Source organism: Astatotilapia calliptera, chromosome 16 (assembly GCF_964374335.1).
Source record: "Astatotilapia calliptera chromosome 16, fAstCal68.1, whole genome shotgun sequence".
Taxonomy (NCBI): domain Eukaryota; kingdom Metazoa; phylum Chordata; class Actinopteri; order Cichliformes; family Cichlidae; genus Astatotilapia; species Astatotilapia calliptera.
The window spans coordinates 18753610-18809887 of record NC_137437.1 but is presented as its reverse complement, the minus strand read 5'-3'; the positions used below and the strand labels follow the sequence as shown (position 1 = coordinate 18809887).

The 56278-nt window shown below is 39.2% G+C and overlaps 2 protein-coding genes and 2 long non-coding RNA genes across 10 annotated transcripts; 2 read left to right on the top strand and 2 right to left on the bottom strand.

Annotated features, from left to right (window-relative positions):
- Nucleotides 1-6501: 6501 nt before the first annotated feature.
- On the top strand, nucleotides 6502-9377 carry LOC113007321 (uncharacterized). Its single transcript, XR_003269901.2, has 2 exons — nucleotides 6502-6734; nucleotides 8595-9377. It is a non-coding gene; the product is annotated as an uncharacterized LOC113007321 (long non-coding RNA).
- Nucleotides 9378-9457: 80 nt separating this feature from the next.
- Nucleotides 9458-25796, bottom strand: cog3 (component of oligomeric golgi complex 3). Its single transcript, XM_026143748.2, has 23 exons — nucleotides 25572-25796; nucleotides 25182-25328; nucleotides 25018-25079; nucleotides 23023-23188; nucleotides 21911-21985; nucleotides 21498-21590; nucleotides 20372-20497; nucleotides 20190-20270; nucleotides 20060-20103; nucleotides 19812-19938; nucleotides 19088-19179; nucleotides 18677-18816; nucleotides 16493-16653; nucleotides 14536-14644; nucleotides 14325-14443; nucleotides 14122-14211; nucleotides 13387-13507; nucleotides 12999-13087; nucleotides 12739-12873; nucleotides 12224-12299; nucleotides 11987-12114; nucleotides 11404-11502; nucleotides 9458-11237 (listed from the first exon to the last, which is right to left on the bottom strand). Exons 1-23 carry the CDS (start codon nucleotides 25737-25739, stop codon nucleotides 11208-11210), a joined length of 2478 nt encoding a protein of 825 aa, XP_025999533.1. The 5' UTR covers nucleotides 25740-25796; the 3' UTR covers nucleotides 9458-11207.
- A 2580-nt stretch (nucleotides 25797-28376) lies between these two features.
- Nucleotides 28377-54606, bottom strand: mid1 (midline 1). 7 transcript variants are annotated; one of them, XM_026143750.2, is made up of 11 exons: nucleotides 54501-54606; nucleotides 39799-40520; nucleotides 38533-38592; nucleotides 34630-34725; nucleotides 34077-34184; nucleotides 31675-31823; nucleotides 31451-31578; nucleotides 30685-30828; nucleotides 29974-30135; nucleotides 29676-29883; nucleotides 28377-29399 (listed from the first exon to the last, which is right to left on the bottom strand). In XM_026143750.2, exons 2-11 carry the CDS (start codon nucleotides 40462-40464, stop codon nucleotides 29051-29053), a joined length of 2070 nt encoding a protein of 689 aa, XP_025999535.1. In that variant the 5' UTR covers nucleotides 40465-40520; nucleotides 54501-54606; the 3' UTR covers nucleotides 28377-29050. The 7 variants fall into 7 exon arrangements, with proteins under 7 accessions (XP_025999535.1, XP_025999539.1, XP_025999536.1 ...); XM_026143754.2 differs by lacking the exon at nucleotides 54501-54606 and adding an exon at nucleotides 50734-50874; XM_026143751.2 differs by lacking the exon at nucleotides 54501-54606 and adding an exon at nucleotides 47781-47954.
- LOC145421105 (uncharacterized) lies at nucleotides 36569-36970 on the top strand. Its single transcript, XR_013902393.1, has 2 exons — nucleotides 36569-36657; nucleotides 36742-36970. It is a non-coding gene; the product is annotated as an uncharacterized LOC145421105 (long non-coding RNA).
- Nucleotides 54607-56278: the final 1672 nt, after the last annotated feature.

Genomic DNA, 56278 nt, shown 5'->3' with positions numbered 1-56278 from the left:
CATCTTTCCAGTTCCACATATTCAACTCAGGGTTCAGGGTTATCTATGGCCAGCTAGCTCTACCTAGCGATAGGTTCTAGCTGTCTTGGTCCAGCCACCCCCTTCAGCTCCAAACATGTGGGAGAGGTAGCGGCAGATACAACATAAGTTTTTTTATTATTATGTATTTGTTTCGCATATTTGTCACGCTTACATGTTTCAGATCATAAAACATCAATATTAGACAACCAGATAACCAGAGTAAATTTAAAAAGCTCTTTTCCAAGTTATCCAAGCCTACAGTACTGTAGGTTTTTCTCGCAGAAGAAGTGATTGCCTGTTACATGCCTCAGCGCACCAGCACATCTATCATCACTGATAGATAGATTGATATCATCATTGATTTTCTGTCATCCTTATTAAGGTGCTCTCTCCTCTTTGAGTCATCCCAAGTAATGATTGGCAGCAGAAAGCTGACTGCACTCTTATATGTAGTCAGAGAAGCTGGTGCATGAAGGTGGGCAAGGTTCACTTTCTCTTTCTCTTTCTCCCTTAAGTCCATCAACGGTGTTATCCCTCAGTTGCTTTTTCATTGTTGTTTATTAATTATTAGTTAATTTGGGAGTTTCTGGCAGTGCTGTTTTTGGCAGTCCTATTTTGGTTCTATTAGTCGAGTTTACTAATATTTATTTAGTGGAGAAGCTTGAATTGTGTAGCTGGCAAATTGTCTTCTTCCGCATATTTTTTTTGTTTTGGTATGGATTGCTATCGCCACTATTTGTGTTCAGCTGTTGTAAGTAAAAATCATATGTAAAGTCCTTTTGGGATACTGAAGCAGTCATTTAAAAACATTTAATTTAAAAAAAAAGACATCAGTGTTTACCCAACTACCAGAACCAACCAATTTGATCATGAAATTATAGGCCATAGGAATGTAGGACATAGGGAGAGGTAAAACTGTTTAAGAAGCTTTGAAAGCATTATCTATAGAATTAATTGTAGTTCTTGCAATTTCCTTCCCATTAGAATCTATCTGAGAAAGAAATTGGCACTTAATAGCTCCAAACTCGCAATATGATAAGATGTAACAGATTGTTGCCAGGTCCACACAGATTTAGCTGGACTACATTAAACCCTACTCATTTGGCCCTGCACTTAGCAACACTAGACCTGAAAGGTTCCTTAATAATTCTAATTGGTACAGTTTTCTGGCAACACCAGAGTACTATTTCCCCCTATCTGCAGATTTTTTTGTATTTTTTTTTAAGTAGGCTGAAACATTTGAAGCTCCATAGAAAACCCAAGACTTGTACAAAGGTATAATTATGTATGCAACCTCGAGACTTCTCAAGATAAATTACAGCAATATTAAGCATGTGGTCTTTTATGCTTCCCATGGAGATGATACGAATACATAGATAGTATCCTTTGTTTCTTAAGGTTGTATTAAGATCAAACAAACTCTTCAAATGGATGTCAAAAAAGATCATTGATGAGCCTCATCCCTGGGGTAATATTTAAAAACAAAAATTACTACTAGCATGTTTACATTGTGTCTACAAGAACAGACAGATGATGATGATCCAAAGGTATGCTCATGCATTTGTAATGACATTGCTGTTGTTGTGTTCCATCTTAAAGCATATGTGTTTGATCATCTGTGGCAAAATCGAGAAGAAAAAAAAAGGACATCACTGCAGAATTCAAAAAGCTCTGTACGCTTCGGAAAAGGAGGGCAGACCAAAGTGTTGAGCCGATTGTGTTTATTTGGCTTCGTGTCACAGCTAAAGGAGGCAGGCTAATTAAGAAGTTCCACAAAAGTGGGAAATGTTTTCTGACCTTATGCGTGAATGGAACGGATAATGTTTTGCATCCTTTTAAGCAGTGCTGAAAGTGGACGATCAAGGACAAGGTCAAAGTACAAATGAGAGACTACATTTGTTCCCTTTGATAAAAGGTTTGCACAGTGTTAATGATCCTTAATAGACAAAGCTGTCCTTCTGGGAAAGCAGCCATTATAATATCTTCCGCAGAAGCTGCTGACTTCACTTACATAATCCTGGTAGAAAGGACGTAGCGCCCAGCATCAAAGGCATTTTTGCAAAATAAAAGCTGTTCCACATGCTATCATCCCAGTGGAATGATATGGTAATTGTTACTCTATAAGGGTTATGAAATGGATTTAAACAGAGGGCTTTCTAAAAATGAGGCCTTGAGGTAATGGTTTGACATTTTAAGAAACATATTTGCTTTGTGGTGGAGAATTAGAAGAAGATGTGCAGATGGATACCACTCTCCTGTCTTTATAGCAAATATGCAGCTTCTTAGCTCATCTCAGTAAAATACTAGTTGCAACTTGCCTCCTGTCTCCAAATGTAGTAAAACTTCCTCCCACATAAATAGTCTGGTATATGACCTCAGTAAAAGATTACCTAAGCTTTCATCTAATTTATTTTATTAGAGGAGAAGTGCGATCTCCAAAATGTAAAACTATTCCTTTTAACCAAATATAAAATTAATGTTGAAAACCAATTCAAACCTGCAGTTTTTTTGATAGGTTTCTTTAAAGACCTTTGGACCAGCTGCCTCACTAATCTCTGTGGTATGTTTAAAGGTTGAATCTGACCCCTGGTAGAGGTCTCTGCTTTGGTGAGACCGGAGATCTGAGGAGGTGCAGGAATTGGCTGTATTTTTATCCACAAGTATGCAACCTTCCCTTCAAGCTTCTCACCTTCACTCTTGGGCTGCACATCAGTTTGTGTGTGTGCATATCCCCCTAAAAATGCACGTAACCTATTTCACCTTCGCACATCATGGAAATATTAAGCTTCATCTGAGGTCAAAGCTTAAAGTTGTTAATGGTAAATTTATGCACTACAAACTGTGCTTGCGATGATTTGATATGCCGCTCTTATACGTGAAAAATATACAGCGGGAGCCTCCATTATAAACCACGCAGTATATCAGAGCAGCCATTCATGATAATCATTAGTTGTAAAGAAAAGAAAAATAAATTTGAAAAGGGATAATGTGTCATTTTGATTTTAATGAAGCATTTTTTGTCTTTTGTTTCTAAAGAATCATAAAAAGCCAGAGCACAGCGTTCCAAATGACAAGCACAGAGACTTACTTTCTGCTTGGCCTGATGCAGACCTGCAAGTTCCACCACTCTGCAAATCTGCACCACATTAAGCCACATTACATTTTCCTTCCCCAGATGCAGTGGTTTAACAAACAAATGGAGAAGGAGAAGTGACCCGGAAAGATAAAGGCCGATGTAAATTAAGAGAGAAATACAGAATTGGCAAAAAGCTCGCCTCTTTTATGGCAGCGATGGCGTTTTACAGCATTGCATTATTTCAGATTTGTTTGAATAATATGGTGCAAAGTCATTCACGGTTGCATTCAGATTGTAAAAGATTTGATCAGCAGCTACACACACACACACACACACACACACACACACACACACACACACACACACACACACACACACACACATTAAATGGTAAACACAGTCCATTCTGTCTTTCCTCGTTCTTCCTAGCTCTATGAATTATTCGCCATTTATACGAAATCTTTTAAACATAACAGATAACAACCGGTCATCTTGCAATAAATTGTTGACTGCTAATACGTTACCATTCAGCCGGACACATCGCAATACTATTTTTTTCACATTCTGTATGCTATTTCTAATTTATATGAAATGGTTAAACTGCATGCACTCTTGCTCTGTCTGCCCAGCTGTAGTGAGTCAGTCTGAATTAATTCTTAATAGGTCATACTTGCCAGTCTTGTGCAATTTCTTTAAAGTTAATAAACAAAAAAATACTAAAGATTTTATTTTCATCATAATTGCTATCCACTTAGGTTCCTCTCTGACATTTTTTTCATCTCATTTGTTATCTAGTTGTCTTTCTAGAAAGGTATAAGGGATGGCTGTTTTTGGTGCAGAGCATATAAAAATCAAACTTGTAGAAATCCTTTCATAAATTAATCATGTCCGTAGCATCCCAATACATACATTGTGAGGCAACTATAAACTTTTCAGTCTCCATACTACCATACATGTTGTGTCAAAACATTCCTGTAAATGTACACTGAAAATAGATGAGTCTCAAATTCGTTGCATTTTTTTCACTCTGTTAAAATGAAACTTATTTTTTCAGTAATTGAAGATTGATTTTGACCATTTCTTCTTTCGGCTGTTCCCTTTTGGTGTCGCCACAGTGGATCTTCTGCCTGTATTTCCTGCTATCACTAGCATTTTCTTCTGCCACCCCAGAAATCGCCATTTCGTCTCTCACAACATCCATAAACCTTCTCTGTGCTCGTCCCCTTTTACTCCTGGCTGGCAGCTCCATATTCAACAGCCTTTGCCCAATATATCCACTATCCCTCCTCTGCATATGTCCAACCCATCTCAACATTACCGCTCTTACTTTGTCACCAATCCACTCAACCTGAGCTGTCAGAAGGACAAGTTGTAGGGAAATTGTCAGAAGAACAGCTCAGGTCTACCCACGTCTAATCCTGTCCCTCCAGGTCACTCCCAGTGAAAAGCTCAGCATCATCAATTCTGCCACGTCCATCTCAACCTCCTGTTCCCGCTAATAAAAATGGCCCATAAGAAGACTGTCAATTAACACATTCCCCAGAGATTTAAATGGCATGTACTAACCATGACCATAACGCCGTGTTAACTTGTCCAAGTTGTACGGATCATGACACACAACACAGCGCTGAGGCAAAAATGTTGGTAGCAATGTCTTTTTCTTTTGGCTCTTCCCTCCTCTGCTTTGTTGGCATGAGCGTGATTAAGTACAGTAGTGTAAAGTATATTTAACAAGGTTTTCAGTGTCATTGGAAATGCACAACAAACTGGATCCATACTATCACATGTTATATTTAAATATACAGTATATATAAATAACTGGAAAAGTGTTCAGCATGTAGTGAAACTGGCATATCCTGTGCAAATCACTGAAATTGTAAATGAAAAATGTATCACTGTAGAAAAATCTTACACACTGACATGCCAGGCAGTGTATTCTAACTAAAATGTTAGCTTTTAATTACACATAAGACACTACTAATTATCTTAATTTAAGAATAATGCAGTTGTTGTGCTTTAGTTGTATATGCACATGGTTTTTGAAGACGGTAGGCCCACTCAGACTGACTCGGTTGCTTAGTTTCTTTGTGTTCTTTCCTACTAAGTAGATATTAAGATCAGACTTCTGAGAGGATCATACCATCTGTTGCATGCTTCGTTGTTTTGCTTGTCACTGACGATAGTCTTTTATGTCTCTGGCTGCGTGTTTGCCTTGTTGTCATGCAGCAGGATGAATTTGGAACCAATCAAATATACCAAGCTAATGGTACCTGTTTGATGGATAAGACTCTAAACATCTAAAGTCCGTAAAGCTTTTGATTTTGCTTTTATCCACACCATATACTGTGCACAGTCCTGTACACTAATGGCTGTGGCGAGAACAGGAGAGATCAAACAGAAGATGAGGTAGGATTTATAGAACTTGAGGTAAAGTTTTTTCCCTGTTGTGGTGTCTTATAGACACAATTGCTTACACTAGCGGTGAAAATTGTTGTTTTTATCCGTCCATTCTGTGTCTGCTTCTTCCTTTTTTTGTGGTTTCTCTGCGCATCTCCAAAAGTATCACAGTAATGATGCAAAAACCTGACTCGCTAGGCAAATCAAGTGAGATGGAGACAACAAAAGAAAGAAGAAAAAAAAAATCAACATTTGTACAAAAAGGAAGGTTATAATCAGGATATATACTACGGAGAATGTTTACAACAATAATCTCTCGAGGAATTGTCTAATTTGCCTAGTGTAGCTAGATTCTAGTGTTTTATGCTATTAAACCAACATTTAAAAACACCCTTTTTTTCTGGAGAGTCGAGAAATAAATGGTGAATTGATACAATTAGCATACACGGAGGCTTTTTTGTGTTTTTCAGAGATCTTTTTCCTATTGCCAAAGAAATACTGAATGTGGGTTTTCAGAGCCTTGTCTATCCTTGTCACAGTGTAAGTTTTATCTTGTGAAAGATGATATGACATGGTATCCAGAGACCGAGTTTCACGGTTTTGATTTATTCATGAAGCACAAGTTAAAGACCTCAAAGAATTTAATAAATTATGAAGTGTCTTTGTTTTTTTTTTTTCTCCTCAGAGTGTTCCTAAAAACACGAAATCTGAGGTGGAGATATCCCCAGATAATGAAGTGTTGGATTTGCTCAGCACGGAAACTCCCCCAGCTCCTCCAGCCTGCCAACGAGAAACGAATGAGCTGCTAACTAGTCTGGACAAGGTATGCAAGAAAGTACTACTTTTAAACTGCTGGTTTTCATCCCCTGCTATAAATGTGAATTCATTTATGGACCATGCAATTAGTGTGCATTTCTTTCTTTTTCTTTTTTGCATCAAAGCTTGCCTGTAGGGGCTTTTGCTTGTTTTAAAATGTGTCCGTCTCTGACCCTGTCTTTGAATACCTCATTAGCTGCTGGGATATTTAGATGCTGTGTTTCTGACAGTGTCTTTTAGAGACAAAGACAGAGAGAAGAGAATGAAAAGCATCTATTCAAATAATGTCTTCAGACCCCCAACGTCAAGTGGATCAGAGGCATTGCCGCAGACCGTGCTGAACATTTGATGTGAGTGCTGCCAGCCGCTGAAGAAACCCCCGGTGACCAGCGATCTGATAGTCAACAGCAATGACCCAAAAGAGGTAAGAATGTGTGTGTGTGTGAGTGTGTGTGCAGCTCATGATAAATAAAAACTGACTGAAGTGAAAATAAGTGATTTTGCTCACAGAAGTCACTGTGTGCAGCAGTGAGTTACGATTACTGGGGATATCAAACAAACAGAGGTAATTTAAAACATCAAATATCCAATTCTGATATATGAGCACTACTTTGTTTAGAACCTAGTGAATTTGTGACTTAACAATGAGCCTCAGTTGAGCTTCACACAGTAAACTGGGTTGGATAAGTCTTTCAGCTTTAATCCATCGGGTTTAACCTAAGTAAATGCATTAGCCATTTAGAAAAGACAACCATTTTTATACATCGTGCACTATTTCAGAGCCTCAAAGATGATCGGACAACTGACTAACAGTTTTATAGCCAGGTGAAGCCTGTTCCCCCATTATTCAGTGATACATTAAGCAGATCTGGAGTTTACTCCAAGTTTTGAATTTGGATTTGGCAGCTTTCGATTGGAGCACTCTTATGTAAGCTACAATGCCAATAGCCTGTGATTCAGGTTCAGAAGTAAGCTATCAAGGCTGAATAAGTCAAATTTTAGTGCTTTTGCGGTGTGAGCATGTCCTCTCAGTCATTCTCTGTGACCCAACCATCCAAATTCACTAAAAGACATGAGGTATCCCAAGAAGTTCTGTTTGAGTCTGCTTTAACCAAACAATGATTGTTAGATTAGAATTAAATCACCTCCATTTGTTTATCTTTTGGAATAATTTGGATTTGTCTGCCTGGATAAATAAAATCTTAAATCAAGCACCATTTGAAATTACTCTTAAAAGACAAGAGCTCAAAAAACATCAATCCAGATTCGTGGCCTTTAAAATAAAAACATTTCCGCTTAGATTTTTACCAAAACGCTCTTCTCTGCCTCTCTAACAAACAAATGATAATAAAAATGAGTGAATGAATAAATAATGACTGCTTCTGTGAAGAAGGCAGCTTGTGAGATATCAGAGGATTTCCTGAAGCCTGCGGTAGTTATTGCTGAAGAAAATGTGGCTGATGGGGACCCAGCGGTGTAGATAGATCAAAGGTCAGTACTGCTAACAATTCTGGTGGCTTCCAACATTACATTGTTGTATTACCTTTCTATGCATGAGGTGATTACCTCGACACTGCAAAGGAAGCACACACAGGTCCAACTCCTCCAAGAACGCACATCAATATGAACCATTGCCAGAAGGTTGTGTTGTGACTTCCAGCGATCCCAAAACCATGGAGGAGATTCCACAAGACAGTTACTCTAGCTCCTTAACCCATCAGCAGTCTTTGGTGCAAGGAGGAACAAAGTGAGCACTGCCAGAGGCACAAAATGTCTCTGACCAAACAATGAGAAACAGACTTCATGAAGGTGGCCTGAGGGCCTGACCTCCTCTTGTGGCTCCTGTGCTCACTGCCCAGCACTGTGGAGCCCAATTAGCATTTCCTATAGAATACCAGAATTGGCAGGTTCACCACTGGCACCCTGTGCTATTCACAGATGAGAGCAGGTTCACCCTGAATATGTGACTGACGTGAAAGGCTCCAAGGAAGCCGTGGAGAACATTATGCTGTCTGTAATATCGATCAGCATGACCAGTGTGATGGCTGGAGGGATGCATAGACCTCTATGTCCTGATTGCATGTATAAAAATTCTCCATATGCTTAGAACCTGGTGCAGAAGGTCCTGGGTTTCTCCAAGTGCATAACAAAGCCCAGTCTTATGTGAAGAGAGTATGGAGAAAGTTCCAGTTGGATAAAGGATTAGATACTGTTGACTGGCATCCATGCTTGCAAAATCTAAAGAACACAAAGCACCTCTGTGACATTATGTTTTACCATCCAGCAGCTGGAATGACTCTCCAGGAGCTCAGTGGTCCCCTGGTCCAGACCTGGGAGGAGATCCCCCAAGACACCATCTGTTTTCTCTTTAGGAGCACGTCCCGACGCTGTCAGGCATGCACACAATACACATACAATGAATGTGGGGCCATACAAACTACTGAGTTCCATTTTGTAACATGGAGTAGACTACTACATCGTTTTTTCACTTTGAATTTTTTGGGTGTGTTTGATTTCTGCTCTCTGTAGAAATCAAACACACCCATTTTCATTTTCATTCCCATCAGATGATGTGGCATCCTTTTGTTCCTAACACATTACCCAGTCAATATTGTTTTTTCTCCCCATTAAGATCTGATGTGTTTTCTGTGTGTTCCTTTAATTTTGTTCTTCTTTGATGAATAAATTTGGCTCATCAGGGGTTGCACCACTTACGAAACATTTTAAAAAAAAATTTTCAGATAGAAAATTCATGTGAGTCTTTAGTGTATATCTAATTGAAGATCAGAGATTCACCAAACAATCGCACATCCTTTTGATTACCAGCCTTAACTATATAAATACATATAAAATCAGCTATTCTGACAGCTGAATGGTCTTCTATGTGTGATCCTCTAAAGACAAAAATTAGCAGCTTCACACTGAAGCAACTTAGGACAGGTTACTGGTTACCAAGGAGATGGCTATAATTGGTTCTATAATATTTTTCCTATTTTTCTTCATAGTGGAAATGTAATTGGTATAAAATGAGCATTTTACTATATAATTAAATTCTGTTTTGTTCTCAGCATGTTTCTGTTGAAGAATTTCAAGTTTCACTGTTCAATTATTGACAAACTTGGCAGCAGAAGGAAATGACAAACGATCTGGAAGAGACAGTAAGACCCCTGAGGGGTTTATTGTTCAGCCGCTGCTTCTCTTTATAAGGGTAAATCTGACTTCATGTGGAGGCACGTACTGTAGTAACTCAAAACATTTTAAGGAAAACAAAACAAAAGCAAAACACCGGAGCTGTCTTGACAATAAGCATCATGTAGTGTTTCACAGTGACAGCACTTCTGCCCAACACAACAGCATTCAATCCAAAACACTGATAAAGTCAGTGTAAAGTTTGGACAAAACTGAAAGTAAGTTAGTGTGGCTTGTGTTATTATTATAGTTTTTTAGGAATTGCAGGAATACAAGATACGAAGAGCAAACCTAATTTTAGACCAAAGCATTGATTCTCCTTTCTACTGCCTTGCTGTCGCAGCTGAATCAAGGCAAAGGTCTAATGCTGCCAGAGCCTGACATGCTTCAGAGGTATCTGCAGCAGAAGAGTGCAGAGATCAATGTCCTGCTCCAGAACATCCAGTCCCTCATCACCTATCAAAAGCCTGTCAGTCCACAGAAGGTCAAGCCCCAGCAAAGCTTCATCTCTCAGATGGAAAGACGGCAGCTGCCAGTGAAACAGCAACGGTCTGCCAAGAAGACCCCCTAAAGCCGATGATGTCCTTGAATGGCAGTTTCTCATTTGTTTGAAGTGACTAAAGCTGCAGTGTGCTCCGAATTTGAATTCAGTGACAAAGAGCTTTATAAAACGAGCCGAAGATCATCAACTTTTTTTTTTTTTTTTTTTTTAAATCAGAATGTCCTTAAATATAATAACTGTACACATCATTTTACATCGGACAGAGCTACGCAAAAGTTACATGTATAATGTCCTGTTACTTTTGTTACCTTGCAGGAAACATACCCACAAGTCATGTGCAGGGCACAGCTCCCAACAGTCTATTATTGTGATAGAGTAGAAGTATATTTGTTTTAATAAACTTAGTTATAAAAGGAAAAAGTATAAAACATAACATTCCATTGTCTTTACACACTTGCAATAGAAATAAGAAAACAATTTGTAAGGAGGTGAAAAAACAGCTGCTTGGATTTTGCGTTGATTAGAGGGGAAAACTTTGTTGGATCTGAGACACACGTACTACAGGTCATCATATTTCTGTTAACTGTGTTACAAAGACTCTTACAGTTTAAAATAGATGAATAAAACATTTTGCAGCATTTTCTCTTACCCTTCCAAACCACTCAAGGGAGCTCTGAATGTGAGCCCCTTTTACTGGCTGTTAGCTACCTGCGCTGATGAGCGACTGCTTAGTGGCTCCATTCGTGCACCTGAAGCGCCGCTGCCTGCACCCCACCATCACAGAGTGTGCAAATTCAATTTGGTGTACAGAGAGATGCAACTGTAATCACAAATCCGCCCTTTTCAAAGTGGATTTGTTCTACAACAAAGCAACCTTAAAACCCCCAACACCACATTTAATTTTAGTCAAACAAAATGATCAACTCAGTAACCCACAGGATAATCTCCACTTCCCAGTTTGTGTGTAGACTTCACCTGAACCCCCTTCATACTTGTAGCTACTTGAGTTTCTATAGGAAATTCTTTGGCCCTGTGCTGATTTTTCTTTTTTTTGCTGTTGGTTCAGTTCTCCTGGTCCAGCATGCAGCTCAGGTGCAGTCATCTGGTCATCTCGCCCACTCAACCTCAAAGCTCCTGGTCATGGCCGGCGCTGGAGCAGCCCATCACTATCCAGAGGCAGTTAAATCAGAATCCTTACACCCCACATTACTTATTCACAGACAGCAGCAGGTTAATCTGAAAGAGAGCCGTGAAAAATGATGAGTGCTCACCGTGCCTTAGCTGATATACCTTATTTAATGTTTCTTCACTCAAGTTGCTTTCAGCAGTTTTGGATGCTGCAGCAGTGTTATTAAAACTAAGTCAGATGCCTTTAGGCAGTGCTAATCCCACAGTGCTGTACCTGCTCCATAGATGGACATGCAATGATTTGAAGGTCTTCTCCACTGTATTCCTCCTGAAGCAAAGCGTGCAGTCTTTGGAATACCTGCTGGATGTTATTCTGTGGAAAAAGCCATCCTATTACTGAGTGCTGGAAGGAAATTAAAACCGCATTTCCATCTGGCCTATGTCCCCTCGCTATCTTGTTTCCATGTCAACCGCTGAATTTTGTTTCTCTCTCATTCAGCCTCACCTGGCACCTTGACGAATAGTACACAGGCAGCACAAAGATTTCTCTATTAGAGTTCAATCTCACTAACAATTTACAGCTAAAGGCACAATCTAAAAGCCAAAATTTAAACAAGAGTCATTCCAAAAGTAGATTTCAAACGTGACCTTTTTCTATAGCTCTCGAAAAATGATACATGCAAATACAGTGTTATTTATATTATTAAAAACTGCTGATTGGACCTTGGGGAGCATAATATCCCTGCTTTGTAAAGACAGTCTTAAAGGATTCTTGGATTCCTCGAGCTTTAACAATGGCTTAAAAAGAAAGTGACTCATGTAGTAACATGCTATATCCTTGGTTTGCTGCCACCCACCCGGACAGGCTTGAAAAGGATGAACTCTGTGTCTCTATTGGCCAAGTACAAGGACATGCTCTGTAAAGTGCTTGGCAGCTTGCTCTTCATCACGCGGTAGGTAACCATCACTATATCGTTGATCTTTGCTGAAAAGAGAGAAAGAAAAAAAACACTGACATGCCCTCTAGCATTTACTATACAGGTTTTGATGAATTACAGTATGATGCTTATGGCATTTCCTGAGACAAATCTTACCTGGCTGTGCCCAAGGTTGCTGAGACATACTGTACGTGGGACCACCTTGGATGGCCATAGTTTTAAGAGCTGCAACCTGAAAGCAGACGCAGCCAAGGTAAAACATAAAAATTTGAAAAGGCTTAAATTGTGTCATTTATGGTAAGAAAATAAGCACAAGAGGGTCTGCTGCCATTTAAACTAATTCAATCACAGCGGTATTTACATAAATAATAGCACAAAACAGAGTCTGGTAGGTAGAAAGAAGGCATAGGCAGTGTGTTACCTGGTAGAATTATTGCAGTTAAAGAACACAAAGCACAAGAACACATATATACACACGCTGAATTAGATTTTCTCGATGAAGAACAAAAACCAAACTGTCATTTTATCTTCGCTTGTCAGTTAAGTACCGAGACCTTCAGTGATCACTGAATAAGCAAATAATGTTTGTAAAAGGTAAAAGCTGAAAAAAATGAAGGTCAGGATGAGCCTTTGCTGCCTGAGGCTAACTCTGCCTTCGCTCTAACAGTTACCTTGGTGAGAAACTCCTCAAGGTTCCCCACAAAGATCTGAGTCTGCTGCTGAATAAACTGCTCACAGCTGAACTTCAGGTGTCGGTCCACATCCTTCTTAGAGTCAATGTAGTGCTCCTTTATCTCTGGTGTTCCCTGGGGGCCACAGAGAAAAAGGCTTTAGGACTATCAAGTGGCATTTCCCTCAGGCAGGGTGCTATCAAAGTACATAAAGTGTATGGTATATTTAGTCAAAAAAGGTGAAGAAAAAAAAACACTACCTCCAACAGGAATTCAAGTATGGCGTTGTGACTGTTAAGTCGGAAGAATTTGGGAACAGCCTTAGGGTTCAGGATTTTGAAGGCAGCATCTTAACCAAAAAAAAAGAAGAAAAAACAGAAGAGATGCTAAATCTGTGCTGGTGCAGAATTAGATTGCCCTCTAGTGGCCACATGTAATACTTTACTGACTATGAGAAGGGTGATGGGGGAGCAAATCTGCCCTGTGTGCCACTGGTTAATGTACATTATAGTGTTGGATTACAATTTCCACATTAATTGTTGCCACCGGTGCATGTGATAGGCACAAGTTGCTTAATGAGCATGAAAATGTAATGAGTGGCTTTATGGAGCTGAACGTCAATGTTCCCTCCACCTTTAATTATCTTACCTCGCGTTTTTTTCAGGTCCAGTGAGATTTCCTTGATGGCAAAATCGGTGTGAAATGGGGCAATCTGTTCACGCATTATCAGCAGGTGCTTGATCAGGAAAAGTTGCCCATCTATTTGTGTCTACAGAACGTAAAAGGCACACGGTAAAATCCACACTGCAGGCAGCCAAGAACAAAAGGACATCTGATGACTATCCAAACTACAGAGAACATAAAAAGCATGGGCTCAGTGACGATAAGGGAATATGCCTAATTAATAACTGCTGATTAACCATAGCCAGAAAGAGACATATTACTGTGAGGGGGGGAAAAAGGCATCTGAAATCATTTATTGCTCAACTAGCAACTAAAACATTGGAAAAAGACATCAACAAGGGGTGGGAATGTGTCCTCTGAGACTGATGCTGCTGCTTTAATTTAAAGCGTTAGGTTGAAATGGGCCAGTTAGCACAGATATTGACAGCAAATTTGAAGGTGAGAGAAGCCCATAAATAAGGGATGGTCTGCTGAACACTCTGTGGAGCATAATAAAGTACCGATTAAAATAAACTTTAAATGACATCCCAGCTGCTTTAGTTAAGGATCTTGTAGCCTGAAGGAATTTTTCATTAGCGGGGACCACATCTTATTTACTACGTAAAAAGAAAGGCACTTTCCAGACTATTTTTTTTAATAAAAATGCAATTTTAAAAGCTCAGAAGAAATACAAAGGCATACTCTACGCTGCATGCCAACCTTGTTTTTAAGGATGATATCAGAAGCTTTAAGCAGGGACTGGATGCAGGCAGATAAGGCTTCTTGAGATAAACCCTGGAAGACTGCTTTCTGGAAAAAGACCAAGAGTTGGAAATGCACGAATAAGAAATTTAAAAGCGTTAAAATAAACGCTGTACACGTTTCCATACAAAAAACAACAACTAATAACACAAAGAACTCACATCAATACATCTGTAGAGCTTGGACAGACAAACCAGTGTTCGTCTGACGGTAGGGTACCACATGCCATGCAGATCTGCAGGAGAGACGGATGTCTGGAGGCGAGATGCTTCTACTTTGCCTATATTCAAAAGAGGAGAAGCCATTGGGCAATAAATGACAGCAACACCAAACACTGTCAGGAAGCTAGTGTCACAATCTGGAAACACAGACCAGCACTGCTGTTTCTTCTTCCACTAGAATCGTCAAGCTGTACATCAGAAAAAACGGACTCCTGTGACATCTGCTTCATCTGCTCTTCCTTCAAGCTCTGAGCAATTTTCTATTGAAGACAGGGAAAGTAAAACGCGAGAGTTGGTAGGCAGGAACATTTTAAGATTCTGGAAAGTCATGTTCTTCCACTTTTGCTTCAACGGGAGGCCCACGGGTTTCGAAAAGGCTAAATGAATACAAAATTTTACTTGCAAAACAAGTTTGTATACAAACAGGAAGTCAGATAAACATCTAAGAAATACTAAGAACATCAGGGTGATCTGATGTTAATGGGGAAAAAAAGTGTAGGTGCAAAACATTTAAAAGTCATTAAATAAAAGTTAGGACTCAAAGGCATATCTAATGGCATTTGAGTATTCACAAGACCAAAGAAATTCCACAGTAATAAATTTGCATAATTCAGCTTAAAACATTCAAACTTATTATGAAGCTGCAGACAGAAAGCGTTAGATGTCTCTTCTACAGAAGAAATCTATGGGTCTTTGAAAGTTTAACATAAAATAAAACTTAAAAAGTCAAAGAAGCGAGACAAAAAGACTCATAAATATCAGAGGAAATATCAGAGAATGTGTGAGTTTGAGAAAGTGTATGTATGCAAGACATTAGAAGATTTTAAGACATTAGTAACAATTCAAAGGCATATTTAACAACACGTTCAGACATTCATGAAACTTAAGTTTTCTAAGGCTTAAATTCACACTTAAAATATATTTTCATGGACCTGCAGACAGTGCTAATGGTGCGTATGAAAAAACACTCTACTGACATATAATTTAAACTAGTGTATCAACAATAAAAAAAGAAATAAATAAAATACATACACAGTATATGAAAATACTATTTTTGCAGCACTAATTACATCGAGGTTGCATAGCAGCTAACTGCATAGAAGCTGAAAGTATTACAGCAGTATTTATTTATTTAAAAAAAGCATATGTAGAGGGACAAGTATATACTATGACACCACAGCACATAACAGAATTTATAAGTTAGAATGACAGTTCTGGTTCTTTGAAAGGACGTTGTATGAGGAACTCATTCACAGCGTATTCCCTACAAAAAAAAGGAAGCAAAAGCACTTTACTGCTGTGAAAGACATCAGCAGCAAAATGTGCTTCAGCCAGCTAACCCAAAAATTGTATCAGTTAAAGTGCATGCCGTATTCAGGAATACTTTCACCTCTACACCTCTTTTTGTTAGACAGGCCTTTCCAATCAGCAGCTAAAACAGCTGCCTCAGCTGTGATGTTTTAAAGGGTAACTCCTATGTTCTGCAAGGTGAAATGACTGTTTCTGACTGGTGGTTTTGAGGAGGGCACAGATGGTTAATGACTAATAATGACTTCAGTTCCACCAAAACCTTTTTAAAAATAGACCTTTAATGGAAAATTAAGTGGCAAAAATATCATAAATTATAGGGAGAGATACATTTAGCTTTATGCCAAAGGTTAGCACTGTGTTTAAAAAAAAAAAGTCCCCACTCAGCAAGATGTTACCCAGACATCAAAGCACCAACTAGGTGAGCTCCAGAAGATTTAGACAAAGTTATACAAACACAAAGGAACCAATTTAACCTCAAGTTATTGTTATTTCTCAAGTATCTTTACTCTTAAGACAAAAAAAGTATAAAGTCCCAAACCAACAACAGTATATAACATGTTTGGTCACTACAAAAGTAATAAGACATGTCAAAAGTCTTATTTACTCCTACTCGTAATATTTTGAGCAATTGCATCTTTTAACACTCAATCACATACTAGGTGAACTGTTTAGGTCTTAGGGCACATATTTGGATTGGACCACTGCCTTTGAATAAGAACCAAACCAAATTATCCCTTAAAGCTTGCCTGCAAAACTACATAACAGAGATCTTAAAAAGGAACATATAAAAACCTTACCTCCATCATCTCCAGTTTTTCAGGGTAAGCCAGATCCCCTGGAGCTGGTTTGTAGCCTATGATATCGGTCTGGATATAAATGTGAGTCCTATAGACCAGCCTCTCCTGAACGTCCTCCAGCATCTGCTTCACAACGGCATCAAAGGCCCCCAGCTGAGCAGCTGCATGAAAGCACGCAGGTCAGTTTACAGTTCAACCACTACTTTGCTGTGAAAAGATTCAACAAATACAAGTCCCTTTAGGGTCTGAACTATAACCTGAATATTATGTAAAAAGATTTAAAATGTGTTTGTCTCGCACAAAGGGAAAATCAGTTGTTCTTTGCCCCATAAGCTTCAAATAAATCCTATCTTCTCTTGCAGCTCCTCCATGGGATGATAAACTTATTGGAGCGATAGCTGATTATTGCTCTGAAATGTATTTGCTATGATTCATTAATCCATTCGAGAAAGTGTGCTGTGCCTCCGTTCGCCTACACATCCATGTGCAGTGCCTCGATAGCGCAACAAATACAATCGAGCTCTGTGAGGAACAATACATCTCATTTAATAAATGCACCTAATTTGTAATTTTAAAATAATTTACCGTTTTTAACAATGTGGATTTTCATTAAAGGGGATCTTTAATACTTTTAATTATTGTCTGTAAGATAGATACACAGTATGCAGCTGGAATGATGCAGGCGCTCATATTAAAACGTCAAATAGTTTTTAATATTTCAAATATTAAAAAGTTTAAAATACTAATATAGTAAGTTCAGGATGTAGAGTTGTGGTCAGATGTTTCCATACTCTCACCATGGGCATTACTCTCATGGTAATTTATTTGGGGCTTTTATTGATTTCTTTGAAGTGTGGTGGAGGTGGGGTGGAGTGATTTTACAGCAAACACCTTTATTTGGATTTTCTGTCATTCACACAGGTTCAAAACTAAACATAAGTGTCTTTTAATAGGTAGTACTGAAGGTTCTACAATGTCTTTTAACTTATCAAGGCCAAGTGATATTAATTTCTTATTTGGGATCATGACTGACTACAACTGTCAGTTTCTTTTTAACACTATAAAAAGAATTTATTTGACACTTCTCACTGGGCTGACAGATATAACAAAAAACCCCCGAAACAAAATGGAAAGGTCCAGTGAAACCCAGTGACGATCTAAGAAAGTGAATTATAGATTTATACAAGTTGGAAAGTTTCAAACTTCAACTTCACACCTCAAATCAAAAGCTAGATGACTGAAGCTTGGACAAAGTTGGGTGTTCCCACAGGACAATGATCCCAAACACACATCAAAACTGGGATCAGAATGGATAGAGCAGCCTAGACTTGAGCTTCTGGATTGGCCTTCCAAAAGCCCTGAATTCAACCCTATTGAAAACTTGCTGACTATGTTTAAAAGCTGGGTCGGTGTCAGGAAACTAAACAATATCAATCAACTCTACAAATCCAGCCAGAATTATCCCAGAATTTTGCAGACCTGGGAGTTTATCAAACTCACCACAAAATGAAGAAAATCAGGTCTGTTGCTACTCTACCTAGGAGTGGGTGTCTGGCAAAAATCAAGCCAAAAGTACAATGTGAAAAAGGACCCAAGGACCCTCACTCACAGCTCGCTTTGTCTCTGATCACATGTCCATAAGAAGAAAAGCAGTAAATGAAAATGACGGTAATGAAAGAACACTACAAAAAAAAAAATACCACTGCTCTCAAGAGTTTTTAAAAAAAGAAACATGTCTCAAGTTTGCCTCGGTGCTGCACAACATTTCTGCTGTGTTAGGACAGAAAAAAGGCACTCCACACCAATATCAAAACCTCATCCCAACTGTGGAGTGTGATTGAGCAGGAGCCAAGAGGCTTTGCAATTATTTGAAAGAAATTTTAAATTTTATGGGAGAATTTCAGCCAAGCAATACAAGAACTCTAGCTTAAGAAATATTGGGTGATGCAACAAAAACATCGATCCACAAGATACAAGTCTATCAATCAACAACACAGAACAGTGGCTGAAAAAGAGTCCTGACAATAACTCAGCTGACATGTTGTGATATGAGATGTGGCACTGAAGAAGACTGTCAGAAATATTGATGAGCTGGCAGAATTTATTTTTTAACTTCTCTTCATGACTGTGCAAGTCAAATAATCGCCTACAGAAAGAAGAAAAAGGAACCAAGTTCCAACATACCATTATTTTGAACATGATCTTCCAACATCTCATTCTTGAGGATGCTACAGAGCTCAGACAGGGTTTCCAGGTGGATGATGTGAATTATCAGAGGCCGGAGGACATCATACAGGGACAAACACAGCTTCTCCAGCAGCTCACTGTCAGATATTAAAAACTGTTTCAATGCATTGTAAGAAACATATGCGATACTTTCTGTCTAAGCTTCCATTGGCAGAATCAAAGACTTAAGTAATGGCATTTCGATATTTAAATATGCAAAAAAAGCCCTTAAACTACAATACAAACTGTCATAACACTGCACATAATAAGCAAAACTGGAAATGCCTATTGTTCTGTTTAAAAGCCACACCTTAAACAAACACACATTTCCTGCATGAGCTACTAAACACTAATGTGAATACCGCTCACTCTAGTTTAGGTGTAGGTTTGGAGAAGAACTCATTGTACAGCTGGTGTTCATCCTGACACACGTGAACCATAAAGGCACAGCCACTGCGAACCTGTACAAATACACATAATGATCACATGCTGTATTGCCTGCAAATACTTTGGCTTCACCTCAAACAAGCAAACACACATAAATGATACAGCCACCTATTACAGCAGTCATTAACAAGATGCATAACCTGAGCAGATGGTGCGGCTGTTATGACGTTCTGTTGCATGAAATGCTTTAATTATAGCATCCCCATCAAGCCAATTAGAGAAGTGCTTCAAATGCCATGATAGTGTCAAAATACTGAACCTTTGCAGGCTTCAAAACTGGATCGGGTTTGTCGGAAGTATGAAATTGGAGATGACTAAAAGAAAAAAGTTTTACTTTTATTGTGCCAATTTTTGGGTCTATTAAAATTTCAGACACAAAGCGTAATAATCAGCACTGTTATGGATGACTAGGGATACACTGACAACACCTAGTCTCCAAAGCAATCCACTTCTGAATAAAACAGGAGAAATCTTTGGACCCCTGCTGTTCACAACTTCAAGTTAAGGTCATTTATAATGTGCACAGCTTTGTGCTTCAACACAGTGCAGAAAATATCCCAGAGGGCCCCAAGCTGTCCATTCTTAGCAAACTCAAATGTCACCTTACTATATCTAAAGAGCCATTCCAGCCTTTAAGTAGACTTACCAAAGCACAGTGGTCTTTGCTGTTCTGGCTGGTCAAGTCAGTAATGGTGGATGTAATGCAGGGACTTAAGAGCTGCTCTCTTTGATCAAGATAACACTGATGAACTTCATCAAGAAGCTGATGGTATCTGTTTGCATAAATATAAATATAGAAGACTTCATTTAGCACATTAACTATAACAAAATATACATTTATAAAAGGTTAATGCTACCGCTGCCACTACTGGCTTTTTCTAAAGAAATACTCACTCTGGAATCTTCTCTGCTCGCTGCTCTATCTGTTCAATCAATGACTGAAGAGGGGAAAAAAGAAATTTTGATTTTTACTGTAGAAAATTATGATCTGCATAAATAGCAGGCAACAGAACGTTAAACTCACCCGAACTTTTGGTGAAGCTGCTCTGAACTTTACATAGTAAAGGGTAAAGGCGTTGTCTGCATTAGTTAAACCCATTGGATCCTGTGGGAGTCAAAAAGAAATCAAAATTAAACTCCACTAAACGCATACAGTGTGTGTACCAGTGGTCAATAGCACTAAAGAAAAACAGAATGCTTACTTACCCTTTTTGTTAACTGGCTTGTGAGGTTTTGCATAGTGTTTACAATGTGAATCTTCATGAAATGCATAGCTTTAGAGAGACATTGTTTAAATTTGGCCAAATAAACAGGATAGTCCTTGAAACTTGGCTGGAATGAAAAGAGATAAGCAAGTGTTAAACATCATTCATTCTGGAGTTATCACAGGTTATCATTTTGGTCTGCGTTTCCCTGATCCCCACCCCCTTGTCTACATCCCTGATTACTCACCGGTGCCCGATTACTCACTGTAAATGTACACTGAGCATATGAGGTGTGATTAAAGTGTTCTGAGAGCACCTCCATGATAATCAAAAGATTTGACGCGCTCAAGGTCACCTTGCTGGTCGTGTCCATGGTGCTATTTCTAGACTGTAAATCCTGTTCTGACCACATGCACTGTGCACTCTGCAATTTCACTTTGGACCTCAAACTCACACAGAGAGGAAGCACAAATTCCTGTTTCAACATGATTTCATCTGGAGGCTCATCAAGACATCTGGATCTCTGGGTATGAGCAAGCATTTTTTTAAGTTGATGACTCCTGAGTGTCCAAGCCTGAAGGCAGCTTATTGCTCAACATAAATTTTATCAATGCCGAGTTCTACTGTAACATCCTGAGGTGTCTGACGGAGAACATTTTGAGGAAACAATCTAAAGTATTGTGCACGGCGGGATGGCTCACAGTGCACTTTTTTGGAGGTATACCAAAACAATTTTCCCTCACCATCAGAACCACTCATGAGATTTGTCTCCCAGCAACAATGTCTGCAGTTTTGACACGCTGGTAGAGATCCAGATCACAAGTGCAAGGGACAATAACAAGACTTCCACTAAAAGTTGTAAAAAATACCATCTGCACTAAAAATGCTTTAGAGGTGTAAAAGAATATGACCTTTAACACAATATAGGGCATGTTTTTGATTTTAATGGATCTTTTTACAGAACTTTTCCATCACACGTTGTAAATGTGCATTCACTACATAAAAGGAAATTCGCTTCCAACAAAAATGTCACATCCTTCTGATTACTGATTACTCTATCCCTGATATTCCTACAAAAAGGTAAAACGAGATCTTCAAAGGCAAAACTGACAGCACAATGTACTTACATGTGATGAAACATATTCAATGCAGTCATCCAACTTAGACAGCATTGGTATAAAACCTTCACTATTTACAGACAAGGTTGGCGAGTTCAGTTTCTGCAAAGGCAAAGACATTCGATTTTAATTAATTAATACTTTTTTATAATTTAAAAAAAATGTTTTTGGTAAACACTGCTATGTGTGTTATTCATAATTTCAGATCAGTAAAAATTAAATCTATATCTAGAAAAAAAACAAGAAACTACAGATTTTACTTCGTCTTATTTTTCAAGATGTAAAAATTGAGAATAATTTCTTATTTAAAATTACAGCAACTGAGTGCGAAAATAAAATCTATATCTAATAACCAGTTAAACATATTTCAGTGCATAGTTTTAGTCATTTAACAAACGAACAAACAAACAGACACAGCCTACCGTGTTTATGTTTTCTAACTCATTAAAATATGACAGTTTCTGCTGTATGCTTTCTGCCAGGTCAACAAGTTCTGCCTGCAAACAGAGAGAAAACAAAACACCATTGTTAAAACAAGCAAAAAATAGATAATAAAAATCATGCTATAAGAAGCTTAATAATTTCAGTTCAGCTTCTAACAACAGTCCAGTCTCTACAAGCCTGAGCACAAATCTCCAACACTTGTGGGGGAAAAAAAAGAACAAAAAGCAAAAAGCTCGAGTTTATAACACATTTATAAGACATTTAACAGCAGACTCAACAATGTACTAATTTATTCCTCAGAGAACGGCGAAACAATTATTACCATCCCTGGTTTGGTATAGTCCATAATTTCATTTTCTTCTTTGTAGACCTTGACAATGATACATCCACCACCTTAAGAGTGTTGTTGACTTGGTTAGATATTTTGAAGTAGTTTTTCTTAATCATGGAAATAATTCTGTCATCACGCACTTAGTTCTCTGTGGTCTTTCAGGCTCTTTGGCATAGCTGAGCTGGCCAGTGCATTCATTATCTTTAAGAATGCACCAGTTTGCTGATTTGACCACTTCCAAAGATGATGTTATTTTTCTGGAAGGTTCATTTGTTTTGTTTTTTATCCTAACGATGATCTCCCTCCCTTGAATCATCATCATCTCTCTGACATCCTCATATTCCTTTGAAAAGCTTTTAATTACAAATTTAAAACAGCTTTTTTTATCTTCTTCATTTGTCATGAAATAACGAGGGAACAGGCTTCATCTTGCCATGAAATTACTTCTCAGGCAGTTGTGAGTGTTCAATTAATGTTGAAAACTGGGGACTTCATATAAATTTGACTTGAATTCATAAACAGTTAATACAATTTTATTGTAAAACAACTTGAATTAAAGCAGGAAATCAGTATTTCAAGCACATATTGATTAACTTAAAATAAGAATAATCTTTACAAAATGACACCAAAAATGGCTTTATTTAATAATTATATATGCTTTATATTGCATCAAAGTACATACAATTTCTGATTACCAGGGATCTTCTGATTTTAATAAAGGAAAGTGCTCACAGTCTGATGTGCCCGTGCGCATCTCACCTGTTCTTTAAGAAGCTGTTCACAGGCCTCATGTAGGGCGCCAGTCTTATTGGACACAAACAGGTACTGTTTCTGAAGGGAATCCAAGTGCTCAAGAGCTGTGTTGACATCTTTTAGTATAACATCACAGTGTTCCTGGTAGCAGTTTAGATCATCTCTGGTTTTCCTAAGTGGAAAGCAGACATTATCTTTTGCTTCCTTTCATTCAACTTTGACAGCATAGTGCACTGAAGCTAAATATTGGCTTCATGCTTTAGAAGATTTGACAACAGCAACAGTAAGGTGACACTTGATGGTTGCACTTTTTTGGCTGAGTGAAACTAACACAGCGGCGCATGCCTGATGATATGTGAAAGCAGCGCACACTGTGAGCTGTCATTTCTTACTTCATTCATTTTACTCTTGAAACAACTTTGCTGCAATTAAGAGATCTGAAAACTGAGTGAGTAGTGTATGATGGTGCATTTTATAAAGCACAGAGGTGGGAGAGAATGGTGATGCAGTGTTTAGCACCGTCACACATCTGTCTGCGTGGGTTCTCTCTGGATATTCCAGCTTCCTCCGGCATGGCGTTAGGCCAGTGATTCTAAACTGACAGTAGATGTGAATGTGAGCTTAAATGGCTATCTGTCTCTGTGTGTTACACCTGATTAATGACCTATCCACGGTGTACCCTGCCTTTAACAGTAGGATGGATCGACTCCAGCCCCCCACGACCCTCAACTGGATAAGCAGACGAAGGATGGATGCATCACAGAGCATCATGTTTGATTCTGATTTATTCTTTCAAAAACATGTAATTTGACCTTGTCCTCCTCTAAACAAACACCCAGTCAACGCACACACAATCTGGAAAACCTCTGGCTATTGTCTGCTGGCCTTCGCAGAGTTAGTGGATATCCGGGTCAAACCTTCCTGTTCAGTCTGCCAGTCATTGTTTAAAAATGCCAATGAGTTCTTTTATAAAAAGTGATTTTAAAAAACAAAACTGTTGGAGTATCTCCGATGGTTAGAAATCTCATTTCAATCGTTTCTTCTTTTGCTGCCCTCACCAACTATTAAGCTGCATGCAAATGTCTTCTCAAACATGACTGGTGAACATAAATCTGACTGTCTGACCGAACAGAAAGCTTGAACCTTGCAAATAGAATTATGCATGTTTAATAACGCCTTTAAATCAAAGCTGATGTGTTTCTCTGATTCAGAATGCAAACATCTGATACACTGTTCAACAAGCACTTTCACCAACACCTTTACAAATTTCACTTGCTGGTTCATGTATATGTTCTTTTTTTTAAGTTATTATTTTCCAAGTAGTCAACAACGAGAATGACTGGATAGAAAACTGAACGGATACTCGGTGACAAGTTCAAAAAGAAAAATGACACCAAATGAATCTGCAGCTTTGGAAGCACTGGTGCACATTGTCCAGAATTTTTGCAGAGCAGAGAATAACGCTGAGCTTATGGCCAACATGCTGGGTAGGGGGCCAGAATTTCACTGAAGATGAACGTTTTACATTTTCATCTCTAATTTTTTCCACCAAATTTAGGTTATGTCAGCGATGAGCAAGCAAAAAGATTTCATCTTGATATAAAAGTGATGGAAAACCGATATTAGGGAAAATTCAATCCAAGCATGATGGGTGACTAAAATTGTGATTTTAGACATGCAATGATGATTATTTAGATGAAGAGCTGGTTTGAAAACAAAAAATGCCTGGTGTTCTGGAGCAGAGCAATACCAAATATTAAAATTTATGAAAAACACATGGCAGTGAAGCATATGCGAACCTCAGTGAGGTTATTTGTACTGTACACTTGAGACTAATACATAACTTGATTCATGACCTATTAAGGCCTATCTTTTTGGAAAGCTGATCAGGAATAAATTAGACAACTGGTAAAGGATCCAGCCTATAACTTGTATATAATCTTATCAATATCCAGCCCTACACACAGCATGACACTACAGAGGAGTATACGATTTACATACCTGTATTTTGCATTCTCGTCCTGGCCCATGTTTGCCTGCAGCTTGGCAAACCAGGCAAAAAACTACAAAAAAAAAAAAGGAATTATATTACACCCATGCATCTTATTAAGGTATGGTAAATCTGACTGGGTGCATAACTGCTTAAAGCTGACTGGGTCAGACACCTGTTGTGCAGTTTCTATTCTATTGTTTTCCATGTTGAGCATCTGAAATCCTTTGAGCAGGATGTTTTCTGTTGAATCGGGAACAGTCGCAGTGAAAGGGGACTGCAAGGATCTAGATGACAAGCTACACAAGTCTTCAATGGGTAGCTGCAAAACAAAACAAGGCTCATTATTTCTAAGCTCCTTGATTTCAAGCTAACTACCTGGACATGTTGACGAGGTGGTGAAGCACAAATACATACATGCCAGATAAATTAACTTGTAACGTAATGAAAGGGGGAATTAAGGTCATACAGTGGCAGCCTCGACTTTTATTTGACATCACTTGCGTTTAGAAAGTAAGTTAGCAGCACTGCTAGCTAGCTAGCAGAGTCCAGAGCTCCAGCTCACCTCAGAGGGCACAGAGAGCTTTTCGGCCGCGGCTCGGATCTCCAGGACGGAGTCCATCTGTTTCTCCGTGAGGGGAGCCGTGGCATCGGCACGGCGGTCCCATAGCGACAGTTTCTCCCGGGTTTCCTTATCTGTTAAGTCCAAGAGGGACTGATCTGTGGACGCCATCGTTAGATTAGACAGCACCAACGTCAGCAGCAACGCGCTGGTACTTCCTGTTCCGGGAGTGTGGGCGGGGCTTGATAAAGAGGTCGGTGATCCCACTGCGATGGTGAGTTTCGCTCCGTGTCTTAAAACACTTTTGCAAATATATTTTAAAAGCATGAAAAGGATAATATACAGAACTTCTCTGTCTTCATTTTTTTAAATTACAAAATGACATTTTTTCAGTATTAAAAAAACGAGTTATTAAGCAAAATGGTACAATGGAAGATATTATCATATGAGTTTCCGCCCACAGTCCAAAGACATTCTCCTGAACTGGTTTAGATGTGGATTTGACAGTGAATTTGAGGTTTTCTGTCCGTAATGGATTCTGATAACCTACCCAGCCAGGATGCACCCCTGCTGCCAGGTGGGGATTAGCTGCTCCAGACATCCAGCTCCACATCCTTGAATTGTATAAGGGAAAGTAAATGGATGGATGGATGGAGGGATGGATGGAGGGAGGGATAGAAGTTATAACTACTCATGTTCAAGGACGTGGCTACAGTTTTGGGCCTCCTGTGTCACCTCTCCAAAGCTGTGTTGTCATAACATTGCAACACCATCATCTGTTTTTGAGGAAAAACAGTATTGTGCTCCTCAGTGAGTTATCGTAATACAGCTATATAACGATATGCAACTGAATAATAAGGGTGTGCTAATAAAAAACTGACTCATATATGTACTTCACAGTGACTTGGTCCACTGCCTAACATTACTTTTTTACCTTGCACAGGTTAACATAAAACAAAGGAATAATGGGAGATCTGTCTTTAATTCTACCACTCAGCAGAACAATAGACATTAATGGTTGCAACCAGACTGCAATTTGTGAGCTCCATTACCTTGGGACTCAGTGTTTAATGTTTTGTTTCAGTTCCATGGTCAAGGGTCACCCACATCCAATGCACATTTATTAAGGCAACAACTAAAGTTTTTCTAATGTGCTGAATTTTCAGTTTGTCTTTTAGTGATGTGGTTTGATATTTATTTCTCATAGAATTTTCTGTTTTCTCATGCCCCCTGCCAGCTGATTGTTGGTCCCCCAGTGCCACCTCATTTCAAAAAATCTTGGGAACACTCCTGTTTGTGTGTTTTATTGCATTTTGTTTCTCTGGGAAAAGTGTGTGTATGCATGTACTGGTCATAACAGAACCACTTGAAAGTAACTGTTCGTGCATAGCTGGTTTTGATCGTTAAATAAATAAATAAATAAATGTTAGATGCCTAACCAGAAATTTCAGCTATCATCCAGGTTATGGTGAAGGCCCATTGTAGGTTTTACTAAACAAACACCACAAAACAAACAGATCAACGTGGCAGATGGAATTTCTGGGCGGGACAAAAAATGGCACCCAGCAACACGTTAATCTATCACAGAAAAAAATAAATAAATCCAGCAGGTGGAGCCCTGGGAAACATTTTTAATAGACAAAAATTCAGGCTCCGGGATATTTTCACTCCGTTAACTCTTCTATGTCTGCGTCCATTTATTCATGCAGAAGTAAAAGTAAAAACAATAATGTGTCTACTTGTGTTTTTCATGCTACAGCGTTTCTTTACTAAAGTTGATGTATATAAGCTTAGCAGGTTTTACTATTTTTTTTTAATCAGTAGAAAAAAACTGTCCTTAAGTTAAATGTTACTATTTAACAGGAAGGAACTTTAATACCACTGTTTATTTTACAGCTAACAAATCTACTGACAAATTTCAATAATTAATTTTAATTTAACGATTTATTTTTTAATTGAGGAGGTGAAGTGACAACTGGCAATGTGTAGCATTTAGTATACTTCTGGTTGACTAGATCCTCTTCACAAATAGCTTCAAGTATTTCTTCCCACGCAAAAAATGAACACATCACAAAATCAAGCTCTGGTGACATTACATGGAGGAGGTAGTGCTCACTTATTATGGCTTTGTCTGCAGGGTGTCTCATGGGGAGGTCACAGAGAGTTCAGATCTTCTTTTTTTTTTTTTTTCTTTTTTTGCTCTTGTACTTTGTTGAAAGGAAACGCTGCAGAATTCAAGCCACGCTACTCCAATACAAAACGAAATGTCAGAGCAAATCTTGTCAAAAATTGTGTTGTGGCTCAATGCAGGTTAAAGTCAGTCCTGCAAAGCAACGTTGACACTTTTCTTTATGATGGCTGTGTTATCTTTTCATAAAAAAAAGCATTCCAATGTTAAAATAAAACTCAAAAATAAATGATGGTGCATTGTGTTAAGTTACAATGTACTGTTACTGATGATTAAATGAGGTAGAAAAGCAGATATATTATAGGAGGCACACATTTTACAAAATTGTAAAGAATGGTGCGTTTATATACATATATACATATATGTGTGTGTGTGTGTGTGTGTGTGTGGGGGGGGGTTATCAGTCAGTCAGAAAGAGAGAGAAAAGTCAATGCACAGATTTTTAAAAAATTAATTGTTCTTTTCTTCAAAATTTCTATAGAACTTGCAGTGAATCCTTTGTTGTCAGTTGTTTTTCAGTATGCTATTATCCTGTCCAAATCTGCTTTGGTGACAGCCCTACTGAAACACATTTGTGGATTGCATTATTCATGACACAAGGAGGATAGTCACGCAAATAATCATGCGAAGTCACTTTTATTAGATCTTGTCAGAGAAACTTAAAATGGCATAATTATGATGAAGATCCATTTTAAAACGGCTATAATGAGGAGATGAATATTCCCGAGATGCTAAACTTTACTAGAACATTTTCAGAAATAAATACATAAAAACCCTGAATTGACTGATTTCTTATTAGAATTAAAAAAAAAGTGAAACCGTTCTTAACTATTATTCTTAGATCCTGCATTTACATGTTTTTTTTTTCTTAGAAACATTGACAAGTAATCATTTATATTATAATGACAACTTTATCAAAGTGCTACGACTTAAAAAAGTTCAAAAACACAAAATTTCCAATGGCCTCTAAATCAACCTTCCACAAACATATGAGCCCCCTTAATAGATGTCATTAAAAATTCGCCATTTTCCTTAAAAGTATATTAATAAAAAAGTGTGCAATATGAATGTAAAAAAATGTGGAGCCAGCTAGTGAATTTGGAATTGTCACCAACCAAAAGAGTAATGTACATAAATGTGCAAAGCAAAGAAAACATTTATTAAATAGCTCAGATTAGTTTTGGAAATCTACACCAATGTCACTGTATCCTTTTTTCTTTTTTTCAAAGGTGCACACTATCAAGTCCCTTTCTGGATACAAAAAAGAAAATCCAGGAAAGACGGGGCAGGTTTATCAGTTATTGTAGTCTGTTCCCTCTAAGTGATCGGGGATAGGCAGTCCACTCAGGATTGTTAGGCATCTGTTCCAAACATTGAACACAGGGCAGACTGGCTGAGCAAAGTCAATGTCAAACGTATACAAGTGCTGAGAACCAACAGCGTCATAAAAAGACAGAGATCCAGAATCATAGTCCAACAACACCCCGAGACGCCGCAAGTGGGGCGAGGGCTCGATGGGAATCTCTTTACTGTTGTGACGCACCACCCATGAGTTGTTGCAGCGAGACATTACCCAGGAGGCTGAGTTTTTGCCGACCCACTCGTGTTTCGGCGCTGACTTGTACGCAATTCCTACTGCAAACCTGCGTAACCAATGAGAGGAAATAATTACATTTCATAAATACAGGTTTAGTAGTAACATTCTAAATCTGAAACATCATTCACGCTTACATAAAAACAATACATCTACAGACTTAAGCAGAAATAAGAGCAGACATTCTAACTGTAGCAATGTAGCAAATTTCATGGAAATCTATCCAATGACTAGCGAGCCTATCTTTGTTTAGTCTTGAGTCCAGCCAACCAGGAGTCTGACACTGAACTACCTGTGAGCCATGCTACGAACTTAAATGTTTTACCATGTGCTTCCCCCAATCAGAGCCTCCCAGTAATGGCGCCCACTGTCGATGTAGACATTTCCCGTGACACCGTAGCTGCTGTGGCTGGAGAAGCGGTCCTGACTATGGCTCTTCTTGGACGATGTCTCATCCCTCTCTACTGTCAGGTTGTCATGGGACACCCTCAGCTTCCGGTGAGCAGACTTTGGTTCCAGTTTGAATGGCTGACCTTACAATTTTAAAAAAAGTATTAATTACAATTGTCAAGTATTAATAATTATTTAGTAACACAAGCATTTCTGAACAGCTGCTGACGTACTGTTTGTCTTGAGTTTCCCTGGTTCACTGCTGCGGGTTCCAGCCTGGTTTATTGCTTTCACTATGAAAATGTACTTGGTGCCACACTGGAGTCCGTGCACCGTGTAGTGATTTTGCTTGATGTTTGGTACTATCATCCAGCTATCAGCAGATTTACACAAACCTATAGACAAAGCACAAATTCACCATGAGAATTATTACTAAGTTTAAACTAAGGAGTGAGACAACACAGTATAACAACATGAACTCTTTCAATCTAAGGCTGCTATTTTTAATTCATCAAGTATAGTTGCACTGCTACTCAAGTGTGCTCGAGCGCTGAGGCAGATAAGAATAAATGCTTGATCGAGCATGTTGTGGCTAATTAGGGCGATCAATTCGAGCAGTCTGCTCTTTATTTCAACCTCGAGATAATATCCAGCTTACGATGTGCATCTGGATGTAAATCCAGTCTGACTGTTATTTTCCTTTCCCTTCTGAGATGCAGCAAAAATTACAGTGCATTTTGGAAACATCTCATTACCCACGAGAGCCAGGACAATGCTCTCCACTCCAGCAGCTAAAACACAATATTATGTTTGGATATTGTAGCATACCCCCTCGAACTATTTGAAAATCTTTCTCAGAAATCCTTTTCAAATCCCACCACTATCGTGTTTTCCACCCCAAACATTTGACTGTGGTTCCTTTAGAAAACAACATATGGACTTACTGACAACATTAGATTGGCTGGTGAAGATGGCATACTGTAGCTCGTATGATACAACAGAGAATTCATCATCTGATGTCCAGTGAACCGTGATCGTGTCATATGAAGCTGTACAGAGTTCCTCGCGGATTACTGGTGGATTTGGCGCTTCAAACACAAAACAAAAGGTAAATGTTGCCCAGAGAAAATAATGAAAGCAGTGTTGATTTCATTCTGCACACAACATCAAAATAACAAACAGAGACCAGTGATGGATAAACAGCACCAGCCCTTTGTGTGTATGCACGTGTGTGTTTGTGTGAGTGTCTGCATGTGTCCTTTATTCTGACAAGTGTAATTAATCTATATTGGAGTTCCTCCAGCTATTACAGCTACATCCCCCACGCTGAGTTAAATTCACAGTGCACAACAGGAGCCGTGCATAAACAATCAAACCTGTTTCATTCAGCAGCAAAAAAACTATTGCTGTAAATTATATGAGCTTTTTAGTTTTCTGCCACTCCTTCACAATCACATAGTTTAAATATGAACTCACCGCTGTTATGCTTGCCGAAGCCTGTAATTTTATAAATCCATAATTCACGGATAAGCTGTGGTTCATTTTAAGTGCATCTTTCAATAAAGGAAGCCGGCAAATCGTATGAAAAAGAAAGTTTTGGGGAAACTGATCAGGCGGTACTAAACAAGCAAACAGATTATAGTAATTTACATGGAGGATTCATTTCAAACAATTAAATGCTCTGTGCTTAACATGCGTGGCCAGACTCACCTGTGAGGTAATCTAAGCTTTCTAGCATTTTCTTCTCCCTTGTGAAGTCCAAAGCAAAAGTATCAAATGTGTCATTCAGGTTAATTTCTGGTAACAGGATTTGGGAGGATGCTGTTGCCATAGACACTCTGGTACAAAGAAAATATTAACATTAATATGTGGCGACAGTTTTACACACAGTTTCTATTGTTTGTTCCCGTGTCTGCCTTTCGCTGGTGTCTCACCTCTCGCAGATACTTTTAGCTGTCTGAAGAAAGCGAGCGTGGTCTGTCTCCTTGAGGGTTTGGTCAGCCTGGGTGATGAGCGAGGAGGACCTCTCAATGCACTGCTTGCAGCCGGCTATCTGCTGGGCTAGCTTCCTCAGCCTCACAGACTGGGCAGAAAATAGGATATGCAGACAGATGAATAGCTTAGTAAACTACCAACCGATGCATGACCTATGAGACGGCAACTTATCCAATGTAAAATTGGGTTTCACTTTGCCAATAAGGAAATCCTGCTGGGGAGAAAAAAACTCTGATTTTTCAGTAGTGTCATAGTCACAAGAGTCTGTCCTACAACCTGTTTTATAAGCAATACTTGCATAAGAGGGGTATTCATGAGACATCCTACACAGTATTGTCATAGAAACCAGACCCTTCTAACCCCCCTCTGTGGCTCAATGGCTTAGTGGCTGAAAGCAACCTCACAACCTGTGTCATGAGCCATGAGGTGTGGAAGGAAAGAGGCCCCCTCCAGAGTGGACCATCACAGGAAGCAAGACTCATCTTAGTCTGACACTGAACATGGCACAGCATGCTCCCGCTTCTCTAAGGCGGACAGGGGAAAAGGAAGGGAAACCATTCAAGAGGCATAACACCTCCATATTAAAATTATGGACACCCGCTCCTGATACTGAGGACAAAACAAAGCAATAAACTCTCGTCAGTATAAGTGGCCATCAATATGTTGAAACACAGGTCCACACTGCAGAAGAGAACTGCAATTTGTTTTCTCTTTAGAATCCAAAGTCAGCTTTTCTTTTAACTATTCTATATTGTATTCTTTAACCTTAACATAGCCAAGTAAATTGTTTTTGTGCCTAAATCTTCCTAAACAGTGGCAAAAATATATTTGCTTGTTGCCCTATAATTGTTCACATTAACAGGATAGCAAGCAATTACATTTTAGTTCTTGAAGCATGTCTCTTTGCCACATATGTTTTTTGTTCTTTCCCTGAAGATTCTTCTCAGTCAGTTGCTAAAACAGCTCCACTGTTAGGCAGCTTGACTGAATACTCAATAAGATGTGAAGCAGGAAACAGTAAACATCACGGTAATGTGTGCTACGTTTTACTATTTGTATATTTTTGATAAAAGCTGCTTTTGAAAAGCCAGTGGTGATTGCTGGGGGGCAGGGGAGAGAAGCTACCCGCTGAGAACAACACATTTTCAGGGCCTGCCTTCTGTTTGCATTTACATGGCTAATAGGAACTCTGAAGGGACTTAATAGCTGACCAGTGGTGGCTACAGCACCATCCACGCTTTCTGTGTTCCTTTACTTTCACTTTCCCATAATCCTGTTTCAGTTTTCTTTATTTTTTCTCTACTTTGCAACACAGTGTGAGTTTCAATAAGCCAAACACTTCACAGACTGCTCATTTCTCCATGCATTGCAAATTTGTTAGACTGTAAAAAATTGTTGCTTGCATAGCTGATGTTTAGCTAATGTTCACTTTTTTTTGTTTGTTTTGTTTTATTGATGTCCACGGTTCCTCTTGGCAGGAAAAGTCCCTGCTACTAACAAAGAAAACACTTCTGAGAACCATTATGGTCACCAGAAACCGGAAAAAATGTCATCCTTCCTCCATGAATTATTAGAACTATACAAAAGTTTATGCTGCCTGGAAATCAAACTATGTATCAAGACCTGCTTTTATGTAGTGTAACATGTGTCCAGATGGAGCCAAATGTCACATTTAGAGAACTAACATCAGTACAGATTACAAAGCAGTATGTGTCTGCCCACATTAGCTAACACTGGCCACCAGTCAAATCAGAGGCCTACACTGTGAAAGCCTGATTTTGGCTTATCCAGGTAACTTCAGGGTTACCATGGGTTTGCTTTATGATAAAGGCAGTTCACTTTTTGCCTCTAGAGCTGGTTATATTAAAGATTAGAGATCAGCAGGCATGAAATCATTGCCTACTGACCAATCAGTTCCACTGACCAATCAGTTCTCTGGAAGATAGTATCACCATTCCTGGAAGATCCCTGGGACATCATTAATACAGTAAATCATAGTGTTTTTAATACTAAACTACTGTACAGTGCTTTTTCAATTACAATGCTTTTCCTACTGCTGATTTGTATTAGACAATACATATATGTTTAACTCTTCATATTTTTTTTATCTTCCTTTGTAGACGTTGCATTACATCACTTATGCGTCCTTCGTGCGTTACATACTCTCCCTTTGAGCAGTAGACGTGTGAAGAGTCTTTTTTTTACCCATCATCTGTGATTTGTTATTGCTGTATTCTAATAAGAACAGCAGCCTAGGGTGAAGAAGCAAGGTTATCAACATGGACGAGGTGATAAACAAACAAACAAAAGCTATCGAGATACAAAGTGTGATAAACGGTACCTTGCCCTCCTTTATCTTGGTAGCTATGATTTGTCTTCGCTGCTGTATGATATTAATCAGCAGGTCACACTCTTCCTGCAGCTTGTTTTCTTGTCGCGATGCATTTACCTAGACAAAACAGGGGTACAGGTAACATACATTAGAGCAGAGTTGCAATCAGCTGTCCTTGTTTACACACACACACATACACATATATTCATTTAAAGCACAGTCATTTTGAGATAACTGACATAATGCAGTATCTTAATCCTTTATTTGAAAGGCTTTTCAATGAATCACATGCTATTTACTTTATACATATTTATTTATTTATATCTAGACATAAATAAATTCATATTTAGCTTACACATGCTGTTAAAATACCAAATTTGCAGTCATTTAACAATAATTGTTGAGCTTGTGAGTAATGAGCACTCAGTCTTGTTGACATGATACAATTCCACATTCGGATACAGTAATTCATCACGGTGTTAATAATTTAATGAGTTGTTGCCCACGGATTGCCGGGAAAGCTAAAACCCCCAACCTGAAAGGAACAGACAAATAACCTCACCTCCACATGTTGGCAGGTTTGGATAAGTTTGCCCATCAGACTTTCCAACTCACTGGTCCTCTTGATTAGATTGCTGAGGTTGGAATCCAAGGCTTGCTGCAAAACAAAATTGAAAGGGAACATTTCATTATACACTGCCTCCCCAATCAAACTGTAAACAGCTGAATAAATCCTGGAAGAGAGTTAGGTGAATAGGAACATAAGGACCATATCAAGTGTAATGAGCACGTGAGAGGACACACAAGGTTGCCCCTGGATATGAGTGGCCAGATTTGGGCTCTGATCAGTGTGAGCCCCCCCCCCCCCAAGTCCTAGCTTTGTGCCAAAGATCCCATCATACTGCCCACTGAGGCCATGAAGCTAAGCAGAGCATCTGCCAGTAATTTGGACAACTGAACCCAGGGTGTGCTAATCACCGAGTCAGATCAAAGGGTGATGTTTCGAACTTAAGCTCTTACTATAATCGGGCAGCATGATGATGGTGTCCTGTGACATTACAGAATGTCTAATATTATAAGCATTATTCAGAGGAAGTAAAAGATTAATGCATGATTATATTAAAATGATTTCAATTCAAACAAAACTGTGGTCTTGCAAAACCAAAAGCAGATGGGTGGAGAAGGTTGTAACTTCAAATATGGATGACAGATTTAGACTGCAAACTAAGGATACTGCACACCCATGCTGTAGCCACTTGTCAATTATAGTGTGTTCATGATCTCTATTTTATTCCAAATTGGACCATGATTTACAAATTTCCCATTAGGGAAAAAAAGCAGTTAAAAGTACTTCTATACTAGCATCATTTAAAAAACTGACACCAGACATTAAAATAAAATAAACCTGCATTTCCAGCTAAATCAAATACAAGCAGAACAACGTATTTCAATCTATTATTAAGTCTTCAGCAATACATGTGAATGGATCTGAAATTTTACAGTCAAACAGTTACAAACTGCCTTTGAATTTCACTGTTTGTAACTATAGCACCTGGTTCCTAAAACATTGATTTAAAAGAAATTATTGTAGAGAACCATAAACACTAATCACAAAAATATAACTCTGACTAACATCCCTTTATTCAAAAGGGAAAAAAAGAACCCACAAATACTTTGAGATGAGACCAAACAAGCACAAGAAGCCTGCAAAGATTTAAAGCAAATAGATGGTGGGATAGGCTCTGTCATGTTAGTTCAGTCTCACATTGTGATTTCATAAGGTGTGTGAGTCACTGTACTAAAATAGCAGAGCCTCTGTTTTACTGCTCTTACAAAGATAATTTATTTATATGGAAAAGAAAATGTGATGAAAGCCATTTCAGATGATCCTTTGCAGGTCCAGGTTATGGCGGCTTTGAAACCTCCTAAGTGGTGTACGAAACATAAGATATTCAGCTGATGGTGAATACAGCAAAATACAGTATGACCGTTAAAAACAACAAAGTAAAATCACCTCAGCGAAAATTTTTGCTGTACAGGCATTTTCAATTAAGCTAAAATAACTTCTCTTGCAGCGTGAATATTCTTCACATGTTTAGACAGCTCTGTCTAATGGAGGTCTCTTTCCTAAAATCATTTAAATCTGATGAGAGGAAAGAATAGTGGCTTCCTTTTGTATGGGAAAGCTTCTGGTTCCACACCTTTTCATTGGCTGGCCTCTCTTCCTTCCTCTTAGAGTCCTGAAAGGTCAACGTCAGGACTCAGACTTTTATCCTGTGTCAACATTAGAAATTTTATTCACTGTGCGACTCCTCATCCTGTGAGCAACACAGGCCGTGTTTTGCATTACTTTGCTGGAGAACACCGTAACTGTATTTGTACCATAGTGTGTGTGGTAACTCTGGTGTATACATACATGTGTATAATCTGTGCTGTATTTAAGTAAATGAATCAAAAATAGATGCAATTGTAATAAGTTATCAACTTATACATTTATTAATTACTTTTTGATGAGCTTGTAAGTAGAATCCATTTTTTGCTTTTCATTGTTCACTTTAGTCCTGCCTTGGAAGATTTCCAGAAAAAGCAGGTCAGCTGCCTCTACATCTTAACAGGCTCCATTCATGTGGCAATATGAAATCTTGAATGCTGTTTTTGATTGTTCTTGTTTTAGTTTTAAACCATCTCTTCTCTGCCAAATGTCAAATCAATGCGTACTGCTCCAAGCAACCGAGCCTGCTATGCCTGCGACCAGCCAACCACACCAAAGTGAGTGACCACGCTGGCGAACAAGAATGCCTCTCAGGGCTGGATATTGCTAAAAATTCAACAATGGTTTCCTTCTAAAATGAGAAACAGGCTTTGACACTAAACAGAATAAAGCTTCTTCACCAGCTGTGAAAGTGCTTTCTAAATCAAAATGCAATGGACTTGAACTAGTTTTACTGAAGACATCAAATGTAGTAAGTTAGTAATTAATACAATCATATTTATGTTTGAACAGGTTAACTAGTAGTCTTTATTCTATAACCTTTCAAAAAGAACTTTTCCAACACTGATTGTAATGATGCAGATTTTTTTTCCTCACAAAAAATACCACATTAAATATCAGTTGGTTTGATTTTTATAGAACTTTAAAAGTACCCACATACTGTGTGCGACCGAGCTGTTCTAGTATAAGTTCTCTGATGACAATGTTTGGAAATTTATATCACGAGAACATGCGAGGCGTACGTCAAAGTCAAGAGGTGAAACTAATACCTGCGGAATACATGAGTGCAATCTCTTTTTAATTAGGCGCGCACAAGGTCATAACAGTGAAATGAAGAAAATGTAACTTATCCATTTCCTACTATCACTGAAAATAAATATTTCAGCGCTGTGGTTGAGTATCCCACCGTCACCTCGTTATAGAGTAGTCCTGGGTCTTAATTTCATTTCCTCCTCTTGTTTTCCACGTGTTTACATGGGTTTCTTCCCACGGTTTTAATCTAGCTGGTTTGATCAGCTCAAGCTTTACAACGTCTGCATGACTGTTTCGTATGTTTACATATAAGCTCTGTGATTATCTGGCAAAAAAGGGGGTTTTCCTTAATGCTTCTGCCTTTCCTATGACTTTAATAGGAATGCAGCGATATAAGAAAATATAACATGGATATATAAGATTTATAATTATTTAACTGGGATCATGTCACATAATTAAGGCTGAAACACAGACACGCACACAAAGACGCACATGTGTGCCTTTACAAGTCACAGTATCCCTTTGTCTGGGAATTTGCGAGAAATGTGAGGCACTGTGGCTATAAACATGTGCTTGAAAAAAGCCAACAACTATCAACAAGCAAAGCTGCATGCCACCTGGGTCCTGTCCTATGCCATGAGAAAAAAACTATTTCTCTCTTTGTTGAAAATTGTCATTTCCTCTTTCACTTGGGCTAACAATGCAACTAACAGTGCATGTGCATCAAGGGGGGAAAAAAAGAGTAAACACATGAAATAGTAAAATATGAGATACGGCGATAGGATACCGAAAAAGGTAATTGGTTAATGTTTTTCAAGAGAGAAAATAGACCTTTGCTTATAACAGTCTGCAAGAGGATGAAAATGATTCGGTTCGCCTTAATTCACCCACAATCCTAATGTCTGCAAACATCTGCAGGATTTTATTCTCATTAAAAGGGAAGTAACAATGTCACAGCACACATTAACTACTTCGTGAAATAATTAAAACACACCAGGCTCACAATGCTGAGTGCTTTAACTCTAGCATTAATAACCATCCAGGCCATATTGCCATGCCTCATTACTTCATGTTATGCAGACCAGCTGCAACTAGCGTTTCACTTTCATTTCACTGGTCTTGATTTGGTAATCGATCCCTTCAAAAGTTACATTCAGGTCCAGGCAGATCTACGCAGTAAATCTGCCCCGAATGTGTAATTAAAGAAATGATGCTGATCACCTGCTCTGCCTCCTGGAACGAATGATCACGCCCCACACAGAGAAAGCGGCCGGGAGATTTCTGCACAATGACAGCACGATCAAACAAAGGAGAGAGGTTAAGGCTGGTCCTATCTTCCCAATATGTTGCAAAAAGATTGTTTATATCCCACTTCCACTGTGACCAAGCATTGTGAAAGAAAGGAATGGGGACAAAAAAGGCTTTCAGTGCTGCGTGTGATACATAAAACTATCCTTTTGTGAGTCATGCATTAAGGGAGTGTTTTGTGAAAAGAATAAGGGTGCTCTTTTTTTGTTATGCAGCCTATGCCATGCAGACAAACTTTAAGGTGAACTTTAACTGAACTGAAAAGCTTTTTGCAGCCGAGTTTAAGACTTTCCCAAATTAAAACAGTAAATGTTTGATGTTCCCTTGTGTATGGTAACTTTCTTTTTTGTGTTAAAGTTCCATGGAACAACTGGCTTATAGTGGACGATAAAATCATCCTGTTGAGTTTGCGAGTTACTTTATACACCTACCTAAGCTAGTTTTTTTATGATAGAAGCTTATTTGTGAAGAAAAGCCAAACCGCCCTTTTATACTCCAGCAAACAGCATCTTCTTATGTCTTATTCATGTCGGCCCATCTACTGACAATGAGCAGTACTACCTAAAAGTGTGAAAGCAGTCTCTGACTGGCCAAGTGGGAAACAGCTTCAAAGTAAACACATTATCGCTAAGCGTAATTTAGAGAGGAAGTCATTTCGTACAATTATTTATTTCACAATGCCGAATAAAGGAACTTTTGTAGTGTTTGCTAATTCGCTACAGAAAAACTCAACTCTAAACTTGCTTCACAAAAACACCCTTCTATCTCTCTTACTAGAACTGCGAAGTATTATTGCACTTATTCTTGTAAATCATCTGTATTTTTCGAGTAGCAAATCCGTCATGGAGTACTTTCTTGTTGACTGTCTGTTTCAGATAAACGACTTAAAAAATAAATCGATGAGATTTAGTTTCACATTCCTGTAATCAATACTCTTAATTTATCTCTGTGTGTTTGTGCGTTGCCAAAATCGAGCTGTGCAAAAAGCCCACTTAAGTATATCATAATGTGGAAATTCAATATTTTCATTATCAGCTTGCCAACCTGTCATGCTGAGAAGCTGAAAGAGGTTTTTGAAAAATTCAGAAACCGTCTCTCAATTATGTGCTGGTAACATTAGTGAAAAATCTGTTCTCACTGTGTCCTAAATCCCTGAGCTTCTCTAAAATTATTTCTTACCTTGAGTTTGTCATATCGGTCACTGAGGGCTGCGACTTGGTGGTCTCGGTGTCGGCCAACTAGCTTACACAATGCGCAGATCAGCTGCTCGTCCGTCACACAGTACATGTTGACCTTCTCGTCCTCGTGCTCCAGACACATAAGCCCTCGTAGATGTGAGTCAAGCAAGGGCTCGATTAGACGGTGTCCCGTGAAAGGCTTTTTATTTGGATGGGTGGCCTTGAGACACTCCTCGCAGTATGACACCTCGCAGGTGACGCAAGTCTTCACGGCATCCTGTGGAGGGTCCTGTTCGCAGAACTGACACTGGACCCGGTTGCAGGGGGACGTCATGGCTGTGCTGTCAGGGACGGCTCGCTCACGCCGAGTCTCGTTAGGAGAGTTGGGTCCACTTAAAGAAGCTTTCTGGTAGCGGTCGATGATATTCTGCAGAGTGACGTTGCGTTTGAGTCCCTCTAAGCCCCTCTGATTGAGGGTGATGACATAGCGACAGGTGGGGCACTGAAAGGCGCTGATGGACTGAATTGGCTCGCTGGGGGTGCAGTGGGAGACCAGGATTCGGTGGGCGCAATTGAAACAAAGACTGTGAGCGCAGGGTAACAGCAGTGGGTCCTCGAAAAGCTCCAGACAGATTGGGCAGGTCAACTCAGACTCCAGCGTTTCCATTTTCAAGCAAAACAAAGCGGGATGTTCAGCGAAATCCAGGGAAGCTGATCAGCTATCTGTAAAGATGACACAAAAATAAATCAGGAAATGCTAGCAGCAGCGACAAAGGTTAAAAAAATGATAGACTGTTGCTTATTAGTTTCTATCAAGTTATTTTTCTGAGATTAACTGATGGAGAAACAATAGTTAGCTGGAGTCCTAATGTCCACAATCAAATCCAACATATTCTTTGGAAGGAACAATAAAAAACACATTACGCATACCCGATCTAATTACCAGTATTTATGATAATAAAAACAAAGTTATTCATCTCTACTTGAGTTTCAGCATGCACCAGAAATCGACTGAACGTAAAAAACATTAATATTTTATTACATAAATATTTGTAAGAGATATCTGATTATGGAAATGAAGAATACTGGAAAAATAAAACAAGCAAGCAGGAGAATTCTCGGGCAAAAACACGTGTTTGCACATAATACATAAACATGTATCAGCTTTCAGTTTGGTCTGTGTGGCTCAACTGAGAACTTAAAGAATGCAGCAGCAGCTCCTTTTAATTTGGCACAGGAATAGTCTAGCCTGTCTATACTGTAGCCCGTAGGCCAGCAGGCCAGTGAGGACTGACAACTCAGCCAAGCAGAAGTGTATTGGCCTGCTTGCTGATGGCTGGGGCTACACACCATCACAGACACTAAGCCTTTGTTCCCGGCCAGTCAGACACCCCAGCTGCGAGTGGACACACTGTGCTCACAGCGTCTTTCTATGTGAACTCTCTACCTCCACTCATTATGTGTGAAGAAGGCAAAAGCTCATTATCAGGACAGTCGAGCACAAGTAGCCTTTTGAAGTTATGAGGATACAGCAATTACCTATGAGCTACAAACCTGGGTTTGTTCTTTCTATTCTATTCAAATCCTCGCAGACATTCAGCGATCCCACTGTACTGCACAAGAAAAGAAGCAATTGTTGCACGTGTCTCTTGTGACTCTGATGCATCTGCGGGCCTTTGTTTCAGTGCTATTTTGTTCTTTAAAGGCAAAGCAGCAAATGTAGGTGCCTAGAAATTGAGAATCAAGGGATACCGCTCCATTGTCCAAACCCCTCTGGTGTGAACAAAATATGCTTTCAGGAACAAATGTTATTTAATAACAATACTATATTATGTTAACTTTACAGATGATACGAAGTCATTTTTGCATTGTACTAAAGCAAATAAACCTCTACAGGGTAACAACATGATAGTAAAACATGGTAAAAAAACAACAACTTCTTGTTCAAAATTTCATCCACTTGTTAGATTTTCCGCAGCAAGAGAAAAGACAAAATCACACATTATATTTTTTTTAGCAAAGCAACTGGATAAACATAATGCTTTTGCGAGTTGTTATTTTCAATAGGATGCCCTAAATACAAACTAAATAAAGGGCTTTGTGTGACAAACACAAAGCAAAAAGACACTTATCCTCTGATGTCATCGCTTATGGTATAAAATATCCACACATTATAAAAAGCTTGTAAAACAACACTGTGGCAAAGAGCCCTTGCAAAGTGCGTTACAGCCCCAAGTACATTACGCACTCCTGAAAGTGCTCCCATTCATACACAGTTTACTTTACCCACCGATGGATTTCGCCCCACTTTGTACTGCCGAGACATTTTTGCTGAAGGAGAACTTCTGACTCGAATCATGAAAATATCTTTATACCACAAAATGCACCAGTCATTAACTCCAGCATGCTTGTAGAGATATGCATCCAGATGGCACAAGTTTTCAGAGCCCCATAAGTCCTGCAGCAGAGCTGTCATTAAGCAAGTGATTGAGCAAGAGGTAGCAAGCACAACAGGAAAAGTTGCCCGACAATTCCAGGAAAGCCAGCTCCACCTACAGCTGGAGCTCAGGCCAGTACTGGAAGAAGAGAGAGAGAGAGAGAGAGAGAGAGAGAGCAGGCAACAGCGAGAGAGAGAGAGGGAGAAAGAGAGAGTGCGCGTGTAAGAGAGCGAGAGTCAAAATCAGCAAATAAGCAGAGGCACAGTATCATGTAGAGCCCTAGCTCACATCCTCACAGGCAGGTCAGTGTCCCCTCAGCCCTGCCCATTCAGAAATTCAAAGCGTTCGGATCAGTTTCAGGTTCCCTTGTGTGACTGTACCTCTGCTTCAAGCAGCACAATGCTGAGGTACTTGGCAATTCCACCGGAGACTCAAAAAGAAAGGCTGAAGACACAAACACAGATGAGAAGGAGCCCGGGAGGCAGCGGGACTCATCTGTGATGTGGGGCAGAGGTTTGGGATTCCCGCAGCATCCAGTCAAGAAAATTATGTGGAATCGCTGGTTCACCATCTATCGGAGTCTGTTATCCCTCCTCTCTGAGGCCATTGTTATTTAATATGCAACAAATCTGATGCAATGGATTTTTACAGGCTGCAAAATAACTGTAAAGTTGCTCAGCAAAAAAAATGCTGAGGCACGAAGAATCTGCCATACAATTACAAATAAAGACTGGCACTTTCTAACATTATGTGCTACATTCCAGTCTGTACCAGCTGGCCCTCATGTGGGAATCACTGAGGTACCATCTGCTTACCATGTGCCTCTATTTCCAGACACACCCCTGCTGCGCTCCATTTGAATTCTTCTGTCAATCAAAAGAGTCCCCAGGGTGACTTTTCTCTCTGAGAGACAGGTACACTATAACTATTAAAGGCATGCTACAGTTCGTACAAAGGACTGGGTAGAAGGTACATTGCTTGCGAGATACATATTGGAATGTCACTGGTATTGCCAGGGAATTTGGTGTCTATCATAAGATCGCACAGAGAATTGATCAGTTTGAATAAACAGCGCTTAGGGAAACCAGGAGAAAAATGCACATTGATGACTGAAAAGATTCAAAGTTAAGTTTAAAAAGAACCTCTTTTTTTTTTTTGCTCTTTACCAAAGTATTCACAAGTGTAAGGCAAAATTCTGACTTCTGTTCCCATTTAATGAGAAAAAGGGGAACAGTCAAATTCTGGTACTTACTGTCTGTCTATGGGGCATTGTAACATTGCCTACATAAAATTTCATTACCTTTTGGGACAAGCTGTATTAGGTTATATCACATATCCACACCAATTGGAACATGCATTAATAATGACAGACATTGTATTGATATAATATTGCTATGGGAGTATTCTGGTGTTATGAAGTTACATACTTTGAGACCATAAAGCATTAAATATGAAAACAAATGAGATCCAAAGTTCAGTTCTCTCAACAATAATGGTTAAATAAGATGAGACCTTAAATTTGGAGAGTAATACGACCATACAACCAGAATACTACATAAAACCTTGTACAAAAACATCTGACTCTATACATCACTTTAACAGCTACGTTTGGCAAACTGATTGCTTTTGGATAAGTGCAGCATTTTCAGCTGACAGTTTCTCTTCATACTCTATACTGAGGAAGATGCTTAGGGTATGGTATCCAAAGAATCACAGGTATGGGAAATAAGAAATTAAATGTGTGATTGTCTTTAAACTGAAGTATTAACTGAACATGTGTAATTTTATTTGATTAGGAAGTCGCCTAATGGGTCACTAAGAGATGAAACAATTACAAAGTCTCAGATATGAAGACAATTTCCTGTTCAAGTACTGCCTAATCCCTTTGGTTATGGTCTTTTATCGCCCTTAATGATAGCTCTGAACCCTGTATTCGGAGTCTGAAAGAGTGTGATTGCTCTTTGTCTTCCTTCCTGGGGCACACACCTAACATATTTATCTATAATCCTGTCTTCACAGCGTAGCTGTGACCAATGTGTGGCCTGTTGCTGCTCCCTGAAGCAGCCAGCTCAGCAGCGGCCCACTCTGGCCTAATATGATTTACAGCTGCAGCAGCACAAATCAGCTGATTAGACTGACAAATCTACCTGATGTGCAGCTGCACACATTACTGAGATTAGCTTAATGGGAACTGGCCCTGACCAAGGGCTACAAATGCTGTTATTTAAATGATTACGGAGGACAAGTTAATTACAAATCTAAATATTTCGGCAACTGAATTCAAAACGCATCTGTCAAGCACAACTGCACGGAGAAGAATAACAGCGTTATAAGTTTTGGTGTTGTGGCTGTGCAAACAAAGCTTTAGCTGGAAACCAGGTCCAATTAATGTTAGCAATGGCATTCTCACAGCGTAAGAAATGGAAACGGAGGTGTAGAGGTCAGCTGAAATATGTTCATTCTTCCTGCCTGTCACTTCTCTGCATGTTTACTGACACAGGTCATCCCGGTCAACATCAGAAGTTGCACCAAACTCTCATTTCCTCTCGGCGGCTTGGCAGGTGGCATCAGCGGGGAAACACTGTATCCTTTCCACCACCACAGGAACTTTAGAAAATGTGACTTTCCAAGTATGCAGCTGTGGTTTTGTGACTCAAACGTCCACACAGAAGAAATGTCTCATTCACTTCGGATCTATCTCAATCTGCACGTTTTTGCTGAAATCATAAATAATGTTTAGACCTGCTCTTGTTTACCGTCTGTCCCCTGTGCAAGGACAACCAGTTTGCAGACGTCATTCAACAAGAATGAGTCTAACTGTTGTGGAAAACATTCAAAGAGCGACATCGTGTGGCTGATTTGTGAACTACAGCAAGCACAGTGTCCGGTCTGACGTTGAAATTAAATGGTGACCTATAAATTCCCACCAAAATAAAAAATAACTGCAATCTTAAGAAACGTGTAAAAATTTAATAGTCAGTTAATACTTCTGTTCCCAAAGCGTCCACCACTTTCAGCTCCTTCTCCTAAACTCTAATTATTATACATTATAAAAAGACCTCGTGAGTTACCATGGTGACAGCTTGATATCTATTTGTCACACTAGTGATCAGAAGCAGTGCTCTGGTGGGAAGATGTCTAACATTCCTCCTCAAGTGAATGAGATAAGTTACTTATTAACAGGGGCAACCACAGACTCAAATGCGATAACTCAGCTTCACTCTTCATTAGCTCTGCTCTGTTTTTATGTATGCAGGGCTGATGCAAATGGGCTCACGCATGCACGCACAAACACGCACACACACTATATAAATATATATAGAGATAGATTTTGCAGAGGGAAAATGTCTGTATCCTTTATCTTATCAGCTCCGTAAATGGTATTTTGTAGGTCACGAGGCCACAAGATTGTGGTTGGAAGAGTGGCTTTATCTTCCTCAGTGCTGCAGTGGATCTCTAAGTCTGAGCAAGGGTTGGAAAAAAAAAGGGAAGTGGGAGGAGAGAGAGAGAGAGAGGGAGGGAGAAAAGAAAATAAGGCTAAAAGATATATTCTTTCAGGCAGAGGCCATGTAAAAGTGTGTGTTTTAGGAAATGCTACACTGAATTGCTGCTTTAACACTGGAAATCGACTTTGTCTGCTCCCACTCTCTTTGACGCTTTTTAATTACAAAATCCCTGTTGGCCCTCCAAGTTAGTCATCTTATTCCACAAGTTCTACCCACACTTCATAACATGAAGGAATCTGTGAGCACCACAAGGCCAAACCACCTCAGCTCTTGCACAGATCCTTGCCTACAGGCTTAGAAACATATGACTCATTGTTTTGGTAGAAAAATACAGAGGCACAGAAACACAGTGAACAGAGCTAAGAATGACCCTCTGACTTACCTGCCACATGATTACAGCAATAAACAAGCAGTTAGGCTCTACCAAGCTGATCCACTGCAGCGGTCTGAACTTTAAGCAAAGTCACTCGCCCCCTGAATCTCTGTGAGTTTCTGACACTAACTCTTTCCTTCTAGCCTACTGAAAAAACAGCAGGAAGATCAAAACTTACCACCCTTTTCTCTTCCCTCACTGAGAACTGCACCTATCCCATCTACAAGTAGTGGGCTGCAAATTGTTGAGATAGCCAATCATAAGAAAGGGGCAGGCCTTTCACTGGTTTGGTCTGTCTCTCGGAACTGTTAGAGCATAGGGTGTTACCATAACTCCGGAAAGAGGTTTGCTGTCATCCTCCAATGGATTTTTCCCCCCAAATAGCTGAGCTGCATGCCACAAAAACAACATGCACTGCATTAATAAACAGATTCATTTCAGATTCATTGCATGTTTCGTACGATGAGATTTGCATATAATATAAACCAAAATTTGCAATGCTTTATAGTTAACCCTGCTAAAATTAGTCTAGAATAATGCAGCTTCACGCCTAAGTCACGGTTCAATGGAGCCAAATGGAATAGTGCCTCATGAAACACAGTAATCAATTATTAATCAACTGTTCAGAAAGTACAAGAGCGACACTTTGCAAATGCTATCATGGCTAAGCAGAGGTATATTAATAGACTGTCTGTCATTTATGCCATATAACTATTAAGAATTGCTATCTTCATTATCTCAATGCTGATGAATAACATTGCTCAAGGTAGGAAGGTTACTTTATGTTAGCTTGGAAAACGCTCAGAAGAAAGCTTATTTCTTAAAGCAATAACACCTTTTTTTTCTTTCTTCCTTTTTTTTCTTGTGAACACATTCACTGAAATGGAAACACACAGGAATGTAATGTGGCTGCGACAGCTGACTTAGATATTGTTGAAAGTTTTCTCAGATTGTTGGCATCTGTTCACCAGTCTCACAGAAACGCTTCCAACGCAAACATGTGCTGGCTGACAGGATTGGCATCCAAATAGTGAGACTGATAACATCAAGTTTGATCCGTTTATTAGCACTGAATTCGAGCTTACTTTTGAGGCAGGGCATTACCTGCAACAACCTTGTCAACAACATAAGGTCAGAGTGGTTTTTGTTCTTCTTTTTTTAAATGGCATCCATATAAAGCAGACGTTTATGTTGTGGGGTTAAACCACAATATATAAGGCATGGCTTGGTTTGGATTAACTTTAAGCCAAAACCCCGGAGGAGGAGCAGTGAGATCTTATTTTTCAGTATAAAAAAGGATCAAAAGAAATGTAGGGGAATGACAAAAACACTTAGATTCTTATATATGTTAACTCAAATAATGAGTTGAAATGCATCATAACTGCAGCTGCAGTTAGGTCAGCACCATGTGCAGTGTGGAAGCATGCAATAAAGTGCAAAAATATTTAACTGAGCACCACAGAAAAATTCACTGGGCCATAAAATCACCATTGATGTTTGTTTACATTTTTATATCTACATTTCAAACATGCAGACAAAAAAAATATGCAGAATACCGTATTTAATTTAGCACACTAAAACTCCCTCAAAGCCAAACTCCAAAGTCTAAAAGAAACCTAAACAGCTTTTAAAGTGTCATCCACTGGAAATACAGATCACGCCTTACCTCGCTGTCTGTTACTCAGTCAAGCACACAGTTCACAGCCAGGGTGACAGATGAATACAGAAATAAAGCCCAGGAAGGGATTTTTCTCAAAACACCGGCTTTCCTCAGAAGCCTCCCTTCAGCTCCCACTTTCTGTCTGGGTTCTGCTGCTTCATCTGTCTCACTGCTATCTCTGAAATTCTCTTCACACAGCCTCTTTTTCTCTAATCCTCTATAAAAGAAGCCGAAACTGCTCCAAATGGTTCAACCAGGCGCCGACTTCTCAGGCTTTTCCCTCTTTGTATTATTTTGTTGGCTGGGATCATTAACTTAGTCCCATGAGAACACAAGGAGGTAAATAAGCCCCCTCCTTCCTGTGGGAGGCTGTCAATCACAAATGATGATGAGGCAGTGAAGGGGGTGCTTTTAGCCAACAGGGAAGAACTCCTGATTGGTCACCAGGGAACAGAGGTGCTCTGCATGACAAATGAGAGCTCTGGGATAGATTGAATTGTGAAGATGCTCAGCGAAGTTTACATGCTCTTTTATAATAGACCTTTTGCGTCTTATTCATTCACCTGTCAAAAGAATGTAAAGCCATGGTAATGAATAATCAAAGAGGGCAGCAAATGTCTATTTAATGCAGCTGAATTCAGGAAAATGTAATTTATGTTGTAAACGGCTAACTACTGTCAACACAAATAATCCCAGGATCTTTAAATGACTCTTTGGTACAGTCTGGACACTCAGCGGGGGGACTGCGAGGCAAGTATAAAGCTTCCGTTGCCATGACAGTGTGGCAAGAGCAACGGTGCATCTTGGCGCTCCAGCCAAATGCCACTCTAATCTTTTCACTGGCAAACCTTCAGCTCTCTCTTCACAGCTTGTTTGTTTCTCAGTCAAGCCTACTGCTGTCTGTCACTGTCCAGTTCCTTCCAGCAACCCATGCCAATCTAAAGTCTGCAACGTTTTGTAAGGAGCAAAAATGTGTAAAGACGCTGTTAGCGAGACAACAATACCTGAGAGAGGTCGCTCTCCTCCCGGTGACCATGACTAAATTGAGAAACAAAAGGCAAATTAAGCGGGTGACTCCTATGGCCATGTAACTAACATACTAATGGATGTGAAACTTCACAGGACAAATCAATTTAATACATAAAAAACTACCAAGCGGCATATAAAGATGAAGCTAATATGACTGTCACAAAAACCTAGTGGCATTTTAAGGCCGGTTCCCAAACCAAAGAGCAGAAATAAACACATTTATGGCATCATTTTTAAATAATTCACTTTATGGCTTAAAATTAATGGCAGGGCTGTTCTGGGTGGTACAGCGAGCTAGTACCAATAAGGCTGCTAGCTTGCTGTTAAGCTTTACCTGCGCTAATGTGAGTCACTGAAATTCTTCTTGACTTCTTGTTGCAGTTGGACAAATAATTTGTCCAGTTGGTGATTACAATTAAAATATTTTATTTGTATGTGACTGTGCGACCAGAAAGTCTGTAAAAGGACCTTGCTAAACAAGCTAGCTATTATTTCCTGAGAATTTAGCACTCTTTTAACACTCCTTCCTTACATTCTCTTCTTTCTGGGAGCAGAAAACAATAATAATGCTAAAGTTAAGTCTGGGTGCAAAACACAGCAAAGGTATTCCTCATATCAGTCCTTAGATGCACACGACCTTTTCAATAATTTCCAACAGCAAGAAAATCAGCAGGAAAGTGCTATTGCTCTGAGTACTATATATATATCCACAAATTGTCTGCAGAATAATTAGTTCACTGCTTGCTCTCATATTGAGAATCATATTAGGGCAGTAAAAGGCAATAAAACTCAGGACATTAGAGTCATCCTGACATTTGCGGCCAGTGCTTTTTAAAGATGAAAATGACTTGCTACTTCAGGGTCAGTCTAAAGTCACGCCCTATTCTGAACTGTAATAAACGCGAAGTGGAAAAATGTCTGTTTCTGTTTTACTCATCCCATAAATATAAAACTTGTCTGGGCTGTGGTTTTAACAACTGTCCCCACCTCACCCACTGGAAACCCAATCTGATCCTTGTTAACACACAAATTCTCAGGGGCTTTCAAGTCCAGCAAATTGATCCATATTTATTTTGGTATCTTCTTGTTACTTAGTAGCTCTGCTTTCCACTAAAAGCAGATATAATAAACTGTATAAATCCAAATATTTACCACGGATTATGTCATAATGCATCAACATGACTGAAATATAAACTGGCAGTTTCATTCTATCAAGCTGATATCAAATTGGACTCCAGATGTTTGAGGAGTAACAGAAGCAATTTTGTTTATGCTTTGTTAATGCATTTGTATATGTGACCTTTTGTGAACTGTTTTCTTAGTGTAATCTTACTAGAATTAAAAAAAAGGTCATATTATAGCGCCCATATATTTCCTTATCAATAAATAACAGCATGGCTGGAATAATTATTTAAACAAATGAATATTCATCCTCACTAAATAAGGCCATTTACAGCCTGAGGCAGTTCTCTTGATGATGGCTGGCACATCAAGCTCTATAAATTGGGGGGGGGGAAAGCCCTGAAAAGGGCTAGAAATACCCTCCTGAAAAAGCAGATAAGAAGTTAGAAAAAAATAGGCTGTGAAATTGAATGTTACATAAACTTTGATGAGGGAAAAAACAGGATCTATCCAAGTGAACAAATGAGCAGACATTTTTAAACTGCATCATCATCATCATCATATGTTTCATCTTGGTGTTTATTCTTTCCCAAGTTCAAACCTCTTTCATACCTAACAAAGAAATTCTTAAATATACATTAAACAGAGAATAAAATTTAAGGTGACATTTTGGAACTAGAGGACAGACACCATATGCTCCAAACAATGCTCTGACAATGATGAGAAATGCTCACTAAAGCATCAGGACTAATTAAAGAGTCAGGGTATTTCATTAGCAGCCAAACAGTAACAAGTAAATCTGACTTACATGGTATAGCAGAATAATCTTCAAAAACGCAGAAGTAAGATGCAACTCCCACTGACAGCTCAGCTCTGTTTTTCAGCAGCACATGGGAAATTAAACAAAACATACAGTAGCATCCTGGCTAGTCTCTTTCCACACTCCCTCCCTCATTGGTAAAGCTCTCTACCCTACCCCAACCCCAGCCGTATGCTCATGCAAGCGTAAAACATGTCCAGGAAGCGTCACTTCCACTGGGCTATTTCATGGATACTGTCTCCATTAATGCCTGGGCCCACCAACCCCTCCCCTATTCCGGGGTTGAGCTCTTGCCCCTGGCACCCCACCCTCTCAGCAATGAGACAAAGAGGTAACAAATGGAGAGACAAAGGGGGGTCCACAAACCTAGGGGGACCACATTTTGATGAGTTTCTAACTAAGCAGCCAGGCCTTGAACAGATGGGATCAGTCTCCAGGGCTATCCTGCATGGCTGGCTTTAATACACAGCTATATACATCCTCACAATTGTTAAGGTCTGCTCACTAAATGGCACGCATCACCTCATAGAGCACATGCAAGTGAAAGGCAACACAAAGGAGAATATCTTTACAATGTTATGTTTGCCATTAAGCCTTCAGAAATGACGGTAATTAAAGTCTGAATGTACATGCCCAATTGAGTTAGCGCATGCTTTGGCATCCAGATTGTCCTTTTGAGTGCAAACAGTGATCTAAGCAGCAATAATTATTTTCCTAACTAGGACAGTCCAAAACACTTCTCATTTTGCCAATAAACAATAAGATGAAAGCGTAGACTGCCCCCGCCATGGCAAAGGTTCAACACTTTAATTGCTTTCATCCCCAAGGCATGATGCCCACAACAAAGCAACACACAATCAATCCAAACATCAACCAAATGAACGAGCCCGTTAGTACCAGGCCAATTAACACTCACTGCAGTTTATCTTCAGCTTTCAACGGAGGTGTTATTTTGTGCAATTTAAGCTGGTATCTCAAAGAAAATCTGCACGTCTTCATTTTTAGAGTGTAGGAGGTTTAAGGATATAAACTGTAGAAGATCCAACATCTACATACGCACATTCACTGTGCTTTATGATAGACTGGCAGAACGTATAGAGCCGCTGTGGGCAGTGACCTAGAAATGATTCTTGTCCTCTTAGTTTTCTGCGGCTTCGCTGATGCTACGTTCAGTTATGCCAGCAACAGAATCAATTATCAGCCCTGTTCTGCTCTCTACTATAGTGTATCAAACGAATACATGCTGTGATCCTAAGTGGTGGGACTGAATTTATTATAAAATATTGACATAAACAGGCATATTTTAAGGGATTCCCTACAGAGCATGTCTGTTTAGTGCTTTTAAAGCAACGCTTTTAAGAGACTCTGTTAATGTTTGAATAGTAATAACCTTATTCGGCACGTATAAAGCGTATATTTACTACACTCCACCCTGAAATGATGAGCATGAAGTTTTGAAAATTATGACAAGGGATCAAAAGAAAAAAGTGGAAGAACAAAGGAAACGTTCATATATCATTTACAGAGGAAACTACTTATACTGCGTTGTTCAAAGCCTACTGTGTCTGGTGCTTTCTCATTGAATTGAAACACTGAGGATTTTTTTCCCCCCTTTTTTTTGGAAAAGTAAGGTCATGTTTTATGTTTAGTCCACACCACAGCCCCAAGGCCTGAAAGTCGTGGCTTGTATTTTATTTTATTTTTTTATTTTTCCTGACAAAAATGTATCTTTCTGAAAGAGTGCATGGTGAACGCCTGCTACATTCTTGCTGCTTGGAGGAATCTGTAATTGCTTCCAGCTTCTGAGGGACCCACTAAAACTAGTGTCACGTCTTTATCATTATACTCTCACTGACAACACTGGAGTTATCTTATCAAAGATAGTGAAGCATTGAGCTAAATACCCCCACAAACACAAGAGGCAGCAATTAAAGACAGTACTTATCCAACACAGGAAGGAATAAAAGTGTACCGTCTACTCTCCAGTGAAGAGGTTTAACACTTATCTGTTCTCCAGTTCTCCGTTAGAGAAACAAAGACACAGTGCCACTGTGCTCAAACATCCTACGCCAGGATATGCTTGAGGAGCTCTGAACATCTGTTTTGGTGCACTGTGTTCATGCGTTCATAGAGACTGTTGGAGCCAAAAGCAGAAGTGCAGCTGTTGTGATCTGGGTCAGCTGCGTCTGAGCTGAGCGATGTTTTCAACACACTATCTTTGCGGGTTAAATTAAATTTTGACACTACCGTCGCCGTTTCATTTAGCACTGACCATGATAACCGCCGTCGTGTAGAGAACGTACACATAACAGTCTGTCACTGAGGTGTTACTGCTCCGCTGTATATGTTGGCTTGGTGCGGCCCTACAAAAAACCTTCACTTACACTCCATCTACATGTCAACAAAACATTCCTTCGAGACAGTTTAGGACACATTACTCAACCCTGGCCTGTGAAGCACATTCTTCAAGGTTTTAAACTGGATGAACATTTGCAGAGGTATCACTGATAGAGGGATATGCTTCAGCTGCACTGTGCAGCGAGTCCAAACACATGCATGCGCACACATTACAATCACACGGGCCCCATTTCCCCACAAGACCCCATTCCCATTTACAGTTATTGGCTCTGACAATGAGAGTGACCTAGCATCAGCTCTCGCTCTGTCACAACAACGAGGCGCAGAGAATTCACAGCTGATGGAGTTGGCACTGCTGAGCCGATGGAGACTGTTTTGTTTATCATTTGGAGTGAGGACTGACGAAATAGAGCTATATAATGAAGGCAAGAGGGAGTTTTAAAACATATATTAAAATCAGCAGACATCCAAAGCACTCAGGGGAATAATAATACATTCAAGCTATCTTCTTCTGTGTCTTTATAATATGATTATTATTCAATACCTCAGGCACAAAAGATTGATGTTAAGAAATAGTTCGGTCGCTTAAAACTGTAGCAAGCAGGGTGTTTCAGAGAAAAAACAGATCCAGATGCTTGCATGTAGGAAAGTACTAAAATCCTAAATGAATTCACCAGAGTTCCCTATCCGCAGTTATTTGGCACAATTGCACATTCTGGTCTGTCTGAAACAACATGGCATTGCTTCACTTCCCACCAAAATAAAAGTTTGAGGGAGGGAAATGCCTCTCGTCGAAACTTATGAGCGATCCAGGAAAAATACACAAAACTGCACAAAACCTTAGCACCACATTTCTTCCTGTGAATAGCAAAAGATTTATTTATTTATTTTTGCCAGCTGAATAATTTACCAACAGTTGTTTTGTTCAGTTCTCAGCAGATTTGATGCATGTGCACGCATGAGTGAACTTCATATTAAGACAACATATCTGGCCTCCCTCCCTTTTAAATTAACTTTTATGTTGAGAAGCACAAACAACCCACACTTTTAGTGTCTTACGTCTTCTTCTTATGCAAACCTGTTTGTGCAATCCTGTGCATCCATGCGTGTATTCTCCTTCACTGTGCAGACTGCAGTGTGTAAGTTTCTTATGTAGACTATAGCAGATTCCAAGGAACAGCTGAAAAAATTGCCAGAAACCTTTTACGAAAGGATAAAGGCCCCAACTTTCACCCTTTGTGACTTAGCACAGTGCTAGTCAATTTCCCTGCTGTTCAGTTTGAGGTGATTAGCACTGGTCATGCAATTAAAAACAAAACAAAATCTAAAGTCAAGACTCAGCACTAATTAAAGTCGCTTGATCCAGTCCCACTAAGTGTTTCTTTAACAGATCTTACCTGCTTCCCCATGGCTGCAGTGGTATGTGTCTCTGTCTGGTGAATAAATATTAGGCTAAAACTGAGTGTTACTGTCAGGCAGCTGGTACTTCCCCTGAGGTAAAACAGGAGACAGAAGGCTGAAGGTGTTCTGTCTGCATGTATACTCCCCTTCATTTGGGGTGTGTACCTACACATACCTCACTGACACTCACTCTGCTTCTCATCTGCTGTACAGGTTTGCACAGGAGCACGGAAAGCTCCTGAGAAGAAACTTAACCCTTTGATGAGTTGGCATTAAAGACACTGATTATCTTGAAAATCCAACCTAACCCAAAAGCTTGTGGACTCTATTCTTGGTCCATTAAGATAGTGGCAATGATATTAATGGCCGTTAATGAGTAGCATTCCAGCTTTCAAAAACAGAGTGTAAAGGGTGACCAGATATAGTGTAAATCAGCATCATAACAATGCTGATAAAGAGATCTACTTCTTCACCATGGGTGGCTTGTGTTGGCAAGAAGAGAAAATAAGTTTTAAGCTTAAGGATTTGCAGAAGCCAGCAGCAAAGGCAAAAAAAAAAAAAAAAAAAAAATCGTTCTCGCTATTAAGCAAGAGAGAATTGGTTTCCTCCACCCTAATGAGAATTCATCCTTTGAGATAGATGAGTCAGTCTCAAAACACAATTCCATACTTGCAATAATGAGATCATATTTGAGGAATTGGGTGTACGGCTTTCAAGCAGGAAGAAAAAGTCAAGGGTTTGAGCTAGACCTCACCTTATCTTATGAAATTTTCACTTTTCAACTCATAATAAAATCACTGAGTATTAACATTCACGGTACGCACATGTCAAACAAGGTGCTGTAAGGAAAAGGAATAACAGGAAGGAAGAAAAAACAGAGAGAGAACCTTGCTTTTCTTCACCCAGTTCTACTGAGGTAGAGATTTTAAAGCGTGTGTGGCTAGGATCTGGTCAAGTAATAAAAAAAAGGCCACACAAAACAAAACTGAAAAATGGACTGGAAAGTTCTGGAAGCTGCCACTTAGAGGAAACTTAGAAACCTAAGACTGCAAGCCTACGCAGGTTATTTTGGATCAGAGAAAGGAAAGTTACAAATCATGTAGGAGTTCAAATAAAGTCAGAGTCGCTTTAGTTTTTGGGGGAAGTGTTCGGTTAGGTTGTGTATCATATAGAAAAGGATTTGGGAAAACCTAAAAAATAAGGCAGGGACAAAGGACTGATATCTGTCAATGCAACCACATCTCCTATACTTTGACCTGTTGATGGTGTGAAGGTGAGGCTAACATCCACGGTTTTAAGATGTCATTTTAAAAATGTTGTGTTATGGTAGATACCAATAACAGTGCGAGCTGATTCAATTTTGGTAAAATGGGTCAAAGTCAGGTTCACACCATATGTGAAAATCAGTAAAAACAACTTTTTATCAATCGCCTTCGAACAATATACTAGGCCTAGGGGACATGCTATGTCAATTAAAAGAATTTAACCATGACCTTCATTGTTAGTGCCCAAGGTCAAAGTTGTTCTTGAAAACAAATTTCAAGAATCCATATCGAGTGTAATATATGATATATAAGGGCAAGGAGAGAACACACGTTTTCTTTTTTCAGTTTGACGCGCTACGACATCACAAACATGCCAAAGTTCTTGAAATAATCACACACTGCATGACTATGTCCTAAAAGCTAAAGTTTTTACAGCTTATAGAAGCCAAAGATTTCAGGCAATTCTGCTCCAATCATATAATAATATGAAAGATAATAAAAATACATAA

What these genes read in the sequence shown, in the direction of transcription:
- cog3 (XM_026143748.2), bottom strand. Translation starts at nt 25,739, where the DNA reads ATGGCGTCCACAGATCAGTCCCTCTTGGACTTAACAGATAAGGAAACC. An exon ending in AAGAAGAAACAGCAGTGCTG is followed by an intron (nt 14,444 to 14,535) that starts GTCTGTGTTTCC and finishes TTTTGAATATAG; the next exon opens with GCAAAGTAGAAGCATCTCGC. An exon ending in ATATCATCCTTAAAAACAAG is followed by an intron (nt 13,508 to 14,121) that starts GTTGGCATGCAG and finishes TACGTTCTGTAG; the next exon opens with ACACAAATAGATGGGCAACT.
- mid1 (XM_026143750.2), bottom strand. Translation starts at nt 40,464, where the DNA reads ATGGAAACGCTGGAGTCTGAGTTGACCTGCCCAATCTGTCTGGAGCTT. An exon ending in AAGCTTAGATTACCTCACAG is followed by an intron (nt 30,829 to 31,450) that starts GTGAGTCTGGCC and finishes TTGTGTTTGAAG; the next exon opens with CGCCAAATCCACCAGTAATC. An exon ending in CAGCCAATCTAATGTTGTCA is followed by an intron (nt 30,136 to 30,684) that starts GTAAGTCCATAT and finishes CTTTGTCTATAG; the next exon opens with GTTTGTGTAAATCTGCTGAT.